Below are 67,194 nucleotides of genomic sequence, written 5' to 3'. Positions count from 1 at the left end.
TACAGCTCTCTAAGCCTTGGTAGCAGACAGGAGTTAAGGACAGCCTAGTAATTTGTGCTTCCCTGACTTTTTGTTTAGTTTGTGTGTAACTATTTCAGCCCAACTCCTTTGCTTCCCTGAGATTAACTTGTTTTGCATTTTTAAGCGTCTCAAAATGAAGCGTAATAAGCACTAGGGCCCCCTATTTTCTTCAAAACAATAGATTTAAATAAATTAGAGTTCCAAACAAACCCATCAGGGTGCCGGCAGATGAATCTGGGCATCCCAGAAGCTGGAATGTGTTTCCTTGACACATTTCAAGAGCCAGGAGAAGGCTCATAGCATGACAAGCCAAAGGTCTGTGGGGGTGAGGTTGCAGAGCTCATTCCCTGGCACACAACAGACCATGGCAACTGCAAAAATAACCTCATTGTGGCAAGGAGTTAGAAGTAAGCAGGATGCTGTAACAGGTAAAACACCAAGACTCTTCCTTCTCATTACATAGTATGGGTGAGCCATTCATTTTAATCTTCCCATAATTCCAACAAATTTTTCTTAAATCTGATCTGTTTTTCCCTCATATATGAACACTGCTAGCCCCTTTTGTTTATTGTCTGACCTCAAGCCTGTGTATACATTTGTATGTATATGTATACATACAAATATATATACATATATATACATACACACAGGCAAGCATATATATGTGTATGCACATAAATATTAGAAAAATATTTTCCTTTGTTTTCTTAAAGTTACTGCATATATAATGTCATGAGTTTGATATATTTTGTGTGCCTGGATCAGTGCTGCTACGACTTCATCTTTCCTTTTATTTTAATTGAAGGTAAACAATTGCTTTTGGGTCTAGGCAGCCATATGTCCCTTACAGTCCCCCTAACAGCTGTGCCACCTTACCACCTCCCTAGATTTGTGTCAGATGTTCTCACATGTTAGATGAATACTTATAAACTATAGCAACAGTGGCACAAATATTGCTTTCCTTCTGATTACAATCAGATCCCAACAGCCTTCTGAGGGATCAAGGTGTATGTGAGGTCTTTTGTCCCTTCACAAGGAAGTGAAAAAATTTTCATTTAAGCTTTAGGGAAGGGTGGCAGTGTCTATCCAAGATTTTCCCACGGTTTGCAGGGTCAGGGACAAGGCTGAAATAAAAGCACAGTATCAATATTCCTTTGTTGATCTCCCAGTCCTAGAAAACTTAGCACAGTTTTAAATCTTAGCACTTTCTTGGGGAGGGAAAATAGGTCTAAAAGAGAGTACTAATATGTCTCTTTCTGAGATCAGATAATGATCTATGTGTTTAAGCTTCTGCTTCTGGAAAAAAGAAGCAAGCTTTGAGGGTTTAGCAGTTTTACAGATGGTAACCAAGATCCTGTCCTTGTACCCTCAGTGGCAGACAAGGTCTTAATGTTTGTTTTAGTGTTCATTTTGCACCCTGCTCTGGAAGCACAGGGTTCTTTTATTAAAGATGAGTGATACTAACAAAGAGTTTTTGGAAAGGGCTGGCAGCACCTGCTGATGTTAAACTGAATCTTTTCCCTTCTGGACAGTAGGGTTGGGGGTGTGTTAGTAGTAGCAGCTTGATGTTAAAACACAGTTGTGTAATCACTTTAATGTCCAAGCATGGTTTGGCACAGGCTTCTGTTTCTCTCTGTGCTAGGGAGGCAGTGAATACCAGCAAGGCAGAAAACAGAACTCTGGGCATTTAAATCTTCTCAGCCAGCATATTTGCCTGGTCCTGCATAGTGGAGCTGCTTGTGTATGGATGGTGAACCAATTTCCAGAGCTGTTCCTCTTCTCTCCTCTACACATGCCTTACGTGGGCACCCACTGAGCAAGGAGATGGAGGAGATGTTTGATTTCCTTGTGAGAAATTAAAGAATACGTTCAGCTGAATCTGATCACTCCCCACTGAGGAAGTATTTTTTTCACAGAGCTGTCAGCAGAAAGCAAGAGTGTTACATTCAGTTTATGAGCAGTGAGCCTGTTGTATCAATTTTCCAATGTTTTTGGTGGTGCTGTGCCAAGATTATGCATCTTGGCTTGCATGGGCGTGACCAACCTTCCTGTCTGTGCCACCCTGAGCTTTGGACCCATTTTGCTTTAAAATTCGAGCTTGCTTTAGGCCACCATGAGCAAGAAAGATGACAGCTGCATCAGTGTCTGTCATTAAAATCTGAGAAGTTGAGTAGCGTGTTGATGGCAGCAGAGTTATTTTCTATTTTTCAACAATGTGAAAGAAAAGTCAGATCAATTATGCATCTCACTCCCACACTGCTAATAGATGGACAGACAAGGGGTTTTTTTCAGCTGACACCTAGTGTGCTAAGTAAAGAGATTATTCCCCCCAGTTTGATTCCTTCATGTAATGAATGATAAGTAGATGAATCAGTGGGGTAAAATATGTGACAGATAACAAATAAGTTACACACTGTAATTTTGCGTGGATGCCCTGACACATGGAAGTAGGCATGTGCTGGTGTGCAGACTTGCAGTCACTTCTGATTGTGCCTTGATGTTTAAATAAGTTGTGCTTCCAACTGATTTCCCAGATGCTCTTAAAATTTTAGGATCTTTTCAGGGCACAGAAAACTCTTGATAAATCTTCTTAATGAGCCTTAGGACTGAATTTAGTGGGTTGATGTTTAGCTGTTGGTTTTTGGTTGCTTTTTTTTTTTTTTTTTCTATTACAAATTGTGATATTTGTAGTTATCTCCTAAACTCCCGAGCACTGCTTTGGCTTGTGGGGAGCTGCTCTCAGGTGACACAGAGGACAGGAAGGTGTCACACAAACCATCCTCTTGATCACTGGCTGTAACAGCAAGGCAACCACAGAGGCAAGGCTTTGCTTCATCACAAATCAATACTGCACTCATTTTAATAAATCTCCTGGCTTTTTATTTACACCATTAGTGGTGAGGAGGAAAGGGATTTTTTTTTTTTCTCATAGAGGCCATGAGCCAATGATGTTCTATGATATGGATTCATAGCCATGGATTATCAAGGCTGTTTGTAAATGGCCCCTTCTCAAAACATTGGTAGATTGATTCTGACCAGTACAAGGTCTTTTCTTCCATTTTCTTATTCTCTTAAGTTGTTCTCTGATAGGATGGTCAACTACTCTGCTAATTAGCCCCTCCACTGACTCTCGTTAGGAGTACAAAAGTAACATATTTTTTTTAAAATCACTTTATATGCAGTACATACTTTTTTTTACTAATACAAAAAAGAACAGCTTATAGTCATGGGATGTAATTTTTTAAGTCTATGGATTACAAAGAATTCTTTAAAAATGCAAATAATGTTTACAATTAACCACTTCTGAAAGAAATGTCATTGATATGTGCAGAGTAGAGACAGCTGATAAGGCAGTTACCTTGCTAAGGGAAAGAAAGAAAAAATAATTTGTAGTCTGTGGAACATTAAAAGGTTAATGGAAGGGAAAGGAAATTACACTGTGCCATGAAATCAATATCCCTGTTGAATCCTCAATTTTTTAATGACCAGCAGTTCAAACTGTTAGTTCTAGGCTCGCAGTTTGGAGATCTTTAAAGATCAGGACTGTGAGATCAAAGGTGGCATGGTTGTGAAAAGTGCTCTCTATATAAAATGGGGATATTAAATCTGTGTCAAGAGTCTTCACACAGCTGAATCTCAGAAATATTTCATTCAGCACTTCTAGTCCTTTGAGTGTGTCATGTTGAGTCCCAGAGGATGAACTTTTGAGATTGGAAAGGATCTTTTAGGTCAGATGTATGTTTGCTTTTGTCTGCACTCTAGCAGATAGTGTAATGTATCTTGTTAAATGGGATTTACTCTGCCTAAGTCTATTGACATCTCCCTTTCATCTGCAAGATAGCTGTACCTAAGTGCTACTGCTGCTGTGCTCAAATCCTCAAGGCTATACTAAGTTTTTATTGACTCGTTTCTGAAATTCCATGTTGTTCTTAAAACCGAAGTCAATCTCCTTCACTGTGACACTACATCACAAGTGGGCAGGGGAGTCCTAGAGCACACACTGCTGCCCCAGACATGAGATCTGCCCCTGGCATACTGTCCGCACTCTGGAAATAATATTTTGATTAGAATAAGGACTTCTCAGTCCTCTGGACTGATTTGCAGTTGCAGCCAGGCAACCTGGCATTTTCTCACTCTGTGAAGTTCTCTGCTCATCCTGCATCTCTTTCACTAATCTTGATTCCTTAGGCCTGGAGAAATGCCATGGTCAGGGAGATGCTCAGATTGCTCAGAGATGCTCAGATTGCTTGGAGATGCTCAGAGTTGCTTGGAGTTGCTCAGGTTGCTCACTAGTTCAGGTTGCTCAGAGCCCCATCCAACCTGGCCTCGAACACCTCCAGGCACAGGGTATCCCCATCCTCTCTGGGCAAGGACCTCACCACCTTGAGTGGTGCCAGAGCCTCACTCATCCTGTGCCAGAGCCTCACCACCCTCACAGTAAAGAATCTTGTCCTATCACTACCTGTCTTAGTAAAAAGTCCCTCTCCAGCTCTCTTGCAGGCCCTTTTAGGTACTGGAAGATGCTATAAGATTTCTCCAGATCCTTCTCTTCTCCAGGCTGAAAAACCCTGTCTCTCTGTCAGTCCTTGTAAGAGAGGTGCTGGACCCTCTGACCATGTTCATGACCCTCCTCTGAAGTCACCCCAACAGGTACACTTCTTTCTTATGCTGGGGGTCCCGGACCTGGATGCAGCAGTCCAGATGGGCTCTTACAAGAGTAGAGGGGGATAATCACTTCCCTTGCCCTGCTGGCTGCACTGCTTTGGATGCACTCCAGGATCTATTGGTTAAGCTGAGTCACGTTGAGCTTCTTGTCAACCAGCATCTCCAGATTCTTCTCAGCAGGGCTGCTCTCAACCCATTCTCCTCCCAGCCTATATCAGAGCTTGATGGGATCATCTTGTTGCTCAGCTGCAACTTGGGCTCTTCTCCCTTCCAGAAGCCCCATTGCTCCAGTGGCAGGCCTGTTGTCACCACACCTTTCCTGGATCCATACATGCATTGAATACTGAGGGAAACAGCCATAGCATCTGTGACAGCAGATGAATGATTTTTAGGTATGTCATTACAACTTGGTGCCAGTTAGTAGATCTGAATACCTTTTCTTCACCAACTCATTCAGGAGTCAGCTGTCAGGAAGGTGGGATGATAATTCCTTTATTTCTTATTTCCTTCTCCTTAAGGATCTTCCTGGTCTGTGCTATCATTCAAGAAGGTGTGCTCACCTTAAACTAACACCTTCTCTTTGACAGCAGCCACTGTGGGGTGTTTCAGAGGGACACATGGAAGTGCAAGGGTTGATATCCCAGTGCAGTTCTGTTGCTGCCACGTGGGATGAGTGTTTTACTGGGACAACAGCCAAGGGGCTGTGGCAGACTGTTTCTCCAAGCAATGGTGAAATGAAACTACTGAAGTAATGAAGAAGTTGTTTTACCACTCTGGTGATCCCTAGAGAATCTATTGCCATTTTCACATTAAATAAAGCACAGTTAGATCTGACATACTGTCTTTCTTCAGGGTTCCTACCTGAGACGATGACAGAGAACAAATCAATCCCAGTTTGATCCAGTTTAATTAAACCATCTCAAAGGTGTTGCACTGGTTTGGATGTTTTGATCTTGTTATTATTTTTATTTATTGCAACAATATACCATTCTTGGTTTGCCATTTGTTAGAAATACAGTTATTTAGTTAAACTTTATATTCCTAAGTAGGAGTCTGGGATACATTAATTGAATAGTATTATTGAGCATAGAAGGTGTAACTGAGGCTGGTTGAGATACTTCCAATATAGGTTTGCAAACATTTTCAATCAGGCTCTTACTGTTCTGTTCCTCGGGAAACTATAATTGTGATAAGAATGTCACACCTGGAGCATTTCTTTTTTTTTCCAAATTTTTTGAGCATACCTGATTATTCTTTCATTACTGCATTACTGTTATTACCTATTCTTTAATAAGTTAGATTGAAAGGACAAAATTATTTTATTGAAGTATTTTATATGGTTTTGCAAAGATGGAAATCTTGATAATGAGCTAATCACTTTGGCACACTCATCCAGGTTAATAATTCAACAGTGCATTAGTCATAGCCATGCTAAAATAATTCCTTTTCTTTCATTTAGCAGAAAAGGCCTACTCTGACCAACTTGGTAGCTTTATATTTATTCATATGGTTATTATAAAGCCTGTTGTTATTATAGTGCCTGAAGAGGTTATTATAGTGCCTTTGAGTGCCTTAAAATTGATACTGCATATTTACTTCAATAAAACTCAATTGGTTTTATTCCCATTCTATAGAAACTAAGTGAAAAATGTCAAATCTGTAATTCTGAGGTGGCCCAGCCCCTGTCCATGGGTTTTTACCGATCTTGATCTGTGACTTTGGATCACTCTTGATGCTACAGGATAGAGAAGTTGAAACACCTTTTTGTTTTATCCTACCTATGTGTTGGACAGTGCACATCAACCCTGTGTATCAGGTAAGTTACTCACTTGGAGCCAGGAGCACACCTCAGCCATCTCTGAAGACACTGGTTCTTTAATCACCCTAATGAAGGTGCAGGGAGCAAAGCTGTGCACCAAGGGTTACCCCTGTACCTCTGTTCTGGGCAGATAGAGAAGCAGTTTCCTTAATTCTGCTTGTAGAGTCCTCCCAGAGGCTGTTGGAACTCTGTAGTCTTGCCTTTGTTCCTGCAGAGTGACACAAGAGTTATGACTCTGAAGTTCACTCCAGTTAGATTTGTTACAGCCATTCTAAATCACTGTATTTCACAACTAAATTTGGGATGCAAGCGCAAAAAAATGGTAAGGCTGAATGATTAAAACAAGTCTAAATATATTGTTTTATTAGAAACCAAGTATTCTGCTCTGTAGTAAAATTCTATGGTAAATGTTATTTATCCTATTTTTCAATAATATTATTTGACCTCAGCAACAAAACTGAAAAATATGATCTCTAAACACAAAATTACCAATCATAACATTTGATTCAAAAAAATAATTTTTAAATAAACATTTTTATTTAAGGTGGGGTTTTTTGCCCCCCAGTTATCTTGTTTCAAAAATATTCCTTGGAATTTAGTTAAACTCATACAATGTTTTGGTCTGCTCAAAAGTGCATATTTCAGAAGACATTATTTACCAGAAAAACTTCACTCAGCTCAAATTGTTTGAGTTGAGATATCTTTATCTTTGGCCCAGTCTGAACCCAGTAAGTGAATTATTTTGTCTCTTTTGGTACCAGTGATGAAAAAGTGACAGTAACAATGCACATCTCTGTGGTGGGAGGGCAGTGGCTGATTTCTACAGCCAGTGTACCACCTTCTGCTGAAGCTGTCATCTGCAGGCAAGTGATTTCTAGATCCATCTGTGCTATTTGTTTCAAGCTGTTCAGTAGCTTCTTCACAGTCCTATGCTGGTTTTTTATGGAACTTCCACAGTAACCTAATAAATCCTCTCTGCCTGCATAAAATCAGAGGGTGCTTAGATGTTGCCACCAACTTACATATTTTCTCATAGCTTTCAGTTATTTTTTTGCTTTTCTGAATTTGACAGGTTTTCAGCTCCAGTAGGAGATAAGTATTCACTGAGGGCATTATAGCTCTATCTTCATTTTTCTGCACTTTCCTACTTCTCATCCTCTGTTCTGATTTTCTGTTTCAAAAATCAAGTCACTTTTGCAATTTCTTTGTAATGTATTCTGTGCAACCCTAGTTCTCCAGAATTTTTAGGAATTCATGTTGCCTTCTTAATTGACCTGTCATTTATGGACTGTATCTGTAATTCTTGGGCGATACTTGGTAACCATTCTGAATTCTGATGAACAAAGCAGAAAATTTCAAATCTGCAATACTTTGGAGACAATGAGCTGTCTGCAGGAAGGATGAAATTATTATTATTATTCAGACTGGTTGCTAAATTGTACTTGCTCATCAAACATGCACACATAACTATGTATTTTGAGTGTGAGTTTGATTTGGTCAGCTCAATCTATTACGTCAATGCTAGAGTTAAATTAATCTTTTGACATAGACAACTGCAATTTGAGATAAATTGAAACTGTGTTAGTGAAAGGCAAGATACTAGCATAAAATCCTGGCCTGCCTCCTTGCTTAATTAGTTTTATAAATATGTATTTTTACAAAATTGAGACAATGGTTTTGAAGATCTTAGTTCTTTTTCACTCTATGAAGTCATAATCCAAGCTTATCTCGCTTTTCCTTCCTTTTTCTCATGCAGAAGTTTTATAAGCAGATCATTCTAACTGACTGGACTTTAAAACCAGTTATGTAGGTGGGAGTAATTGCTTCTCAGAAGCTGAGATGATTTACTAAAACACGTGTGCTTTATTTCGCTTTTTTACTATGTGTGTCCTTGACATGAGTCACTTCTGTTTGGTAAACAACTATGATAAGTTTTCTGCCAAACTTTGTATCTTAATGTTGCCTATAGCATCCATAGTTATACTATTCCTTGCCTGACTGAAGTTTTCAAGAGTAAACAGGGCTGAAAGAGTTAACATGTTAGGTTACAGGCCCAGGTATTCTACTTGATGCAAAGCTGGATGATGAATCAACATTTCCCTGACATTCCTTCTCCTTAGTCATTGCACGTGATCTGTTAATAATAACCTTTGCTAGATAAATCTCTACCAGAATTCTCATTAGTTGTCCTTCTCTCTGCCCTCAAAAAGAATATGGTAATATCTGTGCAAAGAACAGCCTGTAGAAGTTATGGGAGGCACAGTTAGTTTTCCCTTGGAGGCTCTTAAGAAGGGGTTTTCTTGCTAGTGTTCAGGTATTCCCATTTAAAGGATCTTCACAATGCCATAAGGAGTGTCTTGCAGTTTAACAAAACCCCAGGAATTATCCTTAAGCCAGATCAAGCCCAGATGGATGAGGGTTTTTACAATGTTCAGAATAGAGAGCATCATTTAAAATATTGACAAAAGATGTGTATGTAGTAAAAAGGAAATTGTTCTGTTAATCTGTTAACCAAAAAGAAAACATCCTCTTCTGTGAACCTGGTCACGTTGGGAGATTTTTGGCTCACATTCTCAGGTAGGCATTATTTTCCTGTGTGCTCATGAGTATCACTAAATGCAGGACCTTCCAAGTGAATTGCATTAGACTTTGAACTTGGAGTCTCTACGTATATTCAAATCTTGGTTTCCACACATATTCCGATCTGCCTCTCCTTCCCTTCCCCATTAAATCTACACTAATGCAATAAAGAAAGGGCTTAGCCCTTTTTCCAGGAAACAATTACTGAACATTTATCCCATTTAGAAAGACTAAAGCAACTTTCTGACAGACCATGTGCTATCTTCAGAACATGACTGCCTCTATTAAACTTATTAAAGACAAAATACCTTTCCCTGGCTCCCCAGTCTCACAGCCTCTGAGCAAGTACATTTCACTGTGAAATGTCTCAGGCATTTTATTATCAATGACTAAATGGACAGATATACTCCAGGCAAATAATACCCATTAAATGAGCACCTGCCTTCCATTACTGGTTGTTGATTTAGAACAGATACTCTGTAAATCAGGCACTTTAGAATGATACTCAGTGGGTTTCAGGCACACGGACTTACAGCTGAGAGAAGCCATAGCTGAGGTTTTTGGGCAGAAAGAGTTATAATGCCAAAAGACAACTATTGAGAGAACTTTGGTGCTCTTAAATTGCTGTCTTCCCTTAATTTGGAGATTGGTCAACATACAGAATTGGAGCATCACAGTAAACAATTCATATTTATGCAGTTGCAGAGGCTTTAAGTGCAACACCCCATTTGTTGATTGAGGCAGAAATGCCTGTGACTTTAGTTCCCCTTCACTCCACAAAAGTGAAATCACATTGATTCACAGAAACAAAAATAAAAGGATCATTCCAGCAAGTCATGCTCTTGAAAAGTTCAACAAAATGAAATAAGTCTTATCTTCATGCTAAACCCTGAAAGATTTTCAGGTTCTCCTGTCTGTGAATTGAAGTTTTGGTTATGTCTGTAACTGCATCTGCAGACAAATGCTTCTAGCAGATGATTTCACTGTAATTCCTAGATCAAAACAAACTAGGAAATCCACTGCAGTTTGTGTCAATATCTAACACTACACAGCATGTGTGAGTGCACAACATTACTTTGCATGCTGGCATGAGCAATGGATCAGACTACAGAATAATTACCTTTACTCTAAAATTGTGCCTTCTATTATAGTGTCTTCAGTTTTAATGAAGATCAACTATGACAAAGCTACACAGAGTAATGGAAGTACCAGAGTGAAATTGCTTTTTGAAAACAAAAAGCTGTTTAAAAAGTCACAAAAGGACTGAGGGAGCCACGAGTGAATTTTCTACCCAGACATTTTGGCATTACTCTGTGGAACCTTGTGCTATCAGCAAGGAATGAAAAATTGCAGTTGACATCTACACCTGGCATTTGTCTCCATTAACAATTAATGCAGGGACTCTTTTCTCTTTGCTTGGTCTCCACCTGTCAGGTACTCTTTGGAAAAGAGAGCAGGGAGAAACAAAATAGATTTAGGCTTCCATATTTTGAACCAGATTTTCCAGTGAAATCTACAGGCAAGTGTTATACTCGCATTCTAAACAATTTCACTGTGGCCCTGCCTGTCTCCTCTCCTTCAGAGATGCTGTTTCATTCACTTATCTACTATGGAAATTTTCTGCCTGTCTTTTCATATCAGGAGGTAGAAATCAATTTTTATATTTGGCCCATCATTCAAATATGATGGAAAGCCTGTGGCATAGCTGTGTTTTGATAGAGAGAGCTCACTTCTATGTCTCTGATACAGGAGGTAAAATGCTTCTGAAAGAAAGCCTGAAGGGTCTTTCTCTCTGCTATGGGAACAGCAGCTCCCTGGTAGAGATTCAGTAAAGCAGAAAAGCTGGAGGGTGGTTCCTCTGCATATCTCAAAGGAACATACCACAGATTGCCAGCAGTGAGCCTGGTATGGCTGTAAATGGTTCCAGATTCCCCATCTCCTTCTAACTCAAAGGATAACGTCCAAGCTGGTTGTTTTTCTTGCATTGAGCAGGAATGGCTGCAACTTAAGAAGGTAAAACAGAAGTATCACATCCACAAGCTTTTAAACACATTGATGTTAGAGGTTATCCATATCTTTCTGGTGTGTTAGGTGTACAGACTCAATGTCTGCTTCTTGTAGCTCCCAGGACCAATCCTCAGCTCCTAGAATTGGAGGCACACTACAGCAGTAACCCAGCCCTGTAGTATTTTTGGGAAATTATCCCCACAATACAAACCCAGGCCAAATTTTTCCAAGGGTGCTGAGGCATGCTACAGTCCTCTTCCATGGCTGAGTTATAATTGTCCAATGAAAGTTGATAGTTTACTCTTTCACCATGGTCACTGGAAATATCTTTGAAGGACAGCATAGAATGCAGTAAAAGAAATAACAAGACTTAAGTCTGGGCCAAGGCTGTTGCTGAATAGAAAACCAAGAGTTGTTATAGCAACAGACGAAGGAGATTTTTTTAATGAATTCATGTACCTGAACCTTAGAATCCCAACACAGCTGTAACTCTAAGAAAGTCAAAATGGTAACTCTTAGTCTTATGTGTGCATGCTGTACTTGCACTTCAGGCTGACCAAAGCTGAGGGCCTGTATTGATGCCATCATAAGCCCAAGCTTTCAAGACTCAATGAGGATCCAAGCCTTGGATATACCAGTCAGCCCATGGTCTGTTGCAATCGGGACATGGTTTTTGGAATACAGGCATTTGCACTGGAGCCCATGTGGACCAGGCTTCCATCTGCTCATGAGGCACTGTGCAGGCACACCCTAGCTGAGTTTGTCTTGTTTTGCTATCAGCAGCAATGTTCTGAAGATCACAGGGATTTAAAGTGGAGTGGCAGCTGCTGCACCATCTCTCACCTGGCAAGGAACATGTCTAATCCACTCACTAATAACCAAATATCAGCTGCGTGAGCCTGGATTTGAACTAGCATTCCTGCCCCTTGTAATGCTAAAGCAGTAGCTACTACAAGAGTAAGAGTTTTCCTCACACACAAAAGTAGGAGAAGGGATTAGGAACAGCTACAAACAAGGCATAGATGAATACATGTTCCACTAGAAGCCAACCAGATATTTGACCTCAGGTTCATATTTCTGTAAACATGTATCTTGGCAATGTATAATTCAGTTTCTCAATACGATGCAATAAAAGCCGTTTCTCATTCATCTCAGCTGTCTTGTTGTGTTATGTTACAAATGATTACTGTTAATTCTGTGTTTAATTGTGCTTAGCATAATTTATGTGCTATCCAGTGGTTTTAACGGTTGGACATAGCAAAATATGGTTGTTTTCTCTTCTGCTTCCTTCTGCTCCTCATTTGTGGATGCTGAAAGCAGCTGGACCTGTTCCATGTGAATGGAAATAATTATGGGCATGTACAACAAATTCATTAATCTCAAGAAGGCATCTTGTGAAGCTATGCTTGGAGTACCCTTCATGAATTGTCTTCATCTTTCCTGTCTTTACAAAGTTCCTTTCCTTTAGTTTTCCATCACAAACCTCTTCTCTGAGAACCCACCTCCTTTCTCTTGCTAATGGGGTTTGGAAGCAAAATGTGTTTCAACTAAAATTGGCAATGATTACATGTTTCCTAAACCAAAATGCCTGTCCCAGATATTCTGGAGAAAGGGAAGCCCTGCATCTTTCTAATGCAATTGGAGCAGTAGGACTACTTTGTACAATGTGAGACCAAAAGAGAGCAATTTTGCTCAGTGTCATTGTCCCTTACTTTTAGGTATATTTTTCCTGGGTTCCAAATGCAGAGCAGTCAGGACGCAAGTATTTTATTTTGTAAAGTGTAATGGTCTGAAAATAATCCATGTATTTTCTGCTAGACTCACTTTTATTTTCCTCTTGGTTTTGCCTTTTTAATCCTTGTGAGCAATTTGTCAGTCCTTTATCAGACTAGGAATAAACCTTGTTCTATTGGTGCCTCAAAGCCATTTTTGGATGATTCTGTTCAAATTTTACCCTCCAAGGCTCCCAAAGTGCTTGAGTAGGAGTTCACATGAAAAACCGGGGGAACAGACCGAGTTCCTGCTGAAGTCAGGCAGCAACGATGAAGTGCACCATGGTGGCTCTCAAAGAAGGTAAGAACCATGCAGGTGTGTTCATGTTTCAGTACATACACATTAGTGTACATATTTCCATGCCCTTTCAAATCTGAGCATGGGGACATGTGTGCATAACCCTGTGGTACAGCTAATGAACTCCCTGAGGTTCCAACACAGATGGAAGTTGCTCCTCGATCTCAAAACCAAATCTGATAACGCCCTCATCACTGCCTTTTAAATATACTGGGTTTGATTGTGTCAGGGAATGTTTCCAGCTTATCCATATTCAATTTATGTTACTTCTATTTATTATTTACCAAAAATACACTCCTCTGTGTGAAAAAATGAGATCAGCACTTAATGGAAGGAAGCTTTTGAGGATGTTGCAGTTATTGTTCACTGTCATCTGCCAAACAGAATAATGATAAAATAGAAGGCAGAGCATACATTGTGTCTAATGCTGTTAGTCTTCTAATGCTGAAGATGTAGGGAAGAACACAGTCAGCAGGCAAAATGGACCCCTGGGTAAATATCTAAAGAGTGCAAGACTACTATGAAATACAGAAAAACATACAAAATTAGTATTTTTTTCACTGTAGATTCTGCTTTTATGTATATATAGTATTTAATTATCTTGAGGAGGGACTGCAGTGAGACTGCATGAAGATGGAGTGATGGGAGAAGCATTATAAGGTTGGCATGGTAGGTTATGATTAAATCCCTACACCAATTAGATTTTGCAAAGGAGCACTTCAGGGAGCAATCAGAATTATGGAAAGTGAACAGCAGTAGAAACTCAAAAATCTATTCATCTTATAATGCACTGTAGACCTCTCAGTATAACTGTCATGATTCAAATTCAGCTGGAAATTAAGAACTACACAGCTGCTCACCAGGGGAAAAAAAAATGCAGCCACAACAAAGTGACCTCAGCTAAGAACTGAGTTATATCTTCTAGCCAGTGTTGAAGGGGGATCAGTATTTTATCTGATTTCTGAGTTCTTGCCTTTTCTGTGAAGGGTTTTGTGGTGGGACAAAGAGCTTTCTGTTTGCTTTTGTGAATGGACCTCCAATCTATGCACTGAACCTCATTAGATGGATAGTGCTTTCACAGGCATGCCTGGGAACTGGATTTCATGATCCAGAAGATCCATTTGAGGTCTCTAAAAGCAAAAAAAAATACAAACCATAACCTACTATTTGCATATGCAGATTGATCTTCCCATCTTCTGTTTCCCAGAGGATATTTCTCATATTTTCAGTTTGTAACTACAGTTAAGGCTGGGCAGAACCATCTCAATTTTTAAATTACTATAAATTGTTGGTTAGAGTTGTTTTTAACACCTCCCTTAATTTATTTTTTTCTGAAACACTCCAGTAATAGTGCAATGGATAATTATCAGCCCGTAATGGAACTTTCAGTTGAAAGAAAGACAGGCACAAGATAAGATATAGCCTGGAAAATCAGCAGAATTGAATTGTGCTGAAGAGAGACCTTACACCATATGCAATATATTGTTAGTGATTGGCCCAGGTACCTGCCTGCAGACTATTGTGAGCTTTGTATACACATAATCCCTACTCCTCCTAGTGCCCCCTATCAAATTGAAAAGCTGTGCAAAGTCTTAGGTTCATATGAATTAAAAACTCTCCCCAGCTAACAGACATTTGAGGATGTAAAAATTCTTGTTTGTTAGCAAACTTCAGCTGCCCTTTCCTGATCTGTAATCCTACCACTGCTCACATGTGTGAAGTTATTTTGCCTTGAAAATCTTGTTTAGGAATTGAGGAGTTTTTCTAGTATCACAGTTCCAAAATTGGGGTATATTAAAAGACTGTGTCCTTGGATAAAATTTCATAGTTTTGTTCTCAACATTTTGAACTATTCTGATGTCTTTTGTGAGTGGACCTCACTAGAAGGTCATAAATAAATTTCATAGAAGCATTTGAGTTCTTCATTTAGTATTCTTTATTTTCAGCCTAATCCAAAGAACAGATTTGATTTGCAGAGAAGAGAGTGATGTTGGCATTTATTTCTAAATTAAACCTGAGGATGGCAAATTGTGTGTGCACAGATTCACAGTAGGAGCTGGGGCAATAGGCTATTGTGTAAGTGGTCCCTGGTTAGGTGTAATTTTCTTTAAAATGTCCCTTTTTCTCCATAACTGGTGTTTTTGGATAGGTAATATTTTGCAAGCAAGGACAAAAATCAGCTGTTTCAGTAGAGGCACACATTAATTTAATTGCTGTTATTGCATATTTCCATATCTTCAAAGTACAATATGCATTATTTTTTTAGTGTCCTAATATTCTTTCCAGTTCTACAGCATTCTCAAAGGTGAAAATCTCAGTTGTTTTCTGTTAGTCTCCCACTTAGGAAGATTTAAAATCAGTTGTATCAGCAGCTTGTTCTTGCTGGCATTGAGATTATATTTTCTTTTCCCTCCCTAAATATTCTAATGCCTTTTTCTGTTCCCTGCCACAGCTCCACTCATGAACCATGAGCCATGCAAAATTAAAGATTCAAGGCTTTCTAGCAAACAGGAATACCCTAGAAAAAGCAGATTGAGTATCCGAACAGCTATGTATTAGCAACAAAAAATATTCCACTCTGAGTATGGAGAAATTTGCACAAATTTGGTTATGGCAGGATTTTGCACTAACTGACATGGAGTGAAAAAGTTATGTAGGGGAAAAAAAAAGAGTAAGTCATTGTTGATATGAATGTAGCAGACTTTGTTCAGTTTTTTCACTGACTTTAGGACTTGAGAATGTAGAACTTCATGCTGGTCTAATTAGGATGCCAGGGGAAAGAAATTATTTAGATCTTTGTTTAGTATTCTGTAGAAGAGTGTCAGTATTCCAAGAGTGTCAGTTAGATCCATGGACCTCTCCTGGGAAGGAGGAGAGCTAGGGAAGCATTATGATTATTTAATACATACAAATGCTGGACAAGAATAGTTATCTCTAATGAAAATGCTGCGGGCATGATAGCCACTGTTTTCATTTGTCTCCAAATGCAGATGATATGTCCTGTACTTTTCCTCTTTGTGGGTGTCTTCTCTAGAGTTGTAAATGTACAATTAATGCAGCATAGAAATGTGCACTAGCCATATTATTGAAAGTTATCATGGCACTAGCTTTCCAAATTGAGTAGCAACTTGAAGTTGAAGCTGTATAAAAGGCTTTTCTGTGAGGAACTCTATCATATAAAAGATTAAAATTTATTTCAATATTATTTTATTAGAGCTTTTTAATTACTATGGACAGATAAGCAGGTCTTTCCATTATCTTTGCAGAACATTTGTATTAATAATGTCATTTAATTTGCAATGATTGCCACAGAATATTCTGTCCCTATTAGGAGTTTAGTTTAAGCTGATATGCAAAAGCCAATCTTCTATGGGGCAGAAGGTTCCCCCTTCTCTTCCACTGAACTCCCAAATCACAGCTGTTTTTGTCAGCTGGCTGTCAGCCCTCCCTTAAGCAATACAGCCAAAGGAAGTAGAAAAAAAATCCCTCTCAGAGCACATCTGTAATAGCAGGTTCTGAATGCACATGTGGTGGACAGGACATTAGTCACCTTTTTTGTTTTAAGGTAATCCTGTTATTTATAAAATGTGAGATTAGGTAATTTTGTAATGCAAAACTGTACTTTCAATTAATTACAGGTACTTTTGTGAGTTAAGTTTTTTTTTTAAGATCCATAACATGAAGCCCAGCAATTTATTTCAAAGCATAACTTTGCTTCTTAGTGGGGTGTTTGTAGCTATGATAAGGGATGAAAGAAGAAGATACATTACTCACCTTCTTCAAAAAAATTAAGTGTCAAGTTTCTTCACTGAATTTGAACTTGAAATAGTGACAGCTTTCTTGTAATGCTACAGAACTCACCAAAGGCCTATGTGTAATGTTCCTGGTTTGGAGTTCTATCCAGATTTATATATTTCAAGCAGGAGTAATATTTTTAGTGAATAAGCTAAGCAAATAATTATTTACATATTGTTTATGCTACACCGTTCTGTGTTTTATCTGTGGGAGAGCCCATCTCTGTATTCAGAACACACATAATGAAACAATGAAGAAATTCAGGGTTTGCTATAGCACCACAAGAAGTACCCATTTCATTTCGTAAATGAGATTTTTAAAGTACTGCTGAGAAGATTTCAAATATCTATATTGGCTGCAAACAAGTTTTTATCCTTGAATTATCTTGACTTCATTTAATTCAGGAACAGTTCAATGTTTGCATTATACCTCCACAGTTCTCAGAATCTTATATAGAAAAGGACCATTAAGATCCATTATACTCCCTCTTCTTTGCAGGTCAAGGCAGTGTTGTTCCTTAAATTGCATTTTTCTGGCATTTGCCTGGCCTTGGTAAAGATTTGTTAGGCTGATTTTAGAAAAAGACAGCTACAGGAAATGAGCCACACAGAATGAAGATGAAAAGGGTTCCAATTTTGGAAGCCGATAAAATTGGGTTGTGGTATTCATGCCAAAATGTGGCAGAAGTGTTTTGAAAAGTGCATTGGGGATGACTCCTGTTGATAAGTGTAGAATTGCAAGTAAGAATGTCCACTTGTGTCTTCAGAACATGAAAACACGAGTACTTTAGGAAGCAATCAAGCTTTTGACCTTAAGATTTTGCAGTTCAACTGTGAGAAATGAACAACCTTTTAGGATGCTGGTACAAAAGTGAGAGAATACTAGATTGAACTCTTAGATGCATCTGTTCAGGTTTTTTCTCTTGAACTCTGAGTCTTAGATACTATTCATACAGTTGAAAAAAATGCAAGATATGGTTCTCCTAATTTTAAAAGTGAAACAGATTTTGGGTTTTTATGGAAACTTGTGAGATTTAATTTTTGTCTGCTGACTAAAGGGAAGTGCTTTATCTGAGGGAAAAGCTAGGAATTACACAGCCAGCAGTCAAATGGTGGAAATTTGGATTTATGCAACCGAACATACCTTTACTTTCTAATTGTAGTGCAATTATTGACAAAATATTAAAAATTAAGGTAATTTAGAATTTATCAGAAATAACAAATATAAGCGTTCTGCTCAAATATCTGTTTTTAAAAGCTTTTGTACAGCTTTTTCTGGCTGCAGTCTGTGGGTCTTATTTATAAGTTGCAGTTCAATGAGGAAATGACACAGCTGTTAAAAAAAACAGGGGTAACAAATATAAGAGTTTATGTAAGTGACATTAGATAGTTTATTATGATATATGACTCAGATTGGAATTCCCTTCTTTCAGTATGTTGTTTTATTATTATTATTATCATCATCTTTTAAAATTTTATGAGCTAGTTTTGAAATACTAGCAATACCCTCCATGCTGCCTCAAACTTTTAAAGCCACAGCTCCTTCACTGAAATGGCATTTTTAACTATTGGCATCTTTCATGTTAGACTTTTATTTTTACAGTCTCATCCTGTCTTTTAAAACGTTTTCTCCTAGATTAATACATCCTTTGTCTTTCTCTTATCTGTAAATCAAGTGCCCCTGTAAGTCTTTATAGTTACCTTTTAGTTCTTTGATAAGCGCTAGGAATGGGAAAAACACCTAAAATACAATTTTAAATCATCACTTATGCCATGTGAGGTAGTGTTTCTTGAAACAAGCGGGGCTTCTTATGGTTGAGAGTTCCAATCTTCCAGCAAAACCTCAAGGAATGCTCTCCACAGCTGAAATCCCTCTGTGCAACTGGAGCAGACACAGACAGCAGGTTCCTCATGCTGAGGTAACTGTCCTTGTGTTTACACACATCATATGTGAAGTAGTGTCACTTATGTTGAGTTTCTGTCATCTGGAGAATCCTGGAGGCAGGTTTGCTGAATTCCTTTCTTTTGCCTTTTTTCTTGACAAGGGGGATTGGTTTCCGAGAACAGGATTCACACCAGTCTGTAAGCACAGCACAACATTCCATATGGCCACACATTCCTCCTCACTGTTTACTAAAGGGTGCCACAAATGAGTTGATGTGCTCATCCACCTCCTCTGAAATACTGAAAAGAAGATAAGCCCTCAGGTAGGATGGGCAGGAGGTACAACTCCATGATGTGCAGCTTCTGAGAAAGGGGTTGGAGTAAGGGCTGAGGGTGAAAAGAGAACTTGAAATAGAGATATTGTCACAAATCCAAACCTCAGCTTGCTTTGGGCTGGTATGAAGGAAATTAACTCCATTCCAGCTAGACACAGTACACGCACCCAGAATGTTCATTTCACAAAGGAAATAAATAGCTCATTCCCCAGACCTGGATGTTATCTACAGCCAGCTCTACAAACGTCCCTGTAAGATCCCAAACCAACTTGTCAGTTTTCTCCAGACTGTAGAGATGGACGTTTTCTGCAGGTCAAATTCTGCCCTAATTGGTGACATCTGCACAAACACACGTTTGAGTGGGACTGATTTTCTCCTGATGTTTACTACTTAGGTCATGAATGAGCAAGCAGCAACAGCATCTTTTCCTCTGTAGAGTGTTCTCAGTTAGCTGGCAAGCTAGGAAAAAAATAAGGAAAATTTTGTAGTCATGGCAGTCTGCTACTGTGATGGTTAACAGTATATGGAACTGTACAGTAAAAAGAAAGATCTTAAAGCAGGTCTTCAGAGAAGCAATCTCCTTGGAATAACCATATGTAATTACACATATAAGCTTGTAAACTGGAATTTGCTGGCTGCAGTTAGACATATAAGTCACACCTGAAAATAAGCCATTTAAAAAATTAGTCCTGTGTGGAAGAAAAAAAAAAAAAAAAGGTAGAGTGACCACTGTCAGAGCCAATAATTGTTCATATACCTGAACACCTGCTGTATCCTGTGAGTTTTCTGGGTTTCCATCAGGCCTGCCTTCCATGTGGGCTTTCTCTCCAATACACCTCAATGTAAACGACCACAAACAGGGGTGACTTAACCTGAGTGCTGCTGGGTGTGTGTAAAAGGGCGCTTTGTATTTTTTTCTTCCCCAATATTTGAGAGAGAGCAAGCACTAGGTAGTATCCTGAAGCTCTTCCTTCAATTAATTACTATTCATTTTAGCAAAAGGACATCATTGAGCAGAAAAGAGAACAGGGTTGTGAAACCATGTTTGTTCCAGTGACTTACAATGAGCTTTTTTTTTCCTTCTTATTTTGATTTTTTTAAGTTATCAATACAGCACCAGTAGCTTCATTACACCTCAATTTCAAGTTGCCCTCAATTCCACTGTTTTCTCTAACTCTTAAGGTGGTGCTTGAATAGGGCGGGATGAAGTATGTTACTCACATACTCATGGTTAATTCTCTTTTTTATGCTTCAGTGTCACGGTGTCAGAGTCCAACTCCACCTGCCTTGGCCAGCCCTGGCACCAACGACAAGCGAGGTACGTTCCGGTGTGCAGACACACCTTCCCCATCCTGTGGCTTTTTTTCCCACACCAGTGTGAACACAGCGAGAAATAGAGAGGACTCTGTTGATGGTACAGCCACTGGAGTTTATTGGTACCCTGCAGGGAGCAACCTCACCTGCAGGGAGTCCACCTCAGCAGAGCACAGACTGCCCTGGTGCAATGGCTTAAGTACAGGGCAGGAGAAAGGGGAAGGGTTAAACATGGGACCAATAAACATGGAAACAGTTGGGGAGTGGTTCTGCAGATGAGGGACATACAAAGGAACCAATACAGGAGGAGAAGGAGTGAACAGCTGGGATCCTGCACAATCACAGGACAACCTCGCTGGAACTTTCTAGACCCAGGGTGAGGCCTTGATGTGACAGACAGGATCTGGAGGTTATATAACGTAATGATTGATGTAAAACTGTAACTCAGGGGAAAACATAGGGAACAAACTCAAGGGGAAACAGAGCAAACCATTGCAACATACATTAAACAAATACAACTAAAACACACCACTACACTTCAGTGTGTCCACTGCAGAGGAATTGCAGTGGGACTGCAAACCAAAGCCAAATGGCAATCAATCTCTACTGCCTCTTTTCTTCTTTTGTCTCATGCTCTACAGTATTCAGCTGTGTCTCAGCATCTCCTTAACTCCTCTAAAGCCAAGAGTAAGCCTGCATCTGGAACAGTATTGCTTTACTTTCTTCACCTGTAGCTCTATCATACATGTCTCTCTAAACACATACTGTGGAAGTCATATCCCTGACATGTTATAGTTCAGGGAAATGGCTCCAGCCTGCGGTGAACTTGTGTCTATTGCTGCAAAGACACTCAGAGCTGGGAAAAAAATGTAAGAGTTGGATGGGAGTCCAAAGATGAAGTGACTTTTCAGAAGAAACAGAACACTATGATTACAGTCTGGAAAGTGAATAATTTGAGGTTAGTTCTCAGTGTATTCCTCTGATGGTGCTTCAGGCCATCTTTGTGTGAGGAGGTGTGAAGAACAATTGGTGTTTCTCTGGGATGGAATGGTTTATTGGAGGAATTATGTGTCAGAAGTTTCCATTGTAATAGTACCAATAAAGGGTGGAGTGAAGAGGTTCTTTGAATTTGGTGGGGGTTTTGTTTTCCTTTGATCCCTTCAAAACAGTATGAGCTGATTTATTTGTCTGAACTGATATCAATGGTATTCTATTTATATATAACAGAAAAAGTGCAGCTGAAGCTGGCACAGGTATAAAAAAAGTATTTCTATTTTAAGCACCTGTCCATCAAGTATCTTGCCATAAATTCATTTCAAGAAGAGAGATCACCAAGTGACACCTTTTCATCACTATCAAATTAGATTTGGACAAAAGACGTTGACATAAGACTCTGTGACTTTGCCATCACTTGTGAAGCACAGACCTTTCCTATCTCTGCACATAATTTGAGACCACAAATGATCCGAAGTATAAAATATTTTGCTTACATAAAAAAATCTGAAGGTTTGGATGTCAGCTGCTCTTCTGTCTGTGAGAAATCTGCTTATGACCTGGAGGAAATAGTTAAAATGGCTCTTGCAGAATGTTGATACTAATCTATGGTGTCTTTTATAAATATTTTTTAAAAGGGCTGGTAAGCCTGACTAGTCTATTGATGAGCAATTAGCACTGTGCAGGATTCTTTCTTCGCCTCAGGTTTTTTGACAAAATTATGATGGGACTTTAGATAATAACACTTGAACTACAGAAGAAACTATAACTTCCTAATAAGGACATGGGGATTACAAGTGGCAGTCCAGAATAATGAGCAGGGATTGGATAATTAAATTTTACCTGTGCACACTACATTCTGTCTCTTGTTCCTGTTTTAGTTAGAAGACTCAGACATGGGTGAATTGCTTTAGATTAAAATAAAATCTATAGTGCTCTCATCTTCAAACTCAAAAGTAATTACCATTTTTTGAAAACTTTTTCAAGGCAGGGAATTGCAGGATTACACTTTTGCATGTTCTCACAAGTTCCTTTCTCTTGGCACGCAAGCAAGTTGCCAGTCATCGTAGAAAATGTTTTGGCAGTACCTTCCTGACACTTCTGTGTGGGAGGTGTAAGAAGAAATAGGGAGTTCAGTCTTTGCTGCAACCATTCTTTCAAGAAGTGATTTTTGAGGTGGAGTTGCTTTCTGAGAGCTAAGCAATGGGGGAGGTGTCAAAGATTTCCAAAGGAGAGAATAGCAAGAGTTATAAAATGGCCTTTAAAAAAAAATTATTTAAAATTTTTACTACATGTGCAATAACCTGTTGTGTACAGACATATGTGCTGTGTTGGATCCCTCTTCCATCCAACTCCAGCCTCCTAGAACCCAAATTCTGTGCCTCAGATGCTTTCAGGGAGGCTTTCCTGACTTGTGCTTGGAGCCCTGTGGGTGGGAGATGGCAGGGAAACCAGGAGCAGAAAGGAGGAGTGATGGCCCAATCACAGCTGTCTCCTCCTTGATGACACCTACAAGCCTTGGTAAAACAGGTTTCTTTGGACTTGGCTCAAATTCTGCGAGGTCAAATGAACAGTGGATGGTTTCCACTTCCTCTGACCTTGTGGAGCCTCTCAGCTGTGTCTCAACTCCCTCTCCAGAGCCCTGTCTGCCTCCATCCTCCCCTGTCCAGGCCAGTGGTGAGATGCGCCAGGTGATCACAAACACCCTGCCCCTTGTTTAAAAAACACAATCCCCAGTATGACTCCATCCCAGTCTCCTCTGTCCAAGCTGGGGTGGTGCCTGTTTCTGCTCCATGTCAGGCCTGCAAATAAGCAAAACCTCACAGCCCTTCCCCATTTACGTAATGGTTCCACCATCAAGTTCAGCTTCGGAGGATGCCACTTCCCATTTTTGGAGTTATTCTGGGCAGGGCCGGAAGCTGGACTTGGTTATCCTTGTGGATGCCTTCCAGCTCAGGATATCCTGTGATTCTATGATTTCTTTTTGCTTCTTCCTACCAGGAAGGGAGATATTTACAGTAACGGCCATGGCCATGTGTGTAATCCCAGAGCACGACCTGAGCCCTTCCTGGATAAAGGCTGGAGACTCTCTTTTCAGCAGGCTTGCCTCCTTACATTAACCCTACCCAAGGAAGGAAGCAGCACAGTGACTCACTGTTAGTGTGGCTTGTGTAATGATAAATACTCTGCTGGGTGACTAAATCACTTGGTCTTCCCTATGATAGCCTAAAAAAAAGAAAGTTTCAGGAGGGAGGAGAAAAGATGTCTTTTAGAGGAACATAATACAAAATTTATTTCCTGGGAAAGAATACTCTGTGTGCAAGATCTTTAAAGTGTGAAGGTTTTAAAGGCACAGGGATGAAAAAAGTAGTAGTCCGAAATCCAGACATTTCATTTTTTGAAAGAGAAATATTTTCCAATCCTTTTAGTTTATTAATTTTTCCTACTTAGTTTCTTCAGCGTCTTGAAGCCACATGTGTTTCCAATTCCTAGACAACAGGATCAGAATCACAGCCTTTTCTGTGACCCCCATTCCCTCCACCTGCACAGGGCACATTTCAGCTTTTCTCCTTGCTGCCCTCCTGCTCACTGTGCCCTTTTGCATGACCTGTCTGGACACTTGGCTGTTATCTCAGTCATTTGCCCCACAAACCACTGGATGAAAGGGTTCATCTGCAGCATCCAAAAATGGAAACTTTGGCACGAATATTCATAAGTCAGTTCCAAGGAAATGCGAGGAAATTGAGGCAGTTCTATTGAAACTAAATCTAAAAGATCACCCAGTGCTTCCACTTCCAGCTATTTCCAGCTGCCACATGCAGACACTTCCCCTCCTCACCTGCTCTGTGCTTCTTTGTGCCCCAGCTCCAGGCTGCATCTGCCAGATATGAGCTTTTCCCAGCCAAACTGACTCTCATGGATGCTCTGCTCTCCTGAAAGGAGGCAGGCTTATTGTCCTGGGTTGTAGTGTAGGATGTACACAAAGTATTTATTCTATCACCATCTTCATGAACTGTTGGAACCAGGTTGGAGCAGTGTTCTTCCCAGGCCCCCTGCCTTTGGGGTCTTCTGCTAACGGCCCATCAATGCCTGGCCCATGACTCACAGGTAACTCCCTCCAGGAGTTGTCTCTGTTTAATGGGCCATCAAGGACCCACTTCACAACTCCTCATCTTATTGTGAGATGCTCCACCCAGGGGGAGGAGCCAAGCATTCTCACCTGGATATAAGCTGGGATTTGGAACAGTACAAGGAGCCCTGACCCACTGGATTCCCAGAGGACCAGAGCTCCCAGACCTTTCTACAGGATCACTGCTTCAGCACGACCACCTCATCTGGACTGCTTCCACCATCCTGCTCAGGTTATATTCTGACTCTGTCAGTGGTCTTTTGTATTATTGCATTTGTTTTATTTTATTTTACTTTTTTCCTTTCTTCTTATTAAATTGTATTTCTGACTTGGAGCCTCTCACTCGTTTTGCTTTCAAACATGACACTTATTTTTTTATTCAGCTTTTACTCTCCCAAGCCATATTTCTTTCCAATGTGTTCAGGAAGATGTGTTTCCACTAAATAAAGACTTGCTCTCCTTTTTGGAGAGGAAGCTCAGGGAATATTTCTGTTTCATCTATGACCCATATTTGGGGTTTAACTATGTTATTTAACTGTTTCTACAGTTACCAAGGAGTTACACCTTCATTTTCCTCTGTTCTTCCAGACATATCAATATTCGCCTTTGAATGTGAAAGGTGTTTATCTGCCAAACTTTCTAGTGGATACCAGCTCAAATATTGACTAAAACACTGGTCCAAACCACTAAAGCAGAAAAATACATGCAGTTTGTTACTAACTCTTGCCACTAGGCATGATGGTAATCAACTGATTTAGGCTGATTATTGGCTGATTTGAGAGGTGTTTTGGGCTTTATAGAAGGTGTTAATATTGAGAGTCGGGTTTTATTTGATGATGTGTTGAATGACTTCCAGGACTGATGTCATCTTGCAAGAAGAAATTCTTGAGTCATCCCATGTAGTTTTAAAAATTTGAGGCTCTTTTTGGAAGAATCTCTTTCTCTCACAGTTATGATAATGCTCAGCAGAGGAAGAAAAAGTGAGTGAATTTAATTCAAAAAATCTGGATCTTTGTGGGACAAAATGAAAGTCTGTCCAGAAGCTGCACTGGTGGTAACTGTAGTTTCAATAAGGCTGTTTCAATAAGCCATTTTGCAGATTTAAATTAGTTTCATACCCTTTTAACTGACCTGATCTCCTTTGAATGTGTTTAAAGAAAGTATTTCCTCTGTAAGTGTGCCAAGTGCAGCCATGAGATAGAGGGTTAGTGCTAAAAAGCATCTCTACTAGAATATGGAAGAGGGTACAAGTAATTCAGATGGTTATCTATACAAGAGTAAATAAAATTACAAGTAGCCTCTCTTCATTCAACTTTCAAGTGACATGTATATCCATGCATGAATATTTGTGGGCTGAAAATTTTAATTATTCTGACAGACAATATGGTGAGTGCCCAGTAGGACCTGTGCTCATTCCTCCTAAAAGCAAAGACAACACAACAGGATCTGCTGTAAAAATTGCAGCTTGGCATTCAAGATAAAATATGATTTTGTAATTTCTAAAAAAATTAATATTAAAAAATGTACAAAAGCTGTAAGATTAAAATGAATACATAAACCCAAATGAAAAAATAATAACCTTGATTTTCTTGAAATTACTCAAACCTTCTTCAGTGACATTGAGCCCAGGTAAGCGATGAAACTGAAAAACTGAGCTTCACTGTCAAAGGAGACACTGCTGGCCTATTATTGTATCTGTCGATTGTAGAGATCCTTCTATTCTACCTGTGCAATCTTTACATGGATTCATCACCCTCCAATGTTTCTGCTGATGAGATACCTGTACAAAAGCTATTGTTAATTATTTCTGGAGGCACAGTCTGGCACTGCCATACCAAATTAGCAGGACATTCATATATGCTGGAAAAAACTCAGACCTCATTATCGCCTTGTAATTTGATAACACTTTCCAACCTTTTTTGGAAATCCATGTTCTCGCTGTGAACTGTTATGCCATCTTAACAGATAACTTTTCTGGGTTTGAAAAAAAACCTGTGGTATATATTTACTTGTATTAATGCAAGCTTGGAGAACTCAAAAGCCCACAGTTTAGCAATATCCTATTGATCCATTCTATCTAGGACACTTGTTTGCTATGCAATCCAGGCAGTGGGGAAAAGAAGAAAATTAATCAGGTGTATATATATATATATATATATATATATATATATATATATATGTATGTAGATAGCCTGTCCTTGAGGAGACTTTCTACAAAACTTTTGTTTAGTCACAAGTTAATAACAACAATCCTGTCACAAGATAATGAGACAGAAACACTTACAATCCATTATTTGCATTGGACATAATGATTGGTAGGGCTGCTGCACATTGAGTGATCTTGTACTAGAAAGGTAATGAATTCACATCTGCCCTCTTCAGGGCCATGAGCCATTTTCTGTGAGCCTTAAACACACACATATCAGGATGTCCAATTTTAGGGGGTGGTAAGATCAACTCTCTAGCTTGATTGAGTACTGATACTGCAGGAGTTGTATGAGAAGATGTATTGGTTGTACCAGGGTCAAATGCAAAGGACAGATCTAGTCTTTGCCAGCCAATTTATAGACACAGATGAGCTCCTTTCAATCCTTTCTCAGAACCAGAACTGACAACTTCAAAGCCTTTCTCTGAGAGTTCTCTTTCTGGACTAATATTAACAGCAGTCTCAAGCTGGCAGATTTTAGGTCAGATTAGTTCAATTTGAAAAAGATTCAGAGAAAACTTGGCTTGCCCAGGCCGTTCAGTGGTCTTCTGAGAACAGTTACCTATTTCTGGTTCTCCTCAGACTCATTTCTTCTAATCAGCTGGCTACAATGCAGGTGATGCAGTTTTCTTCTGTGCTAATCTCTACAAACTCATTAGTAGTTCTTTCGGAAGCTGATTTTAGGAGAGTGTGAGTAAATTTTCAGCACACATTGTTAACTGCCCCTCCATTTCCAGCAAGGGATTTTATATGTTAGTTAAGACCAGAAAAGGAAGATTCTGTCAAATATCCTGTCCTCAGTTGTCACTGCTCCCACTAATAACTTCAAAGTTTACACTGTAGAAAGAGGGATCCAGCAATTCTCTCAGAATCCTTCATCTTCCATTTCTGGTTTCAGGCTAGCATGCCTGAATTACAAAATCTGTAATTTCAAGAGAAGGGACCTTTTTGTAATTCTCTTCTTTTGTAATTGCTGCTGCATATGCTGTTCCTAGTACAGTTGACTTGATAGATCAAGGTAGCCTGGACATTTTAGTGAGGCACAGAGTAATCTTTGGTTGCTATAAACAGTACCTGCAGTTGTACTTGGGCTAGATCTAATCCTCTGGCTATTGTTAAGAAAATGAAAATAGATCTTAGCTTGGGGCAGAGAGGATGAGAAAGGAGTAGGGAACTGTGTAATTCTGAATAATGAAAAAGGAGGTTATATTCTTACTTGTAGAAAATTATTCCTGTTATCCACAAAGTATAATACTGAACTGTTTGTACACTTAGCAAAAGGTAATTGTTTCAAATGGTTTAGGACTAAAAGCTTGGGAGTCTTTAAATTTTTGTTCCTCTTAAGTTCACTATTTAAATATTTTAAATAGGCCTTTCCTCATTACTGCAGATCTAAATTAAAAATCAGAAGTCAGCACATGTAACTTTGCTATAATGCAGTTCCTTTATGAGTACCATAGCAAAATTCAGACTGCATCCTGCCCACAGTGTAATGTGGGCATGTATAGGTCCCAGGCCATCAGAAAGCTTGTGGTGGATCTTTCAGCACTGATCCTCCTGCTATCCTTGGTAAACTCCACAGCAGGGATAGCACCATAAATATTTTAACAGAGACACCAAGAGGAAGCAGCACTTTATAGTTCTCAGTGCTGTGTTCAATCAAACAAATAAGAGGTTTTTAAGTCATTCTTCTAAAAAACTATCAAATCAGTTATCTTTCAGTGCTAAGCAGCCACCACCATCCATCCCTGGTTGTCTTTTTAGTCACTTTTCTTTTTGTGGTTGTTTTCTTGCCCTTACCTTCATTTTGAAGATGTCACAATAACTGCTTTCTCATTGCACCTCACACAGTAGGGCTTTGGATTTATTATAGTAGTATTGACAGCAGTTTTTTAAGCCTTCCTTGAGTGAGCTCCCTGCTGCACAGCAGCTTTCAATCACAAGCAGGACATAGCTGAATTATTCAGATAGGATTTCACATGCTTATTCAGTTCTGCCACGGAGGCAGTGACTGGCATAAAATTACCTTAGCAGTGGCTGCTGTGACCAGGAATAAGGAGCTGAATAGGAAGTGTCACTCCAAGCTGACTATCCTGTAATGCCTCATCGAGAGAGAAGCTTTTAGAGGTTGACCCTAGAGGGCTGAAAATCATCAGTCTGTCCCTTCTTCCTTCCCTATGCCTGTCTAGATTGACATTGGCATAGGAAAAGCTTGCTCCCCTTGGAAGGTGGTGGTTAAATTTGCATTACAAGTCTCAATGAGTACTTGTTCTATCTCTAAGCCAGTCAGCTGCAGTACTAAGCCTGTCTAGTGCTGCAGTGGGATGTGGCTCAGGCTCAAAGGGAACAGATGTTTGCTGTGTTGCCTTATATTGATCACCTTTACAGATATCCAGCTTGATACCACTCATCTCTCATAGAAGGAGTTGTTCCTCCTTTTTGCAGCTGGTGGAAATTAAGCTCTGTAGGTTTGATGCAATATTGTTTGAAATACACATCTCTTCAACAGTCTTTGAGGCAGAACAGTAATTATTGATGTTTGTTTACTTAACATAATAGTCTGCTTATTTCCTGGCTGAACTTTTTGGGTTTTGGATAACTTTCTATGTTTACACTACTGAGCTCATTTTTTCCTATGGATGATGCAAAACACTATCAATTTATTTCACACTCTACATGAAGTGGTTATGGCAATGCACCTGCCTCAGGTGGGTGGTTTATATACTTAATCAGCCAACATAAATTGCTTTGAACACAGCTCAGTCTTGCTGGCAGCCAGCAGCAGGTGTAGATTAGATGAGTATTTTATCTCAGCTGTTCTGGTTTCAATTAAGACAACAGAAGATCAAATGTAAAGCAAAGCACAACAGTAATGTGATGCAAGCTCAAAAGGTTTATGCATTATAATCATCAGGTTCAATCACATGAACTACAGCAGTGATGAAGTAGTGTGTAGAACTTTCATTGAATACCAGTAGCCAGTGTTCTGTTTGAAAAAACCATTTCAGATCATAAAATAAATGGTTCTTTCTCATGACCTCTATATACTCAGCTGCTGAGTTTTCTATAAACTGTATCTTAGTACTTATCCCATACTCAATATTTGTAAAGTAGGTTATATATAGATTACTTGGATTCTATGGTTGTCTCTATTCACTATGTTCAGAATGACTTGCTTTTCTCATTAAAGCCATGGGGTATTAATATTTTTCTTCAATTATTATTGAAACGACAGGTTTTCTTACTTCTCCTGTCATGCCTGACTACAGTGAATCCCTCCTCTGTTTCCCTAACAAAGCAAGGCTCCTGTAACCATGCTGTCTCAGGAGGTACATGTTTATCCCTTATGTCTAGCTACATACATTTGTAACTTGTGGGCTGTTTTCAATTCAACTTGACAGAGTAGGATTTGATTCTTCTAAGACTGGGAAAATTTTAGGGATACAAGAAGCTGGGGAAATATGCAAGTGCTCTGAGGAAGAATTTGCAGCATGATTGACTTGCCACTCCCATGGGAGGGGTACCCTGTAAGAGCCTTGCCTGGCAAAAAGCTGCTGCTGAAGCCAGATATCAACCATGAGATATCTGGACACCCTGATTTCTGTCATTCTGTTGATTTTAGTCACCCTGTTCACATGAGTCAGGAAAGAGTTGAAAAATCAGGGTGGATGTTCTGCATCCATCCAGTTAACATCTATACAGAGACAAACCTGACTCCAGCTTCCTGTGACTCCTCTTCCTCTCTGCCTGTTCCCTCTCTCTCAGAGGAACTCTGTTCTCTTAAGCCTCAGGTATTTGTGTAGCTTAGGGGTTTTTCTCTCAAAAAAACCTTGCAGTATTCAGAAACTAGTAATAAATACTGCTTTCCATTGCACCAGAAGCAAAGGTCCTATTCCCTGAGACCTGTAATTCCACTCCCATGACCAGCACAGATGTACTTGAAGTTCTCTTTAGTTTAACACTATTTGTTGGTTTTGCCATTGGTAAGGTATTGCCTGTGTGTCTGTGCTATGTAGAAAAAGCAAGGAGATAAGATTTGTAGGTGGCAACACAAATATATGTTGGAAAAGTCAGCAAAGAAGGGTCCAGGTTTACTTGTATTGAAGTGCTGAAACAATATGTGAAGATAAATAGGGGGAGGAAATTCACAGGGTAAATATTATTCCCAGTTATTAATAAATGCAGATGAAGATGTTTAATATTCAAATGCTGTGAAAGCCATTTGCTCATTGTCATGAGTGGTATGTATTTGATAACACAAAATAAGCACCTCATCCTCCACCACTACTCATGCATACACAATTCTTCCCATTTAATTCAGCAAGACTAATTATCTGAATTACTGACATTAGCTTGAAGCTATGGATTTGCAGATTGAGTATTGAGTCTCTGGCTTTCAGAACAACTTCTTTAAAGGAATTAGTCATGTCTAAGTACAACAGATCAGTCAAATTGCATCCCCTGGCATTGTCTGATGTTTTGCGTGCAAAGCCAACCTTGTGCAAGACTGTCCTCGTGGCAATAGACAGTGGTTATCCTAATTTTATGGCTCTGACAACCCTAAAATGGCTCATAAGGGTTGGGCAGTTACCTCACTAGCTGATAGCAGATGGCAGCTGATAGCACTTCACTTTGCTTTCCACCTCACTGATGGACTTTGTCATCCCCACTCCAGGGATGTCTGCTGTCTATCTGAAAACCAGCTCCTGAACTACCCCTAATTTGGTTTAACTTGCTGTGCAGGCATGAAAACTGCAGTTAATGCACAGATAGATTGCAAACCCTTGCCTTGGCAGCAACGACATCAATTAGAGAGATGGGCAGAAAAGAGCAGTACTTCCGGAACTGCTTCACAAGTGGTGTGGGTATCACTTCCTGCAGAGTTGCAGCTTCTCTGGGGCCAGCAAGATGCTCAGCTGGAGCAAGTACATCCTTGGAGTTTTACTGCATATCCACTTAAAATAAAAAGCAATGCTTATCCTTACACCCCTGCCTTTTTGCTATGACAGTAACTCTGTCATGTCTGTGCTGCTACTGAGGAAAATACTGGAATGTTTAGGGTCTGGAGCACTAGCTTATCCAAGGCTGAACAGTACAGAGGACAGGCCATGACTGTGTTTAACCAGTGAGGTCTTCAGTCTATACATCACTTGTCACTCCTTATCTTTGAATGAACTGATCATAATTAAGTAGTGTAACTAAAGAAGTGAAATCCTACATGGCAAGTCCTGAACTTGCACCTCATTTATCTCTTTCAAGTGTTTAATGAATTTTCAGCTTCAGCTAATGAATAATGGCAATTTCAAGCCCATTGTCCTACATCTCCATTAATGATGGCCTAAGGATAGTTTCATACCTAGGAGCATGGTAGAGATTCCCACAAAGTCAAGAATGTGGATTTCTTTCTAGAAGATCCAACATTATCTTCAAATTTGTTCCAGTTAGTGTACAGTCCATATTCACAAATAATCCTGAAATTACAACATGCAGAATCTGCTTTTTGGGGATAAAAAGCAAGCAAAATTGGCTTCCTTCACCTACCCTGACATTAGGTTACCATACATTCACTTTTCCTTAATAGGTCGTCTTTATTCATGCAGAAATTTTGGCCAAGTTTGAAAAAGCTTTTAATAGTTAACATTATATTAATAACATATACAAGAAACATGGAAGCCCAATTCTCTCTTCAAAGTTGTTCTGAAATAAGGTACATTAATGAATAGGAACCAGGAAATTTCCAAGCTCAAGAATGTGACATAAAGAACATTTGTCACCACCATTTTCTGTTTAGAAAAGGAGCCGTGAATGTTTCTGCCATTTCCCATCTCTGTGGAGTAAGAAAAAACAATTCACAGTAGTAGCTGCGGGTTCAGTTGGTTTTGGCATTCAAGACCAAGTACAGAAGACTAAATGAGGAAAGAGAAGAGTTGACGTGAATGGATGTGTACTACAACTCCTACTACTGGTACTTGAAGAAATGGAAATGCACTTGAACCACAGAAGTATATCTGAAGCAAATGTGCTCTACTTCTCCCACCTATCCAAAGTGACTGATTTTCATTTCTTATTAGCTTCTCAAAAATGTAGCTAAAGGAGAATACTGGGAAATAAAAATGTGATTTTTCATTCACAGATGCAGGAATGTACATCATCACACAATTGTTTAGTCAAAAGAATGCTTTACCTGAAACACCAGGTATTTTTAAACCCACCCTGCTGAACATTGATGGTTGTTTTTCTTCAACTTCTTATTCAATTTACCATGACCCACAACTCAGCTCTACTTATGAATATAAAATATGCAGTATTTATGCAGAGAATTAGTGTATTAATTTTGGGCTTAGACCCAAGTGGGATGAGATAAAGTCATCTTATCAAATACATAATGGCAAATACATAACGTGCCATATCCTAACACAGCCAGATACAAGATGTGTAGGATTTAATAGCTTGTTACTGGAGGTGAGTCCCAGACTGCTGTAGTAGCTCCATGTAGGATCTGATGTTCATGCTAGAAAAGATGGAATAAATTGCTTTTAGAAAAAAAGGAAAATCACAGAATTAATTTAAAGATCCTGTCAACAGATACAGTCTTCAGATTTGCCAGCTTTTGCAAATGTTTTCTTCTGGAAGTATAGCCCCTGAACCAGATTCCTGCATAGGTTGTATAGGCTTTCCATTTCACAACTATCATTAATCAGGAAAAAAAAAGTTGAAAAGAATTGTTCTACTTTATCCATAATGATTTTTGTAACTTCTAGCTTGATGCTTCTTTGCTACTATATGGCTTCTCAACAACTCTGGATGTCAATTCCTGTCACATTAGCATTGGGAAGTTTATTTCAGTCTGTGAGTTAACTAGCCCTGCTTTGAAATCATAAACATATTTCAGTGGGAGTGGCTGTAAATGTGTTTATGTAAGTGGCTTTAATCCTGTCATACGACAATCATTAGGATTATCTTTCTGGAGGCATAACTCATCCTGAAGTCAGCCTGGCAGCTGCTGCAATCACAGCCATCAGGCACACGGATGCACAACCAGTTATTAGACACACTGAGGGTTTTTCTCTGTGAGGAATTTTTCAGATGGGAAAGATAGTGGGATTTTTTTCAGAAAACTGAGTAAAGTGTCTTCAGGTAAATTTGTCACAAAGCAGAAGTGACTGCTGCTATTCACCCATATCAGTATTAGAAATTGTGAGTGAATAACCTGGTGCTTCCTTCTGGTTGCCCAAGGGCACCAGCTGAAGCCTCAGCAGCAGGGAAAGGTAAATCATGGCTCTTAGCTATTCTGTCCTGCTTTGCCTCTGCTGAGAGTGAGTGACACTGGTGTCACCTTTCAGGTGGAACAGTCCTGGAAAGCTCACTTTGAGACTTTCCAAGTCAAATGCCTATCTTATAAAAAATAAAAGGTCTTTTCAAAAGCTGCATTTCAAAATGAAACTAATTTTCAAAAAGAAAGATACTTTTAAGTCAATAAAATTCAAAGCATATTCAATTCAAAGTATATTGGGAGAAGAAGTTTACCCATTTGCCTACTGTTGGTTTCAGTCAGACTAACAGATTGCTGTCTTAGTAACTATTTTATATTCAGTAACTGAAACTGTATGAGTTTAGTTCTATGCGTTCCTGTCCATTTTTAAGGACTGCAGTATCTTCACAGGAAAAGTGTTCTGCAGGAATAATGTGGGTATTGTGCTCATCCAACTGAATCATTTAGTAATTGTTCCCTAAGTTTGACAAAATTTTGTCCCAAAAATGTGTCCAATTTTAACACAATCCTTAACAATTTCTCTGAGACAGTTTGTGACACTTCATTTCATGTACTCCTGTGCTGATCTATAAATACTGCTTTCACCAACTGCTATGTCTCCTTCTCTGTTTTGTTCTGCTGAGGTTTTATGCCACACTGAATACAGTTTTGTTACTGAAATAGATGGAGTTTTTTATCTTTTATTTTTCTCCTCAGGAGTTGCTTTCTGTCTGCTTTTTAAATCAACTCTATAGGAAGCAGTTTAGCTTCTGTGGACTTTTAAAAGGATATATATTCTTTAAGCTCTTAATGTGCTTTTCCAAAACATATTTAACAAAGAACCCTCCACAATAAAATGACCGCATTTAAATAACAATTAAACTTGCACAGTAGAAACAAATCTTTTTTAATTTTTCAAGATATAATTGGGTTTTTTACTGTGCCAGGTTATGACACTATAAACCAATTGTCAGCAGTGTTCTGTGGGTCAGTTTTACTTACTGAGGTACACACAGGCTCCAAGTCTATGAAATGCTCTGTTCAGAAAACCCATTGAACGTGGCTGTCGAGGGTTTGAAGGCAAAAGAGTCCAAGTCCATGTAGTATTTTGCTGTTTCTTTCAAAGCTGCCCACGATTCACTAATCTGAAATAGTTCAAAACAGAAAGGAATATTCTTAGCCTTAATACTGAATAAATACAGTCTGTGACAACCGAGCAGCCTTGCCCGTGCTGATAAATCAGAAAAAATTTCCTCCCTTGACCCAAAGGATTTATGTTACACATTAATTCCAGACCTGTGCTTTCTTTTTCTCAGCAGGTGCTGCAAGAGGAAGGAAGAAGTTACCTGTTCAGCCAGAGTGTATCCCCATGAGTTCTGGCTGCTGCTGGAGTCCCAGTAGCTGGGAGAATATGGAATGTGTCGTTTGAGCCGTATGAATTGATTTGCTGATTCTTCTGTCAGAAAGGGTAGTCCAAGGACACTTGATACAGAAGCTGATAAATATTTGTAATATTGGAAAAATATGTTAGAATGGGCACTTCAAAAATACTTTTCTATCCACAGAACAGGGGTTTGAATCTGTAGTTCATTTAATAGAAATCAAAAGTGCTCCTTCCTTAGATTTGCAGAAAGGAGCTTTTATTTTTAGGCCTGAAGCTAATAAAACAAATGCTCTAAATCATTATTTTACTGTTGAATCTGAAGTAAATGAAGTTACAATTAAGGCACTAAATTATTTTTAATGCAAAATTTTGTTACAAAAATCCTCTTTGACTGTAATTGCATTAGTCTCAGGTGTGCTGAGAGCCTAAAGTTTTTTTAAATAATACAAACCCTACCTATGAATTTATCTATGGTTTCTGAACCTCCTGGTTTATATGTGATATCTACTCTCATTAATATCAGCATAGAAATTGCATGCTTGGAAATTACTTTCTGAACATAAGATATTGCACTTCTAATCTTGTTATTGCATTGCTTCAGATAGGTTCTGAGGTCACCACAGATGCAGAAGGAGTCCTTGCAGCTCTTAAAAAAAAGAAAAAGATCACAAGGCTCTCACAAGAAAAAGGTCAGAATTCCTCTTTAGCTTCATATGAAATGCCCTGGTACAGAAAAAAATCTTTCCTTTTAGTCTCGAGTGTTTGGGAGATAAATTAATTTTGAGACATAAATTAATTTGGGGCTGAAAGAGTCCAAAATAGCATTTCAATCCAAATCACACAATTTTTAATGAACCACTGATAAGGATGGAGCTCAGATCCAGCAACCAAGCTGAGGCCAGTGTCTGTAAACAGCTGTGCTCCAATTTAGTGAAGTGGGTTTAAATGGACACCTGAGGGTGACCTGCACATACTTGAACATATGGGCCAAGAACTTGGGCACTTGTTTATTATGTCTTAGAGTAGGAGCTCAGCAGGGCAAGCTATCACCTCACTCAGCTCTCCAATGCCCTGATTCCTGGATTTTTAGAGGGAAAATCTAACTGGGAGTATCAAATATTTGCTTTCATGTGCAATGCTCAGCTGGATACAGTTCACTTGTAATTATTGCTGGCTTTCCTGATCATCCACAATATAGTTACTTTTTAGCTTTTTTGAATAGAAGAAAATGTTTGCTGAATACATATAGGTAGAAGAGCTAGAGTGCTTGCTGTTCCCTTTCACTTTGTTTCTTTTCAGTGCCAAAAATGCTTAAAAAGAAGATGAGAAGAATCTTGGTTATACAGTAATGAACAAAAAAAGTGAGGGTGGTTGTCATCTTTGCTCTCAATATAGAGAGCACTTTTTCCAAAGAGTACTTTAGGAAAGTTATTTAGCAAGCAATCACAGCCCCTGTACTTCCTTCCTCCTTCAATTTCTTCATATTCCAAGTTACTATAATCATAAACTGGAGGTAGAAGTTTTAGAGTAGGGAGTTTTCAAGGAGTAGCATCTTCAAAATATTACCAACTCCATGGAAAAAAAGAAAGTTCAGATATTTGGTGGAAGGCTGGGAAAGAAGAAAATATATTGCATGCATATGTCTATTAAGCTGCTATACTTGTATTCTAGACCTGCACAAGAGAAAACTAAGCTTGTGCCTAATTTCAATATTTCTCTGGTAATTTATCATTTTCCAATAGAAAAATCTATGAGCTGTTAATTTCTCTTTATGAATTTGGGGAATTTTTTTAATTAAATATTTTTTAGCTCATGATGACATTTCTGGACTAAGATAACTGAACTGGGATCAGAAATTGACTCATTAAAAGGCTTCAATTTCCTTTAAATGTACATATAGTTAGTAAGGGCCATTAAACATTACATTTAGTCACCAATATGTGTTCTGGCCCTCCAGATCTGAAATAAGCTGCAAAAAAAAGATTATCATTAATCAGCTCTGCTTCTTGGTGTTTTTTTTTTTGTTTTGTTTTTTTTTTTTTGTTTTTTGTTTTTTGTTTTTTTTGGGTTTTTTTTGGGTTTTTTTTTTGTTTTGTTTTGTTTTGTTTGTTTGTTTGTTTGTTTTTCTTGCTGCCAGCATCTTCAAAACTCAGCTTGTCATTCCACTAGTGGAACAGTGAGGTGTTATCTTGGCTACTTAACTATCTCTTGATGAAGAGAGCTGTATTTTCAGGGTATTGTATTTCAATTTTTAATATACAGCCTGCTATGGCTTCATCTGTACCCAACGAGAAATGTCACCCCTAACTTCGCTAAGTATTCACTTTTATTGAAGTGCACTTGCCTGCTCCGAGGAGAGGCAGGTATACCAGCTCTGCACTTGGATTTTCTTGGCACTGTTGACACCCAGTTCTTATTCTTTTCTAGCTGCTATTTCATCTCCTGAGAGTGGTCTCTGCAGGACTTGTCCCCAGCTGCTGGGGCACTCCAAAGATGCATAAGTACCAAAAGAAAATCAGGTAAGTGCCTTTATATGTTACCTAATCCTTCAGGCTTATCTCATTCCCTCTTTGTCTTGCTGTAAAATTCGCTACAAGTTTCTGAACATGGCAAACTTCCTTCACCTCTGGAAAAAACTCCAGTGAGATCATTTCTAGCACAATCAGAATTAGCCCTGTTGGTCTTTCACTGTGGCTGCACAGACAGAGTTGCACATTTGCTTGTGCTCTGGCAGAGCTCAGAGAAAGCAGGGTCTTCACTTGTAGCCCTGGGGTCATCAGACCTGGTGTCTCCATCTGAGCAGCCCCTCTGAATACAGTGTAGAGTTTTCATCAAATTAATTATGTCTTGCTTCAATTTAAGTTTCTTGGACTGGGTGTGATTTTCCCCCTCCTTTTGAACGGCTTAGCAAAATACTGTGGAAGGGTTTGCTTTATAAAGACAGAGTATTCCTGAAGGAGTGCATCTTGTAGAAGATTAGCATACAAAGCAGGAGACTGGAATTTCAGAGCATCTGATGTGAGACTAGAGGGAGTTAGGAGCAGGTGGGTGATAATAAAATGGCTCATAGTGCATAAAGTTGAGCTGCAAAAAGCTGAAGAATTTCAAATTGTACTGAAACAGTTAACTCACCATGAAGAGCAACCAGACATATTTTATACTGGGTTTTTTTTATTCAATACTGTTTTCCTATCTTAGAGAAATATGTGATTGGAAAAGCACTTTTGGATATAAATGTCCCAGTGGGAAAATAGGAGGAATGTGTGTGGAGGGTGAACTATTGCCGAGGTTGTATCAGCTGTTACCAGTTAGAGTGTTTCCTTTCATCATCTCTGGAAGATTCTCTCAGTGTTCTCACATGAAAAGCAAATTATAGAAAAAAATTGGCTGGTTTTAACAAGCAGATGCTTAGCTCATGTAATTATTGCCTTCAGCAGAGAGTTTTGCCTATCCTGTGCACCTAAAGACATGGTCCAGAGGGGAAAGCTGTTAGTAGTCATTATTGCTACCATGCCTTCTGAGCATCTAATTTTGGATTACTATGATCTAAGATTAAACTAGAGGAGAGCTGGTGGTATAACCTTGTCATCTTTGGCAAAAAAAAAAAAAAAAAAAAAAAAAAACAAATGTGTAATCCAGAATCGAGTATATAAAAAACCCAAAACCAACAAAAATGTCTGATTATGAAAAGGCATATCAAATATCTTAGAATGTCAAAGTAATAAAAAATATCACACTTAGCAAGCAAAGTGCACTCAAAATAGAAAATCAACCTGGATACATCTTAAATTACTGTGCTTTAAAATCTCTTCATCCTAGACCTGAATGGAAGAATATCTCTCTTTACAAGAATAGTTTTCTAGGAAGCAACACATTCAGCTGGGTGTAGCCACAAAAGCTTCACAAAAGGAACTCATCTTTTTCCATCAGCTGAAAGTGCAACAGTCCACTTCATCACACAATCAAAAAGGTGAGTATGGGCTTAAGTTTTGACACATTTGCTTGCTAAGGGACCGATTTAATTGATATACATTTTCTTTTCGTAAAAGTTAAGTAGTAAGAGCCATTGTATGCTTAGTAGTCTGGGGAGAGCAGGCAGGCCAGCATTTTGCACATCTAATGGCAGAGTTTAATAATAAATCTTCAAACTTGCCTTAGTATAGGATATGCTTCTTCTTCCACTCTCTACCCCAAAGCCTGTTTTTATCCAGATCAGCAGTATTGTATAAGTGACAAGGAGCAATCTCTAGGCTTAGGATCAAAATTTATCCCTTGTGTGCATCTACCACAGGGAAAAGTGGTTTATCTCTGATTTGTTGTGATATTCACAAAAAACCTGTCAATTATTTAGCAGCACTTCAAATACACTCTGTACACACTATTGTTTCTCCCTAGTTTCTGAAGACTTGCAAGATTCTGACAACCTGAAAATATATTGCTTAAGTTAATATCAATGGAATTTAAATGTCAAAAGTTGGCAATTTCTCTGGCTCCTTTCCTTTAGGTCTAATAATTCTTCTTATTGTTGGCTATGGTGACTCTCAGGTCAAAATCTCAGTTCATGGAGGCAAGGCAACCAGTCTTATCAGCTCTTTAGGACAGAGCTTGGACAGAGGCTAAACTTGGACAGAGCTAAACTTCAACCTTGCTGAGGTGGCAAGTGCTGACGTGTTGGGAACTTTGAAAAAGTAAATCAAGTCTGCAGCTCAGGTGTGTTACCTAAGGGTAGGAATAAACAAGAATGGACCACCTCCCCACCATGTTTCAGCTATCTATCTGACTTTCTAAATCCAGATTCACAAAGTCAGACCACAGGACTCAGTCTGAGGACTCAGAATACCAAAATGCAACGGTGTAAATGCTGAGGGAAAAAAAAGGCAGCAGCTGCTTCTCTCCTCACTCAAGTATTTCTCTAGATTATCCATGGAAATCAAGATGTAGTTATCTGTCAGTACACTGCATAAATGGCTGGATTGCAGCAAGGATATACTTGTGAATTCTGCAGGCCACTTCTGGCCCAGATATCACCTTTTTTCAGTTTAAAAGTGCAATTATATTAAAGTCTAACACCTGTGCATTGCTTTTTAAAATGATTTTTTTAAATGTTTGTATATACATAGGCTTTGTGTCCAGGAGTGTTTGGATGCTGACAAGCCTTAGAATAGAATTAAATCAGTTCAGATTTGCTAATACCTGTTGACAGCAAGATTTAAAGTCATTGATCGTTAAATACTTTAACTCTTTCAATATCTCACCCAGCCATGAAAAATTTGGCTACATTTGTTTCTTTTTCAAGCTTCAAGTAAAATAGAATTTATTCTTTGAAAATTCTTTATTTTATATCATAGGACACAAGAGCTCTCTGATTCAAGAGATGCCATTAACAAACCTTAGAGCTGCAGCATCAGCCTCGTTTCCTCACCAGCAAAGGCAAAGAAGTTACAGACACTTAATTCAGAATTAGCTATTGAATATATTCAATATGTGTGATGATACCAGGGGTCAGGAAAGTTTTCAGACAGGGGTAAGTAGCAAGGCAATTTGGCAGAAATCCTAGAAAATCCTAGGGAAAGAGCTACTTCCACTGCAGCAAAGTATTAGAAAAAGCACCTGTCCATTGGTCAACTCAGTGGGTCCTGTTGAAATTTCCCTTCTACATCCATGTGTGGCAAAACATCCCCATCAGACACCTGAGAGACTTCCGCAATCATCTCAGTGCCAAGACATCACACTCCTACCCATCCCTGGCTACTGCACTCTGCAGAGCCTAAAGCAAAAGGTCCAGAGGGCCCATTCCCTATCCTATGACTGTGGTTTGCTATGAGGAGTGATTTATAGCAGCTGAATTGAGGGCATGAAGAAGAATAAGGTCCTCATGAGTATCTTATAGTCTCTGTTTTACTTCACCACCACCTTCATCCTGAAAGGATTCATGAAAAACTGAACTTATTGTGATCGATGAAACTTTTAAGAGCTCATTAAAGACTAATAATAAGTAGTTCTGCATCTATTTTGAAGAATAGAAACCTGGGAAAGATGGTAAACAAGACAAGATACATAAAGGAGATGAAAGTAAAGTCTTCCAAAAGCAGGGACTGACTGCAAGCTGCTGTGCTCCCAGCTTGGCCTGAGGTGACACTGTTTGTGTTATAAATGGCCTTCAGTGGAAAGGAGGTGAAGTTCAAGAAGATAGGGAGGTACCCAGGAATTGTCCCAGTTCAACTGCAGATCAGTAAGGACAAATAAGGGGAAAAGGTTTATAGGTGAGCTCAAACTTGCAGAAGGGTCAAAGTTCCTCTCCATCTCCTTTTCCCCTACACAGCCTCACTGCAGCCAAACCTCAGGTTCATATGGCATGGAAGTGAATTCAACCCATGAGAGAGATTATACCTGACTGTGGTCCTAATTTACTGAACCTTTTTCAATAATCCACAATTAATCATTTTCTCCCTCATTCTGCCTTAGCTATTCACATCATGTATTTACTGCATATGTATTGGAGCACTCAAATCTAAGAAATGCTTTTAATGCATGCGTGTGGATAGACCATCTTGTCAAGATGCAGACAATCACTTGGGAAGTCAGCTGTCACTTACTGCCTCCCTGGTTTGTTTTAATTTTCTGAGAAACAAATTAATCTTGCAGCATGTGCATCACTGATCACTGACTGTAGCAGCGTGTGCTGCTTTGGGAAGAGCTTGTGGTTGCCCTGGCCCATCCATTTTTCCTTTGGTGCAAGTTTTACAGGCTGAGTCTTGATTATAGATGCTCTGGTTAGCCAGTGCTGTGAAGGATCAGCATTCAGACAGCCTGAGTGCTTTAAAACAATCGGTCTTCTTAAAAAATTCAAGCCAGGCATTCCAGAAATCACGTGTGAAATAGATTATTTTGGGTCCTTATAAATACATGTGAAATTGTTTCCTACAAACAATAAATGTTGAGATAAAAATAATATTTAGAGAAGATTTCATAGAAACAGCATCAAGCTCTTTTTACGATTTCAACAGTTCAGGAAATCATCTTGTAAGAATGTCTTTCAGTCAGAAATGCACCCTTCCTCCTTATACATGAGCAATAAAAGGCTCAAAAGTAGCCACAAGGAGCAGAATCAAACTGTATTTCACAGAATTTGCCATGCAATCTTGTGCTCACCCATTCTCCTCTCTGTCCCTGCTACAGAGATTTCCAGTTAATTCTCTTCCATCGGTGCTGTTCTGGTGGTAACACAGGGGGTTTGCCAGCTGATATTTTACAAGCCTGAAGGCAATGACGTGAGATAGGATGCCAGGCACTTACCTGTAAACAGCAGAGCAGACACCAAAATTTGTAACATTTTCAGAGCCATGGCAAATTATTCAGAAAGGGTTTCTTTTGTAAAGTGAAGGGAGTGATACAGTTTTAATACTTTGTTATCTTTAGGTTTATAAATCATTTACCAGATACGTGTAGAGGGCTGGTTCAGGCAGAGGGCAGGGTACAGTGCTTAGTTCAGATTTGCCCTATATGCCTCTGTTTGTACACTTTGGACTTTGCAAGCTGAGCCTCTAATAAGCCTTTATTTTGTGGATGCATTTACTTCTTCATAAGTTTTATGATGCAAAATAGTACTTTGGGCTTGTTCTATGAGCATTTAATGGGTAAGCCTCAGTCAACCAGTCTTTTGCATGACTATTTCCCCCTCATCCTGGTGATAGGCGCAAGCGGTTTATATTTTGGTGTGAATATGAATGATGTTTGAATCCGCCTGCTCTGAGAGTATGCCATATATTTCAGCTGGATACTGCTTGGGTTAAGGAAATAAACCTATGATAAGATTGACTGAAAAAGCACTAAGCAGGGAAGGAGGGAAGAAATTTGGTTTCTGACCTGAACCAGGCAGAAGTCCCAGGGTATCTTTTCCTTCTGCTGGTGTTAGGACTCTGTAATGTGGGACACTGTGAGTTCATGCTCCCTTACCTTTCCCACCTGTGCAGTCAGCTGTTGCCTTTTTACCTACAGCTCACCTGTTGGCAGCAGCAGTTGTACTGCAGAGCAGTTTATCTCCACAAGCTCACCTAGAGCCCCGATAACAGAGCAGAGCTGACTCCGTGGCACGTTGGCGCGCTCTGATCCACGGTCCGTCAGCACAGACCTGCGTGTACTCCCAGGGCTTTGCGTCACACCCTGCTGACGTTACAGGTCAGGGACCAGACTCTGTGCTGATGGGCACCAGTACTTCATCCTCATGTTCCACAGTGAGAGCCATCCAGGCTGCAGAGTGCATGGAGTAAAGGAACATCTAGTTATGTAGTAACGAAGCCTAATAGTTTTTTTTATTACGCATGGGTAGGTAGGAGGAGACACTATTGAGCAGCAGGTTTAACAGTGTAATCCTTAACCTTGCTGTAGGTCATGTCACAAATTTAGTATTATTTTAGCATTGTTCTGAAAAAAAAATTAAAAAAAAATCAGTCCATCCACCCTAGGTAACAAATTGAATATGGAGGCGGCTGTTCTGCATTCTGGTGCCATATTAACAACAAGTATTAAATATCCAAATTTATGGTCAGTTTCCCCACCTCTGAGCTACTATATTAAATGTTAGATGTCAGCTTTTTTTTTGTGGACTAAAAAAAGGTGTAATAACTGGGATATTTGCTAATAGGTGACACAGAGCTCTTAAGAACTGTAGATCCCCCAGAAAAAAGTTCCAGGAAAGCATACAAATTATCCTTTCACCTCACAAACTTTGTGGGCTGTTGCCTCAAGCCTTTTCCACACTTTTCTCTTAAATGGGCCTGCCTTTCTATTGCAGCTTTCCTCCCACAGGTTTTTCCTCACAGTTCCTGATATAATGACTGGAAGAACATATTGGTGTGTCATTTCATATTTATTGCAGCTATGTCTTCTTTAATGTGAAGTCTGCTCACAGAGATCACTGCTAGTGATATGGCACAGGTGGAGAGACAAGCAGTCAGCAACAGATCATAGGGAGGCATGCTGGATGAGCAGCAAAGGCCTAAGTCACCTATTCCACCTGTTTCATCTTAGGAAGCAAAAGGAAGAGATGAGAAAGGATTTTTCCTGGAACATGAGTTGAAAAAGTGATGAAACAGATAGAGGCCATAGATCCCAACTGATCCTGAGTAACCTAAGTCCAGGCTCCCAGAACCTAAACCATCCTTGCTCCCATGATTTCCAAATAAAACCCAGAGAACATGACTAGTCTATATCCTTTACTGATGAATCCTTGAGTCTGTTATCGGAAAAGTCCTCTCTGAGAGGCACAGATTATCTTCTGGTAGCGTCACAAAACACGGTGGGGATGTTGCAATGCCTGGATTTGGCTCTGAGTTCAGAACTCAAGGCTTTCTCTGCTGTGGAGTGGAATAGTGGTCAGCCAGATTAGTCTATGATACAAGATCTGGGAAGCAGCTAAATTACAGATAGCATCCCCTCTGACACAGAGATCCATGACACCTGAACACACCCCCAGTTTTCCTTTCTTTCATCATCTATTCTGCCATGATTGCTTCTTGTCTGATTCAGGCCTTGCTCTTGGCTCACACTCTGTCTTGTGTAGGCTGCCCAGCTCTGTGTTCTCCCTCTAAGACATATCTTCCCTCTTGTGTGCTTCGAAGTTTCACATAAAATGATGTTATGCCTGTAAAACCCGACATCTTTAGATTGAAGAATTTATAAGTCTTTTATGAGGAGAGTGGCTTTCCAGTGAGATTTCCCTCTCCTCCTTCTTTTGTGTCCTGTTTCCCATATCCACAAGGGGTGTTCATCTCTGAGATTCACTCCCTCCCAACCTCCTACCCCAGCCCTGCTGTTGCCAAGTCTCACTTCTGCTCACTATAGCCAATGTTTTTCCTGAAGCCCTGTAATGTATACGTAGTTTGGGACTTGCATATGCCCTACTGGCTCACATACAAAAATTTTCAGAAGACAGATGAGTTCTTAGCAGTTCTTTGAGGGCATTATATAGGCAATCTGGATATCACTAAAAACCCATGAAAAGCATGAATTTATTCATTGGATGTAAAATTTTAGCTGTTAATCACTAACAGATATGCAGGCTGCAATTTTTTTGGAAGATTTGTAACTTGGCCCAATGGCTCAAATTTTCATATGGAGGGATGAATCATTGTATCATTCTCTTATGGTGCCCTCCCTTCTCCCAGGCTTTTATTCCCTACTTTAAAGAATGAAAAACTTAGTCAAAGGAGATGTCATCAGAACATTCAGTGCAAATTAAACATCCCCATGCACGTCCTTATCTCATTTGCCGAAACTATTAAGATATTGGCTAAAGTGGTTCAAAAAATTTCAGCTTGATGCAGACACCTCACACAGTAAAAAAAAAAAAAAAAAGATAAAAATTTAAAAACTCAGACCAAATTATAAAAGTTTAAACAAGTTATAGGTGAGTGAAAGTCGGATTATCTGAAGGGACATTTTCGGCAACCTACAATGCTGCCAATAAGGTGTAAGGCAGACTTCAGACAGCAGGATTCTGTTAGGGAAAGATTGGACCATTTTTTTCTTTTACATTTCTTAAGCTTAGACAGTAAATTACCATTTCATGGGAAAGAGCTGTGTTCTTCCCCTTATAGTATCAATTATTTGTGTTTAAGGAAAATGAGTAAAACCCCAACCCTTTATAAATTTATTTATAAGCTGATTATAAGCTGATTATAAATTAAATAGTTTTAGCAAGGAAAGGATAAAAAGAGGTTAGACTCATCTTAAAAACGTTCTGAGGAAGTCAATGGTGACTGGCTATATGATGAGGTCTCCAGCTCCTTGAATTGTTTTTTATGTATTTTTCACAGGTGGAGTAGTAGTAAAATATTTGAGAGAGTAGCTGAATATCTTTAAGATTATTTGTTTCTTCAAGCTGATTGAAAGCAGATAACATAGAAAGTTATTGGGAAGAAGAAGGCAGGTAGGAAATCTTAGGTGGGTTGGGAACAAAAAGCTGAACTTGAGCTGGAAAATCAATATTCTTTCTCTTCTTTGGCACCAGCTTCTCATCTGCCTAGGAAGCTTAATTCTTCTGGTTCAATTTCACCAGATAAGTATAATGCTAATCTATAAGATTTTGTAAACCCCTATGTAACTGTTGAAAAATGTAATCTTCTAATGTATTTAATATGAAATTCCTCATTTGTTTTAGCTTGTATAACACTTACCAATTCTCTTTGTTCATCTCTGAGACATCTTTGATTTAAGTAGAAATACCAACACTGGTGCTTAACTCTAGGTTTTGTGTATCTGAAAATGCCTGTTGTGTTGCTGTGGTATCTTTTTGCAGTAGAGATGAAACAAGTGCTAGGTAATATTTAATGGAACATGAAATGTATGGAAAAACCTCTCTCAAGAAAAAGGGCTAGAGACAGGGAGAAGAAAATAGTGGCCATTGCTGCTGACCAGTACACCATGACCTGTACAACCACTATGTTGTAGCTCAGGACTTGAAATGAGAGGCAGTAGCTTAGTGTTTAGTGTTTCTTGACTGATTCTCAACACCTTAGTTTTGTAACCACTTCTAATATCCATAGATGAACTAGGTGCACTGCTGAACCCTGCCCCTGATTATTATTTGGGCAACATTTCTGCTGTTACTTTTGTCTCGTGGGAAGAGCCTGGCTCAACTCTACATCTGATTTCTTGCTTGGTGGAAAGGCAGGAAGACTACAGTTTGACCTGTTTTCAGTGTAGGTGCTGCTGCAGTTCAGTAGAAAAGATGACCCTTGGCAGGAATTTTGAGAATACACTCCATGATTTTCAGAATTTTGGGTCAGTCACTGATTCCAGTGAATATTTTCTACATTCTGTCCTGCAGCCTCTGAGCAGTGCAAGTCTTGAAAGACACCTGCAGTCAGCCTGGCACTGGAGGCATGCATCCACACATGAACTTGGGGCAGCACTCTGGTTCCAGCTACAGCAAGTAGTGCAGGGGAGAATGCATCTCTGGAGTCATCACTGCTGACTGACCTACCTTTAGAAACTATTCCCCCCTTACAGAAATTCAGTATCTCCTACTTTTCCAAGGTGATGGTGTAAAGGCAGTTTGTATAAATTTATGTACAGTGGAATTGATCTAACACCCAAAGGAAGGGCTAATGTGAGCAAAGTAACAGATCTTCTATTAACCACTGCTTCAAATATCTGTCATGTTTTGAAGTAAGCCCACTGGCACATGGTGAGGTATTTAGCACAGCAGGACTGTGCAGTTTACACCTTCTGACTTGGAGGTGTGCTTTAGTTCAATTTTTCTTCCAACCAGCTACAGCTCTTGATAAGCCCATGTCTGCCTGTGCTGAACAGCAGCACCAATCCCATCCTGCTGATCTTGTGCTTAAGCACTTTTTTTCCTCTTACAGTTATGACTCCCAAGGGCACAAGTAACTCTCTCCTCATGGTGGGAGAAGGCATGAATGCTTTATCTCGAATTGTCTTCCCAGAACTGTGCTGTGTAAAACTCCTGCCTTGCAATGGGACTGTACTCCTCAGTGTACCAGTTCCAGGAGCAGATGGTGCTCCTGTATCTGTGCAGCATGGCCATGTCTAAGGCAGAACCCCCACTCTGGTCTGCACTCCCTCTGGGTTTGTGGGTGTAGATAGTTTATAGCCTTGCTCTTTCCATGACCACAGGCACTTCAAGCTCCCTACAAATATCACCCACTGGCTCAAGTCTTGTAGTCCTTTTCTTACCATGAGTTGAGTGACCAGCAAGCACAACTACCGATTGTGGTTTCCTTCCTCTAACTGGTGCAGTTAAAGAAAGGAAGCTAGCATTCAGATAAGTGGATTAGAAAGCTAATCACTGCTTTAAGTGGTCATCTAGTTCCCAAAGTCATGACCTTCACACCTGACTATAATGTCTAAGAAGTACATTTCTTATTTCTGAGATTGTAATGACTGAACTTCTAACATTTTTGACAGAACATTTCTTATGGTACAATGTTTTTTTAGAATTTCAGCAACTTCATTATGCTTTACAATATGACTGATTTGGTATCTGTTGAGGGCCTTATTTTCATGGTATAATGAGTGTCTTCAATGCAGAGTGAAGTCAGAGGAGCAACAAGTACCTGGATTGCCTAGGTTTTTTAACCACTGAACTCAAGTACAGGTCCCAAAGTGGTGCCAAGTGACCTGCTTAATAACCCTCACTGATAAATGAGACACTGGCCTTGTTCTCAGTTCATCTGAATGCAGCTGTTCCAATGTAACAAGAAAATACAGTGGCATCAGACTGCCCAAGAAAGGAGAGAACAGTGTGCAAAATCTTCAGAAGAATGTCAGTGCTCTATCATCTGAATGCTTTCTTCCTATTCTACAGAAGATTATGTAGTCTGGGTGCCCTTTTCTATTTAAACTTCAGGTTTCTACTTTAAAACCTCTCATGGAAGCATGACCTGCTGTTTTCATGGCAGAAGCCAGAAATTGTCACAGCATTCCAGAGAAGTTGCTACTGTTTGATCTTGCTGCAGGGTAGATATTAGCTGACAGCTCTTAGAGCCATTCTAATCCATCACTCCTGATCCACAATGGAACAACTCTAGCTTGCAAAGACAAAACACATGCCCCATGATCCTCTTGATGTAGCTTAAAGCAACATCCAGAATCTTCTGTATGTTTTTCTTGCCTTTCTGCCAGCAGTGATGTAGGAAGCCTCAACTTGAAACAATTTTAAATACAGAATTTTTTTAAGCTCCCCCCTCTTCTGGAAATTAATATATATTTCTTCCCCTGAACAGATTTGGGATGGTGTTTATGAAGTCAATATGATCTAGGCAGGGCAGGACCTGATGAATCTGCTCCCTCTAACATGATCCCTTGGAGGCAGACCATGTGGATACCATTTCTCAGCTAAAACAATAAAGTTGTTGGGAGTGTCTTGTGCTGTCACCCCCTTTTTACTTACGTAGTGCAGCAATTCTAGCAGCTATAAACAAATGTTTTAGCTTGTCATAGAGTCAATTTTTATTATTTCTTAGAAGCTGAATAACATGCAGCCAGAAGAATTGACTTTGATGTAGCATTGACTTTGACTGAGCATCAAACCGCAGCCTGCATTCTCATAGTCCTGTCATACAACTGGGAAAATTAGTGTCCCAATGAGAAATAAGAAAAATTCTATAGCTAGAGCAATATAAGGAGCATTTTAGCACTGTCACAAACGACAGTAGGAATTAACTGCTATTGATGTGACTTATGCCACAGGTGTATTTAACACAGTCAAGCTAAATCCTTGTTCTGTGAAGTCTGTCTGTTAATCTGGCTTCGATCCTCCTGTCACCTACTGTTGCTGAATGTGGGATGAACTGATCCTTATGTGCACTTGGAAGATAAGACTTGGATTTAGATCTCATTATACTGGTAAAACAGGGATAGATGCCTTAAGGATGGAGCTACACCGGTATGAAACATGGTTAGATCTCTCTAATTATAATAACACTAGTCTTCATAGCTCCAGCTCTTCATAGATCATTCTGTCACACCATCACAAAAGCAAGAGAGTATTGTACTAGATCCAAAAAATACATATTAGCCTTATAACTCATAGAGAACATCCCTGGTAATTGCAGCATCATTTAAAGGCTAATGGATGTACAGAGTTCAATATTTTAAAAAATAGGTTAAAATGTATTTTGAGATAGGGGATAAGGTGCCTTGGTCTGCATTTTGTTGTTTAAAAATCCTCAACAGAACCCTTTGAATTATGTGTTTGAATCACTACAAAACTGAGGCTATTGCTCCTGTTCATTAACGTGGCACAATTATTTAGTACCGCTAATTACTTCTAATTCTTAAAAACAATCAAATTTATTTATTTTAGCTCTTTTCATTACCTCCATAGTGATTGCAGAGATGTTCAATGATTAGCTACTATTATGTTTTTAAGGATGATATATTTTTCATATTTGTGGAATCTGAAGTGACCATCAGAGTGAGGAAAATATCAACTGTCAGCTGATTGGTAAAAGCTTTGACAAAATCAACCATGCCTTACAAAAGAGGTACAGGAAATGGTAATGATCTGAACAAAGTAATATAATTCAAATCTTTTGGGTTTCAGATTTGGGGGTTTTTTTCAATGTTTCCTCATGATAAAAAGGATTTTATTGGGTCACAACTTCCACGATTGTGTTTCCTTTGCTTTTTCAGCAATGACTGGTGTCTTTGGCTAATCCATCTCAAGAAAATACCAAAGACATTCTCTGTGTTTCACAGAAAAAGTAACTGCTGCAATTTTATCAGGATTTGTCTGATTGGTTAAAATTACAGTAATTATCAGCACTAAATCTGGGAAGGTATAATGGAATGATGGAAATATTTAGCATGATGGAAATGCAGGTTTGAAGTCTCTTAGCCTCATATCTTAATTTCCTACACATACACAACAAGGAGGAACACAGAAATCAAGGTGTATCTATAATCTCTTGCAATTGTTCCACTAAGTGGCCACCAGTCATTTCAATTCACATACAAGAGACACCACTGTTAGCTGCTAGATCATGTTGACTCACCCTTTTTAGCACAGTTCCTCAAAGAAGCATTTCTAAAGTGTTTCCTGTCTCTAATGACCAAACAGTTCTAAAATTCCTTTATCATGTGTGCCAATTTATTGTTTTCCATTTTGTTATTATGAGAGATTAATTCTTTAACAAAACTACCAAGAATACCTGAGAAATTGCACGGTATGCAAGTTACTAGCAATAGCTTGGTAGCAGTGCAGGGGGAAATAGTAATTTTAAAATAATTTTTAATATAAGTTAAAAAAACCCAAAAATAATTCCCAGGTTAATTAATTAATCAAAAAACAAGTCATCTTCTTTGAGAAATCAAACAATATTTAAGTCACAAGACCTAGAAATTACACTTTATATTTCAAGGATTTTGAAAGTGCAAAGTGCCTGGATGCAAGACTGAAATATCATGTCAAGATAAAAGAAAGTAGCAAGTATTATTTAACTTTCATAGTAGAGGATTCATATTTAAACAGGAGGTGGGAGAGAAATTTCTTATAACTATTTCTAGAAAGTCATTAAGCAAACGTGCCATGAAAACATGGTAAACAGAAACAGTGTTTTTGACAAGGTGTTAATTCATCAGTGTACTCCACAAGCTCAAAGACAGAAAAAATTGTCCAAGCTTCTTAACAGCTTCCTGGTATTCTGGGGGCAGGAGAGGGAAACAATGTTCATTTTAGATGTACTTGTGAAATAATAGACAATATGAATAATGTTATACTTAAATACCTCTCTGATTTGTAAGAACCTAGTGTTCTTCAAGTTACCCATTGTCAGGCTGTGTCTCGAAGTTCATGAGTGTGACTATCAAATAAAGCAATTGGAGAGTTTCCTGCTGTACCTTGCCTCTTGTCACTGACAAGTCTACAGAAGGCACTTGGGCTTACCTCTGCCTTGTCCCTTTCCTAAAAAATAAATGTAATGGCTTGTAAAATCCTTCTGCTGTCCACTTTTTCCCCCAGACTACGTGGTCTTGATGGTGGTGAGACATAAGGGAGAAGATCTGTTAAAATGCGTTATTAGAGGCTGAGATAGGAAAAGGTAACCATGATGAGTCCATCTTTGTGAAATCCCTTCCTATTTGGATCTAACCAGACTCTCTCAGTTGGAAATATGAAACTCCACCCACATCAGAAGCATTCAGGTGTTAATAAAAATGATCAATAAAATAATAAAGTATCAGCCCTCAAAGGCACCCTCAAATGTCACATCATTCCTGTGATGCTGTAGACACATCCCAGCAAATTCCCTTGGCAAGTGCTGGATGTTGCTGATGCACATTTAGTGAAGTACTTGCCTTTGTATGAAAATCAGACTGAAATATCAGGATCCCAAAAGCTGCATAGCAGCATCTGGAAGGCCTAAGGGCTATTTTATTATTTCTTAAGTGTCCCTGAGATGTTTAAGCTTCCTGACCTTCCCCTTGCATCAGTGGCATTCTCTCCTTCATTTCTTGTAAAATATTCAGTAGCTTGACTTCCACCTCTTAATCCTCTCATTGTCTCTCTTGATATCAACCTTAGCTGCTGATGTGACAGCTTTTTCTAATATATATATGTGAACTAAATGGTTTGGATAAAAGCCAAGAAACATCTTGCCTCTTGGAGAATTGTAGTAAACAGATATTTCATTAAGACCTTGCTACTCAGAGTTAAAAAAAAAAAAAATCCTAGCAAACTACTGCCTGAATGACAACTTACTTCTACAAATCTTGTGAAGGACACACAGTATTCACAGCTCTTGGTCAGTCCCACTTGCTTGGAAGTGGTCAGCATCCCTCAGCTTCCCACAGATAGGTAGAAATGGTATTAAAGTTGAAATTACATTTATTCCTTGGAGTGGCTTTATTCCATTCCTGCAGATGTCTTGTTAAAATGAAAGCTAAAGCTTTTTGCTTTTTTGTTCTGCTTTTTTTCTGATTTTTTCTTTTAACAAGGACTTTTATTCAGGAATCCCTCCCCATCTGGAAGAGCCAGCATAATCTTTCTGGCACTGCTGGCTTCAGTGAGTGGCCACCAGGTGCTGACAGTGCCATGCTGCAGGGTGGTTTGGTGTGCCAGACATCCATGTGCATCCCAGCTGCTCCCTCCTGCTATTGCCCCTGGACAAAGCTGGGCCAGTCCCTGCCTGTATAAGCAATGCCATCAATTTACTGAGGACAGCCCCAGGATGGTGCACTTGGAAGGAAGCCCAAACTGTCTTCACTGCTGCTTCCCTCCTCCTCAAAGGGGAGAGATCCAATCATCAGTATCAGGATTGAAAGTAGGAAATAGCTTTCTTTCCCTCACTGTTTGCATCTCAGGAGGAGGGAGTGAAAGGGAAAGGAGTTTGTTCTGATTGCTCCTGTGTGGGAGAGGCCTTCAGCTCCAACTCACCTTGCTAACACTCTGTTAGTGTTGACATCTACACAACTCCTCAGAGGTGATGTTTTTCATAAGTCATAGAGGGATTTCTAAACAAAAATAATTTTAAATAGTTCTGTGGATTGCTGAGAATTTTAAGACCTTTGCAGGCATGTACCAGCACTGGCAAGCAGCTCCCCCAGGCAGCCTGGTGTGGTCCTCAGGCACTCTGGGGGCTGCGGTGAGGAAGGAGCAATTCCTGACATCCTGCTGGCTGGGGCACCTTGGTTTTGGGTTGGTGCTTTCAGACTCCTCAGGGGAGGCATCTAAAGCCTGGTGCCTGTGTGTTTGCAGGAAGGTGAAACCTTCTGCCCCTGCATCAAGGATCCAGCTGTGCAACAAGAAAGGAGAAGTTAGATTAGGCAGCCCAAAAGATTCCTTGAGACCGGCTTTTTGGTTAAACATGTTCTGGTTCTCTTCTCTGAGGATGTCACAGGGGAGTGCAGAGAACTTTCTTTCAAAGGAATATTCAATTAAGATTCTTTGAGTTTGGTGGTGGTTTTCTTTTTCCTTTTCTTCTTTCTTCTCTTTTTCTTTTTCTTTTTCTTTTTCTTTTTCTTTTTCTTTTTCTTTTTCTTTTTCTCTTTTTTTCTTTTTCTGTTGTGGGTTTTTTTGTTTACTTTGGGGTGCGTTTTTTTTGAGAAGGTATATTTTAGAAGGATTCATTTTTCAACCTAAAGGTCCTGTCAGTGACTTTGTAGTGTTTATTTTCAGAGTGACCAGACCTGACATATTCACTGGTAAGCACAGCGAGCCCCTCCATAGGGGAAGTGGCACTAATTGCCCCAGGGAAACATATGGAGAGTGTACTGGTCTGTGACTACTCTTCTATTTAACACTCCTGCCGGCACTCTGTCTCAGGAGTTGAAAGCTCAGCTTCAGAAATGTCAGTGATGACATTTTCATTTCCTTTTGAAAACTATCCCACAGTCGTATGGATCTTGCCTGTTAGAAAGCTTGTTTTCCCCTCTTTTTTTTTTTTCTCTAAACTGTTTATATCCCTCAAATAAGAAGGCATGCAAAACTGCATGCTTTGCATTTGTGTGCAAAGCTGATTTCTTGTTATTATGGACATCAGTGAGCCTGTGAAAGTACTATTTCAAGGTGAGCTGTTTTCCACTGACCTTTCTTCTCTTTGTCAGTGGTGGGAAGGAATATCAGCTACACAGAGCTGAACATTCTCAAATACGTTCTGCCAGTTATCTTTCTGGAAAGTGGAGTTGAGCTGGTTTGATTGATCCCTCTAACAGCACTGGTTTCTTCCAATAAAGATGCAAACATAATTTTTCATTATTAATATTACTACCATTACTATTATTACTGTTATTACTATTATGACTATTGTTACTATTATTGCTAATATTGCTAATTATTACTATTATTACTACACAGGAGACTTATAAAACAGCTCTTTTTCACAGTTCTGTGATGTCTCAGAAGGCAGCCTTCACTTGTGCTCCTCCCTTCTTCCACCATGTGTGTCATTTCCTTCTCATGCTGCCAAGAGCATCAGATGTGGCCTTGAACAGGGGCCAGGGTTTTTGCGTAGCTCTCATCAGGTTTGAAAGGGATGCCACGGAAAGTTTCCCTTCTGCACAGCTTGCAACAAAATGAAATATGCCCATATGTAACACAACTGCAGTAAACAGCAAAAAATGGAACTGGAATAGCACATCAGAACGTTTTATCAGCTCTCTTCCGTGGGTGTAAGGGAAAACTTCTAACCAAAAGAGTGTTAATTTTCTGAATGTTTGTTTGTTTGTTTCAATGTGTAGAAGTGAACTACAAGCAACAGCTATCATGTTACCTCAAGTAAGGTAGTTACATAAGTTCTGAGGCGAATAAATAAATTTCTCTCTGCTGCTGAGAGGTAAATTTCTTTAAATTAATGGAATACCAGACATATAGAGTAATTTATTATGAAAGGAAAAATATTTCCAGATCAATAAATATGTGTACTATATTTTTATTAGAAGAAAAAATTAATCTGAGACTGGGGGGATTGCTTTTAATTGTTTCTAAGATGACTGTGCATTTTTTTAAAGGAATGAAATGTCAGATTGATCTTTAGAGAAGCTGCTCTGACTTGCTTTAAACAGTAGCACCACCACATGTCAGGAAGTGGTCAGAGGTGCAAAATACTCTATTTTAAGTTTAACTCTTAATCCTCTGATTAGGAAATAAAACCCTGTAAAAGTTCGCTATAAGGAAAATATTCAGTAGTTTTTTGTTAATTCTGTAAAAACAGCGTGTTAGTCCCTATGTGCAAGTCAGAATAATTTTCCAGCTAAATATCTTTTATATGATTCCTCTTCCTTCTTTGCTCAGTTTTAAGTAATTTCTTATTCTGTGGCTAAGCTGTATAAGGTGGCAGAGAGTCCTCCCTGACTGTTTCATTGCCTTCTCTCCAGAACCCGTATTTCATTACTTGTTTGCTGCACTCCTTGCTGTGTTTTCCTTTGGGTTTATCTCTGCAAGTTGGGATCCTCTGGCAGAAGATTTAAAGTGAAAATCTGGCTAAAACCACCAGGTGTGTAAGAATTAAGTCTGGGACTCTCATGCTCTCTTAGTGAGAAATCAAAAGAGCACTTGAGAGCACTTTTTGCTCTGAATTCTCCAACTCCCCTGTGCTGTTGCAGCTATTGCCATGGAAAGCTGACCTGCAGCAGTGAAGTCAGAGCACCCAAAAACTGTGGCATAAATGAATGTATATGACTTTTTGCTTTGAAGTTAGTCAGGAAAGAAGATTGCAAGGGATTCTCATTTATTTTCTGAAAAAATATGTAGAACTTTAATTGAAACATGATTTGAACATTAATTAATGTGCTTAATTGTCACTGAGGTGTGGCTGGGACCTGAATTCCAGTCCTTGTATTTTGCTTAAACCAGGTAAAGTGTAACCATTGAAGGTCAGTCATCTGGACAAGGCTATATATGGTCTAACTCCAATACTTTAAAGGAAACTGCCATCAACACCATCTCTTTGTGCAAAAAGAGTCAACACAAACTTGATTCACTGCGTATTATAATTTTCTACATGGTCCCACACAGTTTCCAGAAGTTCTTTATTACAAAAGGCTCTAATGGTGGTAACTTTCATTTGGTTTGGAGGCTCTGTGGTAAAAAAATGTGCATAATTTTGCCGTTGTGTTTTGCAAGCTCACATGTGAATACCATTACAGTGTTCTGGTATGGCAGTGCTCTCATTCACAGGTTGCTCCTCCTTGGGGAAAAAGCTACATACTGTTGTAGTGAGAAGTCCTTAGCAGTCTTAAAAGTGTTTTCTGGCTTTCTCTGGCTGTGTCTTTATATGTCAGTTTTTAAGACAGAATTTGCCCTTTTCTAGTAGCCAAATGCTGTTGTAATCAAAAAAGTGTCTTTGATACCTCTGTTGTTTTGTACCACTGTCAAGTAAATAACACAAAATCTGTCTCCTGGTATCTTTAAATCTGACACAGACCACGAATAAGCTGCTCCTAACATGGTGTTGCCAGGTATTCTTGCAAGCCAGCTCATTGTATTTAACCCTTTAAAAGACATCAAGTATGTGGATTTTCCTAAGAAACAGAGCTCTTTGTTAGCTTCAGCAGGTACCAGTGCCTCCCAGAGCTTCTAAATCTGTATGTTCACGTTCCCCTTACCACAGGACAGCAAAACAGGCTGGTCTCTCTGAGGCCACTCAGCTCTCTGATCTCAAGGATAAGACACTTGCTGTAAACAGTGTTTCCCCTTATGCTAGAAATGGGAATACTGCCCTTACCTTTTCTGAATATGGGAGATCAATCTACTCATGCTCCTGAGGTATCCAGAGCATTTTGTCAAATATAATGCAAATATTGGCTAACTTGTAATTAAATATTATAAATATTATAATATTAATATAATATTTATGGCTTTCTATGATTAGAGAGTAGATCCAGCCATTGGAATTTGGCCTTTTGTCTCTGAAATTCTTCTCTGGCTTCTGTCGGCGACTTAGGACAGGTGGAAGGGTGCACGTGTTGGCTGTACTGTGTTTGCTGAGCAGGAGGAAAATGTGTTAGATTCCCACCAAGTTGAACAGATAATATTGTATGCTTGCATTCTGCTTTGTTTTGAAGTATTGTGAATGATAATAGCACTTAGAAAATTACTTTATGTTTTTGAAATTCTGTATCACAAAAAAAATGAGGTATTATCTGATTAATGCCTCATAGGCACAACTCAGTAAATGAAAAGCCTCTTTGCGTTTCAGACAAAGCAAATTATTTCATTTATCCTGGAAAGCTTTCTAAATGGACTTGAGGCTCCAAGATCATTAGCTACAATTGTCTCTGATCTTAAAAGTTTTTCATTTAGTGACAAATTCCAAAAATCAGACAGAATGAAGTATAAGTATATTACTGTGAGTAGTCATAAACTAATGAGTTATCCAACTCAGTGTTTAGATTGCGGTTGTGGCTAATGCAGATGAAGCTCTGGAGGACTTATTTTTCTGGTTATTCTCTAAGGAAACTTCCAGAAACTTATTTTTTCTAATCATCCTGCTTCCCATCGTCTTACAGGTGTTCAGAAGAAGAATGTCAACTGTTACTCATATTCTTGGTTTGTATGGATGGCATTTCTAACTGATCTAGGTAGGAAAAGCAGACAACTTCCTTGGTACACAAATTCTGCAGGGCAGCCTGGGATTGAAATGATGGTTCCCTCCTCCAGAAACTTGGGTTATGCTTGAGTTATAAGGAACACAACAGCACTAGGACTGCAAATTTAACCTTGATATATTACAGTAAGTGCATCAGATATATTTCCACATTTTTTTAAATAGAGTAGCATCTTGAAACAAGCTTTTGAGAGTAATCAGCTCTTTCTTAATTTTACTTCATGTGAATATTATTTTCTGAAAAAGAGGAGACAATGACATAAATACTACCCTTAACTGTTTTCTCAGAAAGCAGATCATAATGAGGCAAATTGATTTTCCTTATTTGCCATATAAGCAGTTTGGGTAAAGCTTTCAGTTAGCTATCTCTTCAATCTGATCAAACTTAAAACTCATGGATAATTAAATGAGTGATGTTTCTAAATCAACAGTTTTTCTAAATCAACAGATATTGTTTTGAAAAGTGCTCTCACTAATAACCCTTCTTGCTTAAAGGCTGGCTCACTATCTGCTGTTTGAGGAGGGAAAAGCAAATGGATATAACAGGCTGTGTCTGACACAAGAAAGGAGAGAGAAATGTAGTAGAGATACAGTAGTATAAAGTCTTATACTTTCACAAGGATTTCTTTATGTTTCTGGCAAAGACAAGAGACAGTGGGTCTGTGTCCCTGTGAAAATTCTGGGGAGCAGAATTCTGAAAAAGAATTCAATCTCTCCATAGATGTGTCTCCACATCCTCACAGTTCATATGCTGGTGTGTTCAAATGCCTGTGAATAAGCAGTGGCCACCAACAACAGCTGTTGGATATTTTCTCATACAGTTGAGGCCTCAAGTAAGAAATCCAAGAAATTTTAAGCATGTGCTCTCCATCTGTAAATGCAGATTTGCATCTGCTGAGGAGAGACGTGATACCAGCACAACAATAAAAAAAAATGGGCAAACATCTTCATGCCTTAAAAAAAATTTTAAAAAATCAAAAACATTTCAGGTGTATTGGGGAAAAAATGATAAGCCAGAAACCCCAAAAGAAACATGATACTTCTGTAAAACAGTTACCAAGGGTAGGAAACTGTGACTGCAGCAAAACAATTTCTTTTTAGATGTTTTTTTTTCTGCCCTGCTTCATGTCACATGTTGCAATACACCAAAGTATGGATCTAAATTTCAGATGTGCTTTTTATGTGTTTTGTGTTGCCTTTGGTAACTTTCCAGCTCCAAATATATAACTCAGTAACAAGGGTGTTGATAAACTCTTATAAGAAAGGACTGTGGATAGCAGCAAGTGTGATCTGGAGTGTTCCATAAAATTTTGTTTTATTAATATTCATAATAATAGTTCATGATGACAACACTGAGAGCCAAAAAATATAAGGAATGTTGTAAGAGTTCCATTTGGGGTTGATCTTTTCCTGGAAGCATTCAGTAATTTTTTTGCTTGTTTTTGGTATTGGGTTTTGGATTTTGGGTTTTGAGTTTTAGGTTTTGGTTTTGGTTTTCATTTTGGTTTTGTTTTTGTCTTTTGTTGTTTCAATTCTGGTTTGGTTTGGGATTTTTTTAATAAAGGAAAAAAGTGTGTTTTTTTAGAAAATTAAATTGTAGCTCTCAGCTGTTTAGTCATTTCTCCTTGAGGTAATGAAGTAGTGCAGCTGCTTCAAGCATTCCAGATATCCTTATTTTACTTAATGTTTTACAGATTTTGAGAATTTGGCAGTGAAGGCCTAACAGCAGTTAGGCTGTTAATTTTTGAAGAACCTTCCAAGACATCACCCCTGTGAAAGGGACAGTGCTGTCAGCTGATCTCTAGTCATCGATTTCTTTTTTGCAGTCATTCAAAGAATGTGTGGTAGAGAACGGATCGGAACCCAGTTCTTTAGGCTGCAAGGTTACAACCTTGTAGCAGTAGTTCAGGCATTCTGCTGTGGGTTTGTAGCTGATATCCATGGGTTGGTATCTGGGTGATCAGCCAATTTTGTAACCTTTTTCAGGGGTAACCCTTGAAAAGATCTTCACAGAAACAGTAGTCGGCAACATATAATTTAGAACTATTAATCACATGTCTTGAAAATTAAATGAAAACTATTAGTAGATTTATCTATGTTTTTATTTTCCTGAACAAAAACTCACTACAAATGCCACTCTTCTCATCCTTTCATTCATAAGGTTAAATATCTTGAGAATAATTCTTCCATTTGTGATTTCTCAAAGAAATGAAAGTTCAAGAGTAAGAATGTTTCTTTTCTATTCTTGAAAAACTAGTGCATGGAGTATATTTTTCATTATTTCAGATAGTTGTCCTAATCCTTTTAGAGTGACCAAGTACCAAAGAACCAATCACAAATGTTTTTCATGTTGTGGAGATGCCACTCACTTTTAAATAAACTTTTAAATACTGAGGCTGAATTGATACAATGGTTTGGTGCCATTTGTGGTGTAAAAACTACACAAAACTCCCATTTTAATGATGGTAGCTTTACAATGATATTAAAATATCATTTATGTACAAATATTTTAATGTGCAGTAACAATGAAGTATCATTTATGATGCTGTGTAGTCATTGCTTTTTATAATGTTCAGTTCCTTAATTTTCTCTTTGGGCAGGTTTACCATCATTAAAATACTTCCAGCCGAAGCTGTGCTAAGTGACTCAGGTTACTACAACAGAACTCAGCCAGACCAACTACATTTTGAGAAAAATTCGTGTAGATATTATGTGGACATTTAGGGGTTTTTTTGTCCTTCATTTGCCTTTGGGGCTGTGTTCTGTTTAATGTCTTTACATAGGGTGCAAGAACATTTGTTTTTAGCTTGTGCCTCATATAAGTGACAAAAATTCTTGTGGGTTTTTTCCCTCACCTTTACAATTCTGATTTTACAAACACTTTTAAGTTCTCCATGATTTCTCTCAATTTCTTCCCTCATTGCTTTGGCCTGAATCAGCACAGGATGTTAACTTATGGTTTTCCCAGAATCTAAAAGAGGCAAGATTTGGGAAGAGATGGAAGTACATCCTCCCCCCCAGCTCTATCTCTGCAGCAGTAAACACGTATTTACACCATTAGTGACCTTCCTAGCAGGACTGGGACCTAAAACTATGAGCTTTACTTCCACAGTTTTGTCTGAACTGAAGCAGACCTTAGAAAATAATAGCATTCTTTGTGTGTGTTTTAAAAATTAATATTTTCCTCTAGGACCTTTAATGTTTTCTATTTTTAAAACTTTCAGGCAATGGAGAACCCAGGTATATACAGAAGCACTTTGAACACTGAGCTGCTGGGCAGGTGGCGTGGCTTCACTGGGCTGCTGGGATCATTTCTTCAGCAGACACAGCAGGAGCGTGGTCTGTTATTACAGCAAGCTAATAACACCTCTGGAGGTGAAAAATAACACGGAAATGGTGCTACTTTTTAATAAAAAGGAATATGGAGGTTTGGTTGCGAAAACAAAATTAAGTATGGAGGCAGTAGCAAGTCTTTGTTGTGGAAAATAAATGAGACAGCATTATGGCAATATTCAGGCATTTTTCAATGATGTTGATGAACACTAGAGAAAATGTTAAAAATAACTGTGTTAGCTATGATTTTTTTGACAAGAACTACCTAGAGGATAAAAAAGGCAAGTTCAGCACTTAAAAAGGAGGAAGCCGCACTGGAAACAGTGAATGCTTTATTTAGTGATTAATCTTTGTATTTATTTTGGTGCTACTTTTGTGTCTTCTGACCCATAAGTGTAGTTTCAGATAGATTTTAAAGCACCATTGTCTGGTGATGCTTTTGAGGAAAGTTCAAAATTGCTGGGATTTTTTTTCTTTAGAGAGCATGTCAGATATGACAATAAATCCTGATTCTCAATTCTTAGAAGGAATTTCTTAGAAATCTTGAGCCTAGAGGGAGAAGAAATAGACTAAACCGAAAGGCTGTACCTAGTGACCAAAGGAGGCTGTGAAAAAATAAAAAATATTTGAAACTGTGAAAGACAAATCTGTGGAAAAGCTGTGGGAGCTGCTGGTGTTCCCTGTGCACAGTCTCCGTGCTAATCTCCTGTGCTTTGTTGCAGGTTTCAGCAGGGAGCAACAGTGAACACACAGGGAGAAAAGGGGGGGCTGAATCTTTCTCAGAGTGCCCTGAAAATGGGTGAAGAGCTCCCTGAAGCCACCCTCAGTGAGGAGGAAACACAACCTTGTCCTTTGTGGTGAGTCTCCCAAAGCATTTGGCCAAGAACTGTGACCAGGAAAGGGCTATCAAAGCAACACAAGCAGGGCAGAGGAGCACGTCTGCCTCTGTCTCTCCCAGCACCCATGCTTGTTTCCAACTTGCTTTTCACTACAGCTCTTTTCACACTGACAGCAGTTCCTGCTGATTTAGTAGCTCTGCAGGGCACCCATGCCTTGGACTTGCCCATCTATCATTTAACCCCTCCAACTGGTAAATTTTCACGCAGCATAGCCCCAGTATTCCATTATAGATCTTGTTTCTAGCCAAGCATAGTGAGTGTTTATCTCTGTTAGATTCAACTCTAGTGAAAATGCTCAACTAAAGCTTCCTTGCAAGGATTTGAGAAACTTACTGTGAGGAAAATTTACAAAATCCTCTAAATTTACACAAAGCTTGTGGAGGCCACTTAGGACACTTCAGTCTAATAACTCTGTGATGATTGTGTTTTCTTTGCTTATTATGCACATCATATTCACAATATAATAGAGTTTTCACTTTGTGATCTGCAAAAAAACTTATTTACGTGTTAAATATTTCAGCCTTCCGGAACGACAATCACTGGAAGACTAGGTAGCTATTATTGTGTTTTGACCCACAGATGAGAACATTTCTTCAAGCTGAGAAGACAGTTGCAAATCACTTCCCTTCTTGTTTTTTTCTCTAGACTCAGGTGAGCAGATTTGCATTATTGTTGCACTCTTGGATATTTTAATTTTCGAACCAAAGCACTTGAAAGCTCAAATGACCTTTTTTGTCATGGTGGGAATTGACTTAGATGGTGTGGTGACTTATAATTTAAGTAAAGTTCAAATCACATTGGCAGGCAAGTCTGTTTAAGTGTAACCATCTGTGGCAAAAAAAAAAAAATAGCTTGGCAGTCACTGCAACCTAAGGCAGCAAACACAAAATATCACCTTAATACAGCCCATTTGTTTCCCCTTGTCTCCAAAGTGTATAAAAGTTCCCACATAAGAATATAGGTCACTTATGCAGATCTTTTAAAAGGGACCCTTAATCTTTTAACACATCATTTACACAGAATTGCTCCTGAAGTAAATCTTTCCTTACCTAATTAGTGGACAGATTCCCACTCTTACTGGGACCTGATCCAGCTCTCTCAGATATCAGCATAGAGACTCTGACTAAGTGTACAAGCTGAAGCAATTCATTATTTAGTAGCTAAGCTGTTAATACAGGTCCTTAATGGAAATCATTGGCCCTATCAGTCTGTAACACAGGTACATATGTAAAATGTTGCTGAGTCTTGCCAAGGAGGTCTGAGTAAAAGGGCTCTGCTAAAGCTTCTGCTAATACTTCCATTGTGTGAAATGCAGCTCAGCCAAAAGAAGATATTGGAATTTCAAAACCCAGACAAATAGCACAGTGTGGTGCTGGGTTTTCTGAGTGTTCAGCCTATGTCAGATATATTCAGTTCTAACACACACTAATTCTGGTGGCATAGCTTCTGCAAGAGCTTTGAGCAAGTTTTTAGGAAGACTTGCTTCCAGTCCTCTTTGTTTGTGATAAATTACAAGTGTTGGCATGCTGTTCCCTGTGTGATATATAAACAGACTTGATTTTTATTTTGATCTGGTAGAAGGTTTTTATCAGGATTAAGTTCACTGCTGTTTAGATGCACATTGTCTTGCATCCATTGTAGCTGTGGTGTCCAGGAGTAGATTTTTCAGTGTTTAACCTTGACCTTATTTCTGTCTTTTCAAGTTAATGGTGTTTGGCCAGTGCTCTTTCCCTGCCCGCTGCTTGTAATCTGCCTGCGTGCTGCGGGGTGAGGTGCAGATTGCACCTGTCATATACACAGCTGGATTTCATAAATGATTCACACCTATTTTCAAACAAGTGCACTTTTCATAAAAGTACTTGTAGTAGGTGTTTTATAAACTCAGCAAGCCAAATGAGTCCAACAATATAAATCGGAAAAGACCAAGGCTCTGTGTTGTGGTTTTTTTTTTTTTTTTTTAAATTATGACCTTGCCTGTCCTTAAACCTAGATTTCAGTTACAAAACCTGCCTTTCCATCTCAAACTTCTGAAGCTGGATCACAAACTCATGGCTTTCCTCTTTCTTGTCTCATGTTTTCCCAGTGGATTTACTGTCACAAGTAATTCTTGCTCTGTGGCTTTATTTTTGTATCCTGCTGAGCTTGACTAAGGGCTCTTTAAAGGAAATCTTTTGCTAAAGATATATAAATTTAAATATTTCGGTTCAGGATGACTTCCTATCTAGCAGTCTTAACATTTCTTCTACTTCTTTTTCTAATTGTGATAACTGCATATTTATAATAACTGCTTAAGAATAATAAAGTAATTGTTCCTGCTAGGCAAAGTTTTCCAATCAGAGTTGTAAAAAACTTGTACAGTTGCGACCATTTTTTGAGTAAATTCAGAACTTATCCAAATTTCTCTGTGAATTTTGTAAACAAGCTGAAAATAGATCTCTAAAGTCAACTGCTGAGCCCAGTAGAAAGCAGCACACATAAAACTTGAAATGTACACTTGGTCAGGGGAGCAATATCAAAGCGTGGGTGACATTTTGGAAAATGCTGAGCACAAACTTATTGGGATAAAGAGGTACATTAAAGACTGCTGGCTTGAAGAAAGTGAATGTTCAAGAGTTGTGGTATTAACATAGTGAAATCTTTAGCTCCTGCCCTGAGGAGTTGCTTTTCATTGCTTGAAGTCTCGAGGTGGCTGCCTGTTAAGCAGTGTCAAAAAATGAGTTGCTGCAGGTTTCCTGCTTTGAATTGGAAAGCACTGTGGATCAGAAAGGATTGCAGGAACCTAAGCCTTTCAGTTTCTTCAGCATAAAGCAAGTTAACTGATGTCTTCTAGATGACCTCTGAAAGTCACTTGTAATTCTTCAGCAGGCTGGAGCCCCTGCTGCAATGCCACTGCAGCTCACACCACTTTGTGATCTCAGTCTCCTGGAACAATAATCATCCAGAGCCACCCTCGCTGCAGATGCTAGGTAAATGTTAAAAGGCTTTTTGAGGGACCAAAAAAATCATTCCTGCTGAAAATAAACTATTGTTCTGTTCTAAATAGGTGTAATAGTGACAATATTCACTTTTCCCATCATTTTTGGAGTCGTATAAGTTTTTAGGGTAATATTCATTTCATTTGCATGTTCCTTCTTTGTTCAATCACTTTTTAAATATTAAGCCCATTATCTTGGTTCTCAGTCATATTTAATGGACTTTTCTGTGATTTGTTCTATTTTAAGTATCTATTACCAGTTCTCCTTTTTTTTATTTATCATATTTGATTTTCCCCTTTTTTACTTCATTTTACTATGAAATCAGAATCCCTTCAGATCTTATAATGTGCTGCTACATTCTTACATTTGTTACAAATTGAGAAAGCAATATTAGAATGAAATTAGGTCTAATCAACTCCATATATTACTTCCCTCATCCAAGAATTTAGAGCTTTGTTCAGTTGGTCATTATCTGCTCCTTTTTTTCCTTCATCAATGTATGCTATTTCAAAATCTTGTTACTTAGTAGGGAGAGGCAGCTTTAAGGCAAAAAAATATCAATCCAACTGGTTTTTGATTGCCTTTAATTAATAAATTGTTTTTGTAACTTGCTTATTAGTGAAAATGTCACAAAGAGTCGTGTTTGTTGTTCATGTCAGCTAAATCCAGTCTGCTCTCCATGTTCTTCAGCTCCTCCACAAAACATGTCAATTCAGAGGAGTCTGTGCTGAATGCTGCCATTACTGTTCAACAGCCCAAACACCGAGGTTTGAGTTCCTGGCTTCTATATCTCTTTTTCTTCATTTACTGAGTCCATAGGAATCAAAGATGAAAAAAGGGTGGCTCATGCTATAAATATCCAACTTACAAGTCTGGTTTCTCTGTGTCCATAGAAATTGCCATCTTCACCCATTCTTGGCTCTTTCAGGGTTGGCTTCCTTTGAGCTACGTTCCTCCCACGCCTGGTGTTCCTGCTGGCTTGGGATCCAAGTCTGTACTTCAGACTGTGTTTGTTAAGAAAATTCCTTCATGCAGACAAGTGGCAAGCAAAACACTCTATATGCAGGACTGAGATGCTCACAATTGTGTCTACCTTTCAAGGAGTCTGACTCCACATTCCCCACCCACTGATGTAAATGTTTTCTTTTTAGCATAACTTAAGTTGTTTAATTACAGCATGAAAACATTAGGCATATGTTCATTTTCCAGTTATTATCAGTGTCATTTCTTGTTTGGTTTAAGTGCCACAAAGGTTCTTTTTTTAAAAAATATCATTTTGTTTTGACATTCCAGGTTCTGCATATTTTTAGCTGTGCTGTTGCCAGTGCTCTGTGGGTGTTTGGACTCTGGGAAGCCTCTGGACTAAATAAATGCCTCATCATTCACAATTTATATCTGACATGTTGTTGAACGCTGCATTGCTTCAGGTCCAATATTTAGATCTGCTGGCTTTCAGACTCAGAGAGAGTCATTCTGACTACCTGTAAGAGTCTTTCAGGTAGCATGAAACAATTATGCTATTCATACTCCTGTTCTTCTGTGCTGCCATATTCCTTTGTGCTTTTCTCAGTAAGTGCTAAACACAAGTTATTGATTAAGAACTTTTGCTGCAACATCTTTCACTTATTTCTCCCCTCTCAATGCGGTCTCAAGGTGTAGGAAATACTTGTCTGATCTCCTGCTGTCTTAAAGGTTTCTGCAATAACCAGAATTTTTGGCTCTGAGCCACTCTATGAACCCACAAGTCATAAATAGATAAATAGACAGATAAATAGATAAATAGATGGATAGATAGATAGATGACAGATAGATAATAGATATCTAAAATCAGCATTCATTGAAATAGCATATGTAATTCATGCTTACTGTCCTTAGATTAAAGAGATTAATTTTTTGCTAAAAGCATAGCTACATGATTGTATTTCTTTATAAAGAAACCTCCCTGGTATTCCTCCAGCTCAA

At 38.9% G+C, this 67,194-nt stretch overlaps 1 protein-coding gene across 1 annotated transcript; it reads right to left on the bottom strand.

Moving 5' to 3' along the window:
* Positions 1-33,020: 33,020 nt before the first annotated feature.
* LOC310905747 (uncharacterized protein C3orf85) lies at positions 33,021-43,582 on the bottom strand. The gene is made up of 5 exons (XM_083854421.1): positions 43,411-43,582; positions 42,751-42,823; positions 35,417-35,565; positions 35,073-35,215; positions 33,021-33,329 (listed from the first exon to the last, which is right to left on the bottom strand). Exons 2-4 carry the CDS (start codon positions 42,797-42,799, stop codon positions 35,096-35,098), a joined length of 318 nt encoding a protein of 105 aa, XP_083710547.1. The 5' UTR covers positions 42,800-42,823; positions 43,411-43,582; the 3' UTR covers positions 33,021-33,329; positions 35,073-35,095.
* Between the last annotated feature and the right edge of the window lie 23,612 nt (positions 43,583-67,194).

The sequence above is a fragment of the Zosterops lateralis genome, assembly GCF_965231275.1.
Source record: "Zosterops lateralis genome assembly, chromosome: 2".
NCBI classification, from domain to species: Eukaryota; Metazoa; Chordata; class Aves; order Passeriformes; family Zosteropidae; genus Zosterops; species Zosterops lateralis.
Note: the sequence above shows the minus strand (reverse complement) of the source record. Positions and strands in the feature narration are given on the sequence as shown.

What these genes read in the sequence shown, in the direction of transcription:
- LOC310905747 (XM_083854421.1), bottom strand. Translation starts at nt 42,799, where the DNA reads ATGGCTCTGAAAATGTTACAAATTTTGGTGTCTGCTCTGCTGTTTACA. An exon ending in GTCTGCTCTGCTGTTTACAG is followed by an intron (nt 35,566 to 42,750) that starts GTAAGTGCCTGG and finishes AATATTTATCAG; the next exon opens with CTTCTGTATCAAGTGTCCTT. An exon ending in GATACACTCTGGCTGAACAG is followed by an intron (nt 35,216 to 35,416) that starts GTAACTTCTTCC and finishes GAACTATTTCAG; the next exon opens with ATTAGTGAATCGTGGGCAGC.